The sequence below is a fragment of the Globicephala melas genome, chromosome 8 (assembly GCF_963455315.2).
Source record: "Globicephala melas chromosome 8, mGloMel1.2, whole genome shotgun sequence".
In the NCBI taxonomy this organism is placed as follows: Eukaryota; Metazoa; Chordata; class Mammalia; order Artiodactyla; family Delphinidae; genus Globicephala; species Globicephala melas.
The window spans coordinates 72,477,655-72,549,743 of NC_083321.1; positions in this window are offsets into that span (position 1 = coordinate 72,477,655).

Below are 72,089 nucleotides of genomic sequence, written 5' to 3' on the forward strand. Positions count from 1 at the left end.
GCATTTCTTGTTGGACAGGTCTAGTGGTAATGAAATAGTTCACCTTTTGCTCATCTGGAAATGTGTTAATTTCTCCCTTATTTTATTTTTTACTTTTTTTTCGTGGTACGCGGGCCTCTCACTGTTGTGGTCTCCCGTGTTGTGGAGCACAGGTTCTGGACGCGCAAGCTCAGTGGCCATGGCTCACAGGCCTAGCCACTCTGGGGTATGTGGGATCTTCCCTGACCAGGGCAAGAACCCATGTCCCCTGCATTGGCAGGTGGACTGTCAACCACTGCGCCACCAGGGAAGCCCTCTCCCTCATTTTTGAAAGACTTTTGCTTGATTTAGTATTCTAGGTTGATTGCTATTTTTTTCTTTCAACACTTAAATATGTCATCCCTTTGCCTTTTGACCTCCATGGTTTTTGATGTGATATCAGCTGTTAATCTTCTTGAAGATCATTTATATATGATGAGTTGCTTCTCTCTTGCTACTTTCAAAATTGTCGCCTTTTCTTCATCTTTCAACAGTTTGATTATAATATGTTACCATATTGGGCTCTATGAGTTTTTCCTGCTGGAATTTGTTGAGGTTCTTGGATGTATATCTTCATGTCTTTCATCAAATTTGGCAGGTTTTCATTTATTATTTATTCAAATATCTTTCTATCCTTTTCTCTTTTTATTCTTCTGTGATTCCCATAATATGTATGTTGGTTTACTTGAAAGTAAGCTACTATACAGGAACCTCAGGCTCTGTTCACTTTTTTCTTCATTTTTTTCTTCTCCTCAGGCTTGGTAATTTCAATTTTCCTATATTCAAGTTTTGCTGATTCTTTATTCTGCCTGCTTAAATCTACTATTGTACCCCATTGGAGAGTTTTTCATTCCAGTTACTATACTTTAGAACTTTAGAATTTCTGTTTTTTTTTCCTTTTAATATCTATATATTTTTTATTGCCCTTCTGTTCATACATCATTTTCCTGATTTCCTTTAGTTCTTTATCAATGGTTTCCTTTAGTTCTTTCAGCATATGTAAGACAGTTGTTTTAAAATATTTAGTAAATGCAATGTCTGGATTTCCTCAGGGAGAGTTTCTGTCAATTATTTTCTTCCTTTGAATAGGACATACTTTCCTCTTTCATTATATGACATGTGGTATTTATTTGTTGGTTGTTTTTGAAAACTGGACATTTGAATATTATAATGTGTTAAATCTGGAAACCAGATTCTCCCCCTTCCCCAGGGTTTGATATTTTTTGAATGCTAAAAGCTATAATCCACTTGCTTAGTAATTTTTCTAACCTATTTTTGAACAGACTATATTCTTTGTCATGTGAGTCACTGAATTTTCTGTTCTTTAGCTTATGTTCAGCTAGGATTTTACAAATTTCCTTATTTTCCAAAAGATGAAAAAAAAAAAAAAAGAACCCAGTCTTTTAGGATTCGTTCTGTGGTTGGGTGTTCCAATATTTATTCAGTCTATTTACAACTCTGATAGACTTGCTCCTGTTTGCGCTGAATCTGGAGATCAGCCAAAGGTGAAAATTTTGGGTCTTCCTGGGGTTTTTCTGAGTATGTGTCCTGCCCTGGGTATATGAGTGATATTCTAAATTCCCCATTATACATGGGCACTTTTGAATATCTGAATTTCTCAAAGAAACTCTCTTCAGCTTTTCTTCCCTGGATTTAGGTTTTCTATTTCAGGGGTTCCCAACCCCCAGGTACAGACTGGTACTGGTCCATGTCCTGTTAGGAAATGGGTCACACAGCAGGAGTGAGTGACGGGCAAGCGAGCAAAGCTTCATCTGTATTTACAGCCACTCCCCATCACTCTCATTACCTCCTGAGCTCCACATCTTGTCAGATTAGCAGGGCATTAGATTCTCATAGGAGCACAAACCCTACTGTGAACTGCACATGTGAGTGATCTAGGTTGTGCGCTCCTTATGAGGATCTAATGCCTGATGATCTGAGGTGTAGTTGAGGCAGTGATACTAGTGCTGGGGAGCAGCTGCAAATATAGATTATCATTAGCAGAGAGGTTTGATTGCACAGAGACCATAATAAATCAATTGCTTCAGACTCATCAAAACCTTACCAGTGTGTGGCAAGTGAAAACAAGCTCAGGGCTCCCACTGATTCAGTAACTCCCACATTACAGTGAGTTGTACAATTATTTCATTATATATCACTATGTAATAATAATAGAAATAAAGTTCAAAATAAATGTAATGTGCTTGAATCATTCCAAAAACATTCCTACCCTAGTACATGGAAAAATTGTCTTCCATGAAACGGGTCCCTGGTGCCAAAAAGTTTGCAGACCACTGGTCTATTGTATGTCAACCATATATATATATATAAGAGTTTATATATATATAAACTCTGTGTGACTGCTATTTTTTCATTTGCCTTACAGTGTTTTCAAGCAATGCCTATCACTTTTATGGCCTGAAACAGTTCTAAATTAGGGACAAAAGATATGAGTACTTCAAAATACTTCTTCATGTATCCTCCAAAGGTTAGAAGAGAGAAACACAATATTCCACAAATAAGGTCAGGTCTCCTCCTCCAGAACCAGGGATCATGGTTCTACATTGGGAACATTAGCTTCCATCATAAAGATTGCCTCCAAGCCAGAGAGGGTGTGGGGCAAGTGCAAGTAAAAATGCTGCAAAGGTGTTTCTGCCATTTTTAAATTACCTTTTTGTGATTCAGCATTTTCTTGATTAAAGCTTTGATTATTTTCCAGAGTTATGACAAGTTTGGTCCTGGAAGTTTCTGCTTGTTTTTTGATGCTTTGTTGTAGGGACAGAATCTTGAAGTGTCTAATCTATCATTTTGTTGTTGTCATTCTATTGTTACTTTTGATAAATATTTCAGCTCCAAATACTACAGCTTAGAAACCTTATAACCAAGATGACAAGTCCCTGATATTATATCAGGTATATTAGCTACTTTCTGGGGTCATTATATCATACCAATTTACCTGGAGTATTCATGGTAGTTAATTCTCAATAGATTCAAGTTAGCTGATGTCATAAACACACTGAGCCTTGAATGATGTCTTATCAGAAGATTTCAATGTATGAGATTATGACAAAGAACTTTATAGTAGATACAGATTCTAGGAACATGTATTTCAGTACATACAAGGAAAAGGTAAATAGTTTATGGTATTTTTATTAATTAGCATAAATTAATACAATAATGTGTCACAACAATAGCTGCATCATATTTTTTAGAGCCTTTGCTTATATGCCTTGGTAAAAAACAAAACAAATTAAAAAACAAACAAACAAACAAAAAACCTAAAATTGCAGTTACAAAAAAAGTCAATGACTGATTATAATTAAAATTATACTTTGGGAGAGTGGCATCACTGAGACAGTAACAAAGGTTACTCCCAATCTCACTGTCCCTTACAAGAAGAATAACAACTTTCATGGACAAGACACCACTGAGAAATTCCTAGAACACAAAGGTGAGGCAGAAGCACCCTCTTGCACCACAGAGACCATAACAGATGGCATTAAAGGATAAGAGGAGGGGGTATATGTTGCATCGCTCCCCACCCAGGCCAGTGCAACACCACACTAAGAGTTCTCCTCAACTTATGGTTCCATCAGTGGGAATAGAACCTAGGTGGATATCTAGCTCTCCCAGCATTGTCGGATGCTTCTTGGGAGTCCCCACTCTCATCTTGCCTCATGGGGATCATAGAGAAATCTGAGGAGCTTGGCCCCACTGGACATCTGATTGTGGTGGAGAAGTATGGAGGGACTTGTAGCAACCAGTGCTCAGATCCAGACAGACTGAGTCCTTACTGCAGTGCCCAAGTATTATTTCCAATTAGCGGCTTTACTCATCTGCAGAGCCAGGAAGTTGACACAGTCTGATCAGGTAACAGCAGTTGACACAGTCTGACCAGGTCTGCCCAATTTTGGACCACACGTAAAGAGCCTTGCTGACCCTGGACCCTGTGTTTTCCCCAGGCCAGGCAGGGGAACTGAGTCATAGTCCTGCCTATTGCTGAATGTTATTCCTGGCCATGATCAACCAGAAAGGTTTGTCAGAATTCTTGAAAGCTATGTTACTCAGCAATGCATAAGCATAGTCCAGTAGGCAGAACTGATCATCTGCAGAAGAAAACCAGTGACACCATTTGGTCAATAAACGTGGAGTGTGGATCAGTTAGAATCAAGACCACAAAAGGCCTTACCAGGCTTGGAGCCAATTCCCTGCTCTGCTCAAGCAGGGGAGCTAGTTCATATTCCCACCCACTGCTGAATGTAGCTCCTGGTCCTGCCTGACCAGAAAGCCTGGCCTGAGTACCTGGCAATGGCTTGGTCCAGCAGCACTCAAGCAGAGAGTCCAGCCAGCAGTTCCATCTATCTGCAGAGAAAAGCTGACAAACCTGTTTGACCAGAGAGTTTGGTACACAGGTCTGCACGATTAGTTCCTCCAATAAGAGTCTTGTCAGCCTTGGAGTCTGATCTACAGGTCCCCTTACCTCCCAGCAGGAAATCTAATCTGTAACCCTGTCCACTGACTAACATAACCTTTAACCCTGCTAATCGGAAAACATAACCAGAGATCCCAGGAATCTTAGTAGCCCACTCTGCAGCCCCAATTACAGAAGCACCTGAGCAGAGAAGCCAACCAACAGCTCTGTGTCTGCAGAGCAAGGATGGTGGCTCCTTCTGTCCAGGGAGCTAAGTGTGAATGTCTATCTGATTTGATTCCTAAACAAAGAAGCTTGATAGCCCTGGGGCATGTTCTGAGCCCCAACTGGGTAGAGGAAGTAATTCATAGCACTATCCAAAACTGAATACATCCTCTAGCCTGACCTGACCAGCAAGCCTAACTAGAGCGCCCAGAAATCTATGTCACCCATGCTGCAACTCTGATTATGTGGCATTTCTGTGTAAAACCCAGTCTTTTGCAGAGCTAGGACAGTGGTCTGTCAGGCCAGGGAACTTGGTGCATTATTCTGTTTCAAGTGACCCCCAAATAAGAGCATTGCCAGCCTTTGAGCCTACATAGGGCTCTGCCTGAGTAGGAAAACTAATTCATAGTCCTACTCACTGATGAGTACAGCTTTCAGCCCATTCAACTAGGGAACTTAAGTGTAGCCCATCCTATAGCTTTGCACGCAGTGACACTTGAACAGAGAGCACAGCACAGAGCTTTTCCCATCCACAGAGAAAAAGCAGTGATCCCATGTGGCCAAGATATTGAATGCACAGTCTAGCTTGATTCAGATCCCCAAACAATGAGCAACACAGCCCTTGAGACCCATCCTGCTGCCTCACCAAGGAAGGGAAATAATTCATACTATACTCCTGAGTACAGTAACAAGTACTGACCACCTTAGGAAGTCTGACCAGAGAGTTCAGACAACCATGGAACCCCTTCTACAGCCTCACTTGGGTAGAGTACAAAACCAAATATCCTATTTAACAAGTCTCAGCCTGTGGCATCACCTAATCTTAAAAAATGGGCAAGTCCACTGCCCAAAATAGACCCTGGTAACAAATTACACTCAACAAATATGTTACCAGCTTACATGTCCAGAACAAGCCAAGCAGACTGGTGATGAACTGTCTTTGCCAAAATGAACTGACAATGCCTGAAAAAGGAGCCCACATTCTCAAACACACAGATACAAACATAAGGAATCAACTATCATGAAAAATCAAGTAAATATGACACCACCAAAGGAAACTAATAAAGCTCCAACAAATAACCCTAACAAAATGGAGATCTATGAACTGTCACACAAAGAATTGAGAATAATCCTTTTAAAGAAGTTTACTGAATTGCAAAAACACACAGTAAGACAACTGAATAAAATTAGAAAAACAATGCATGAACAAGATGAGAAGTTCAACAAAGGAATAGAAACCATAAAAATTAAGGCTGAAAAATATAGTGCTGAATTGAAGAATTCAACAGATTGCTTCTAAAGCAGACTCAACCATGCAGAAGATTCAGTGACCTAAAAGAAAGGACATTTGAAAGAATATAGTCAGAAAAGCAAAAAGAAAAAGAGTGAAGAAAGCCTACAAAACTTATGGAACACAGTCACAGGAAACATTATCCTCAATATGGGAATTCCCAAAGAAGAAAAAGAGTAAAGGAAGACTCTATTTAAGGCAATAATGGCTAAAATTTCCCAAAACTTGGGGAGAGAAATAGACACCCAGATCTATGTGGCCCAAAGGATCCAAAATTGGTTGAACAAAAAGAGGACTACACCAAGACACATTAAAATTACATTGTCAAAATTAAAATCAGGGCTTCCCTGGTGGTGCAGTGGTTGAGTCCACCTGCCGATGCAGGGGACACGGGTTCGTGCCCTGGTCTGGGAAGATCCCACATGCTGTGGAGCGACTGGGCCCGTGAGCCATGGCCGCTGAGCCTGCGCGTCCGGAGCCTGTGCTCCACAATGGGAGAGGCCACAACAATGAGAGGCCTGTGTACGGAAAAAAAAAAAAAAAAGTCAAATCAGAAAAAGAAGTTTCAAAGCAGCAAGAGACAAGAGAGAAATTACATATAAGGGAACCCCCATATGACTATTGGTGTAAATCTCAAAAGAAACTTTTCAGGTCAGGAAAGAATGGAATAATACATTCAAAATTCTGAAGATAAAACTATCAACCAAGAATTCTATACCAGGCAAATCTGTTGATCAGAAATGAAGGAGAAATACTTTCCTGTACAAAGAAAACAGAAGGAGCCCATCACCACTAAACCTGTCTTACAAGAAATGTTAAAGAATTTCTTTGAGTGGAAATAAAGGACACTAATTAACATCATAAAAACATAAGAGAGTACATAAGACTCCCAGGAAACAGTAAATATATAATCAAAGTTAGATTCTGTAATATAATAGTGGTGTGAAATTCACTTAAGGCTGTAGTTTAAAAGTTAAACTAATGTAGTAAAAATAACCGTAACTACGTGATCTGTTATTGGATACATAATATTACAAGACAATCGCACCCACTCTCACCACTCCTGTTTAACATAGTACTGGAAGTCCTATCCAGAGCAATCAAGCAAGAAAAATAAAAAATAAAAGGTAATGGAATTGGAAAGAAAGAAGTAAAATTTTCTCTACTTGCAGATGACATGCTTTCATATTTAGAAAATCTTAAAGACTTCACCAAAAAATTGTTAGATCTAATCAACAAATTTAGTAAAACATCAAGATTAAATTTCCACACAAAAACCAGTAGTCTTTATAAACACTAATGAAAAATTATAAAAGAAATAAAGAAAATGATCTCATTTACTAAAGCATCAAACACAATAAAATACTTGAGAATAAATTTAACCAAGGAGGTGAAATAGCTATACTCTGAAAACTATAAGACATTGATGAAAGAAATGAAAGAAGACATAGATAGAAAGGTATTTGGTGTTCATGTACTAGAAGAATTAATATTATTAAAATGTCTATACTAACCAAAGCCACCTTTCGAGTCAATGCAATCTCTCCCAAGTTTCCAATAGCATGTTTTACAGAAGTAGAAAAAATCATAAAATTTATATGGAAGAACAAAAGACCTCTAAGTAGCCAAAACATTGCTGAGAAAGAAGAACAAAGCTGAAGGTATTGAACTTACTAATTTCAAGCCATACTAGAAAGCTATAGTAATCAAAACAGTATGGTATTGGCATAGAAACTAACAGATAGACAAATGAAACAGAATCAAGAGCCCAGAAATAAACCCCTGCATATATGATCAACCGATATTTAACAAGGGAGTCAGCAACACTTAATGGAGAAAAGATGTCTCTTCAATAAATGATGCTGGAGAATATTGAATATTCACATGTAAAAGAATGAAACTAGACACCCCTCTTACACCACTCACAAAAATTAACTGAAAATGGATTTAAGACTTAAATATAAGATGGAAATCAAAAGAAAACAAAAAGCTATAAGAAAACATAGGAGAAAAGCTCTTCTACATACATCTTAGCAATGATTTTTCAGATATGACACCTAAGGCAAAAGCAGAAAAATTTAAAAAAAAGTGGGACTCCATCAAACTAAAAAACTTCTGCAAGGCAAAGGAAACCATTAACAAAATGAAAAAGCAACCTACCAAATGACAGAAAATATTTGCAGGTTATATATCTGATAAGGGGTTGATATGCAAAATACATAAAGAACTCATACAACTCAACAGCAAAAAACAAACGAAGAAACAAACAAAATCTGATTAAAAAATAGGCAGAGGAACTGAATACAGGCATACTTCCACAATATTGCAGGTTTTGTTCCAGAATACTGCTGTAAGTGAATATCACAATAAAGCAGGTCACAGGAATTTTTGTTTGTTGGTTTTCCAGTACATATAAAAGTTATGTTTACACTACACGGTTGTCCATTGGGTGCACAATAGCATTATGTCTAAAAATCAATGTACACACCTTAATTAAAAAGAAATCTATTCTTAAAGAATGTTAATGATCATCTAAACCTCCAGCAAGTCATAGTCTTTTTGCAATAGTAACATCAAAGATCACTGGTCACAAGGCTTCCCTGGTGGCTCAGTGGTTGAGAATCCACCTGCCAATGGAGGGGACATGGGTTCTAGCCCTGGTCCAGGAAGATCCCACATGCTGCAAAGCAACTAAGCCCATATGCCACAACTACTAACCCTATGCTCTAACACCTGCAAGCCACAACTACTGAAGCCTGTGCACCTAGAGCACAGGCTCCGCAATAAAATAAGCCACCTCAATGAGAAGCCCCCACACTGCAACAAATAGTAGCCCCCACTCACTGCAACTAGAGAAAGCCTGCACACAGCAACAAAGACCCAAAGCAGCCCAAAATAAAATAAATAAATTTATTAAAAAAAAAGATCACTGATGACAGATCACCATAACAAATATAATAATGAAAAAGTTTAAAATATTGCAAGAATTACCAAAATGTGACACAGAGACAGGAAGCGAGTAAATGCTGTTGGGAAAATTGTGCTGATTAACTTGCTGGATGCAGGGTTGCCCCAAACCTTCATTTTGTAAAAAAAAACACAATATCTGTGAAACATAGTAAAGCAAAGTGCAATAAAACAAGGTATGCTTGTAGACATGTTTTTCAAAGAAAATATGCAAATTGTCAATAGGTACATGAAAACGTGTTCAACATTACTAATCATCAGGGAAGTACAAATGAGACATCACCTCACATCTGGTTGAATGGTGTCATCAAAAATACAAGAAATACCCAGTGTTAGTGAAGATGTGGAAGAAATGGAAACCCTTTTACATTGTTGGTAGGACTGTAAATTGGTACAACCACTGGAAAATAGTATAGAGATTTCTCAAAAATGTAAAATGAAAGTACCATATAATGCAGCAATTTCACTTCTGGGTATATTTGAAGGAAACAAAAACACTGTGTCAAATAGTTATCTGAACTTACATATTTAAGCAGCACTGTTTAAAATAGCCAAGACTTGGTAACAACCTAAGTGTCCATCAATGGATATATGGATAAAGAAGTTGTAATATATATATATATATATATATATATATATATATATATATATATACACACAGCCATTACAAAAAGAAGAAAATCCTGTCATTGCAACAACATGGATAGACTTCGAGGGTCTGATGCTAGTGAAATAAGTCAGACAGAGAAAGACAAATACTGTATAAGCTACTTATATGTAGAATCTAAAAAAAAAAAATAAACAACAACCACACAAAAACCAAATTAATAGACATCTAGATCAGATCTGTGGTTATTAGAGAGTCAGGAGGTAGGTGGCAGGGGAATTGGAGGAGGTGGTCAAAAGATGCAAACTTCCAGTTCTAAGACAAATACTGGGATGTAATCTACAACATGGTGATTGTAGCTAAAACTGCTATATGGTATATTTTAAAATTGTTTAAAAATCAATCCTAAGAGATTTCATCACAAGGAAAAAAACATTTTTTTTTCTTTTTTGTGTGGGTATATAATACTTGTTAACAAACTTACTGTGGTAATCGTTTCACAGTATATGTAAGTCAAGTCATTATGCTGTACAATATATATTTATGCAGTGCAGTATATCAATTACATCTCAAGACTGGAAATAAATGAATAAATAAATAGTAAACTTCAAGAGTCATCTGTCTTCTACACAAGGAAAATAATAGAGTCACATGGAGGCAGTAAAAACCACCACTTTCCCATATTTTAAGTACCTTGTAGTGGTATTAATACTTGTGTTTCTCCAGGTATGTAGTATCACATTTTATTTGTTATTTTTGATAGAGATTAGTTCCATAAACTTCAACTCTACATTCTTCAACTTGGTCAATTCTAACTTAATATCCCTCAATTCATAAATAAGGAAAGAATATGGGTATTCCACAATTTGTTGAGTATTAGATGACCATATGAATCCAAGCCCTAAAGTAATAATCAGAGGATATATTTAAAAACCAACTGAGCTGATTATCAGTGGGGCTGGGTAAAACTCTACTTATCATTGATGGCTATAACCCCCCACACTAATAGACCTCAATTATAATCTCTGAGAATTACATGTTATTCCTTTGCCCTTAATGAAAATCTTGCAACAAGTTGCTACAGTTCACTGTTTAGAAGTCTAGGAGAATATTTATGTAAAGTGTTTATTAACATGTTTTAGGAATCTCCTTTAGGAACACCTGCCTCCTCTTTATTAATGGTCTGTGAACCTAAAGATAGTCTTAGTCTTAGAAAATGGATTAAATTCCATGACCTACATTAGAATAGGTGAATGATCTATTACTATGGCCTAGAAAATTTTTTTAAACTTGATCTCAGATCAAGAATTTAGATGGCTAACTCTTTATTTCAAACATAGGAATACCATTACCATTACCAAACATTCCACGGGTCACATAACTATGGTCATCACTCCAGTTCTACTATGCAGTATAGTTACTATGTATACCTTGCTTCTGGTGTTTGAGAGCTATGATCTAACTTTTGCCACTCTGGGACATCATTTCCATTAAAATCAGGATCTTGCAGTACCTTCTACAATTGTTGATGAAGTCCAGAAACAGACACTACAGAACATTTTAATGATGATAATGATCTCTTTAATGCGATGTATTACAGTATCTCGGTGAAGACAATGTCTTTTACAAAATATTTGCCCACTTCTATTCTATATGATATTGTATTCTAAGTTAAAGGGAGGAAATTCTGGCATCTCAAATTTACTTAATGCCGGAGTTTATTACATTTCTGATAAGAATAAATGTCCTATATAAGACATATTCTACATCTGTGCTAACAAAGTCCAAATTAAGTCCCAACAAAATACACTGCAGGAAAAATCATTGGGAAGTTTGATGAATTATAAAGGATTGGGAAATGCCTTGGGCTTTTCACAGAGCATCCTTTAAAGATAGCTTGAAACAGAGCTTTCATACATTCATAGTAATCAGCCAAAAGTTATCCTGTTTTCAAATTTAGGAGTTCTCAAGACCAACTCTCATTGTTGACACCAATTATAAGTTTGGGTATCTTCAGTATAACTTTCAGGTTCCATAATTCACTAGATGGACTCACAGATCTCAGAAAAGCAATCATAATCAAAAGATACAGATTAATCAACAGAGGGAAACACATAGATGAGGATCCAAAAGACAAAAAGGCACAGAGCTTCCAACTGTCCTCTCCCAAGGGAGTCATGCAGACAGTGTCTATTTCTCCTGCGAATTATGTTTGACAAAATGTATAGGATGTTGCCAATGAGGGGAACTCATCCAAACATTGGTAGTCAGCACTTTTGTTGGGCTAGGGCATGCCACATGACTGATTTTACTCTGCAGCCCCTCCAGAGATCAAGTTGACAGATTTTTATCAGGCAGGACAATTCTAAGAACTTAGAAGTTACCTCCTAGGAGCTGAAGGCAAAGGAAAACCCTCTCTTTGGACAAAGTTAATCTTTTACTGTACATGGGTAAAGATAAGTAAAAACACTAATCAAGGACAATAACACAATTGAGAATCTATATGACATATTATTTACAATATCCACTATTCAAATTTACAAATCATATAAAGAAACAAGATTATGCTGTACTAAGCAGTATAACCTTTAAAGCAACAATTATGTATGTTTAAAATTCAAGAAATAAAATAAAGGTAAACATAATTTTAACATGCATACAGATAGGGGATTTCAGCAGAAAAGTGAAGACATAATTGAGATTTAAAGGGAAATTATAGAATTCTGGAAACCTAATGTAAACCTAACTACATCATGGTGACTGTAGTTAATAATAATATATTATGTATTTGAAATTTGCTAAGAGAGTAGATATCAAATGTTCTCACCACAAAAATATAAATAGGAGGGACCTTCAAGATGGTGGAGGAGTAAGACGTGGAAATCACCTTCCTCCCCACAAATACACCAGAAATACATCTAAATGTAGAATAACTCCTACAGAACACCTACTGAAGGCTGGCAGAAGACCTCAGACTTCCCAAAAGGCAAGAAACTCCCCATGTACCTGGGTAGAACAAAATAAAAAAAGAGAAAACAGAGACAAAAGAATAGGGACAGGACCTGCACCCCTGGGAGGGAGCTGTGAAGGAGAAAAAATTTCCACACACTAGGAAGACCCTTCATTAGTAGAGACGGATGGTGGGTGGTTGTGAAGCTTCAGAGCCATGGAGGAGAGCAGAGCAACAAGGGTGCAGAGGGCAAAGCAGAGAGATTCCCACACAGAGGATCAGTGCCAACTCACCTGACAGGCTTGTCTGCTCACCCGTCAGGATGGGTGGGGGCTGGGAGCTGAGGCTCAGACTTTGGAGGTCAGATCCCAGGGAGAGGACTGGGGTTGGCTGCGTAAACACAGCCTGAAGGGGGCTAGTGAGCCACAGCTAGACAGGAGGGAGTCCAGAAAAATGTTTGGATCTGCCTAAGAGGCAAGAGACCATTGTTTTGGGGTGTATGAGGTGAGGGGATTCAGAGCACTGCCTAAATGAAGTCCAGAGAACAGCACCAGCCGCGGCTATCAGCGCAGACACCAGAGATGGGCATGAAATGTTAACACTGCTGCTACAGCCACCAAGAGTCCTGTGTGCTAGCACAGGTCACTATCCACATCTCCCCTCTCAGGAGCCTGTGTAGCTTGCCACTGCCAGTGTCACGTGATCCCTGGGAGAACACATGGCGTGCGCCAGGCTGTTGCAACGTCATGCTGGCCTCTGCTGCCGCTCCTTCCTCTCCCTGCCCTGAGTGAGCCAGAGCACCCGAATCAGCCACTCCTTTAACCCGCTCTTGTCTGGGTGAAGAACAGACCCCAGAAGGTGACCTACAAGCAGAGGCAGGGCCAAATCCAAAGCCGAACCCCAGGAGCTGTGTGAACAAAGAAGAGAAAGGGAAATTATTCATGAAGCCCCAGGAGCAGTGAATTAAATCTCCACAATCAGCTTGTTGTAACTTGCATCTGTGGAATACCTGAATAGACAACAAATCATCCAAAACTGAGGCTGTGGACTTTGGGAGCAACTGTAGACTTGGGGTTTGTTTTCTGTGTCTAATTACTTTTTAGTTTTACATTTACCTTAGCTTAGTATTTAGAGCTTATTGTCATTGGTAGATTTGTTTATTGATTTGGTTTCTCTCTTCTTTATATATATACATATATATGTATACACATACATATATATGTATATGTATATATATATGTATATATATACATATATATATATTTTTTGCTTTATCTCTGTTTATGAGTATGTATGCGTATGCTTCTTTGTGTGATTTTGTCTGTGTAGGTTTGCTTTTACCATTTGCCCTAGGGTTCTGTCTGTCTGGGTTTTTTTGTATAGTTTTTAGCACTTGTTATCATTGGTGGATTTGTTTATTAGTTTTGTTGTTCTCTTCTTTTTTTTTAAATTACTCTTATTTTCATAATATTTTTTAAATTTTCTATTTTAATAACTTCATTTTATTTTACATTATTTTCTTTCTTTCTTTTTTTCTCCATTTTCTTCTGTGCGGTATAGCTGACAGGGTCTTGGCGCTCTGGCTAGGTGTCAAGCCTGAGCCTCTGAGGTGGGAGAACTGAGTTCAGGACACTGGTCCACCAGAGACCTCCTGGCCCATGGTAATATCAATTGTCAAGAGCTCTCCCAGAGATCTCCATCTCAATGCTAAGACCCAGCTCCACTCAATGATCAGCAAGCTCCAGTGCTGGACACCCCAGGCCAAACAACTAGATAGATAAGAACACAACCCCACCCATTAGAAGAGAGGTTGCCTAAAATCATAAAGTTCACAGACACCCCAAAACACACCACCAGATGTAGTCTTGCCCAGCAGAAAGAAAAGATCCAACCTCGGCCACTACAACAGAGACACCAGTCCCCTCCACCAGGAAGCCTACAAACCCACTGAGGGCAGAAAAATTAAAAAAAAAAAAAAAAAAAAAAAAGGAACTATGAATGTGCAGCTTCTGAAAAGGAGACCCCAAACACAGTAAGTTAAGCAATATAAGAAGACCGAAAAATATACAGCAGACGAAGGAGCAAGGTAAAAACCCACCAGACCAAACAAACAAAGAGGAAATAAGCAGTCTACCTGAAAACAATTCAGAGTAATGATAGTAAAGATGATCCAACATCTTGGAAATAGAATGGAGAAAATACAGAAGCATTTAACAAAGACCTAGAAGAACTAAAGAGCAAACAAACAATGATGAACAACAGAATAAATGAAATCAAAACGACTCTAGAAGGGATCAATAGCAGAATAAATGAGGCAGAAGAACGGATAAGTGACCTGGAAGATAAAATAGTGGAAATAACTACTGCAGAACAGAATAAAGAAAAAAAAAACAATGAAAAGAATTGAAGACATTCTCAGAGACCTCTGGGACTACATTAAACACACCAACATTAGATTTATAGGGATCCCAGAAGAAGAGGAAAAGAAATGGACTAGGAATATATTTGAAGAGACTAGAGTTGAAAACTTCCAAAAAATAGGAAAGGAAATAGTCAATCAATTCCAGGAAGTGCAGAGAGACCCATACAAGAAATATCCAAGGAGAAAAATGCTGACACATATTAATCAAACTATTAAAAATTAGAAACAAAGAAAAAATATTAAAAGCAGCAAGGGAAAAGCAACAAATAACCTACAAGGGGACCCCCATAAGATTAACAGCTGATCTTTCAGCAGAAACTCTGCAAGCCAGAAGGGAGTGGCAGGACATATTTAAAGGGATGAAAGGGAAAAATCTACAACCAAGATTGTTCTACCCAGTAAGGATCTCATTCAGACTTGATGGAAAAATTAAAACCTTACAGAGAAGCATAAGCTAAGAGAATTGAGCACCACCAAACCAGCTTAAAAAAAATGCTAAAGGAACTTATTTAGTAAGGAAACACAAGTGAAAGAAAAGACTTACAAGAACAAACTCAAAACAATTAAGAAAATGGTAATAGCAACATACATAGTGATAATTACCTTAAATGTAAATGGATTAAATTCTCCAAACAAAAGACATAGACTGGCTGAATGGATACACAAACAAGACCCATATAGATGCTGTCTACAAGAAACCCACTGAGATCTAGGGACACAGACAGACTGAAAGTGAGGGGATGGAAAAAGATATTCCATGCAAATGGAAATCAAAAGAAAGCTGGAGTAGCAATTCTCATATCAGACAAAGTAGACTTTAAAATAAAGAGTTTTACAAGAGAAAAGAAGGACACTACATAATGATCAAGGGATCAATCCAAAAGAAGATATAACAATTGTAAATATTTATGCACCAAACATAGGAGCACATCAATACATAAGGCAAATGCTAACCACCGTAAAAGGGGAAATCAACAGTAACACAATCATAGTAGGAAACTTTAACACCTCAATTTCACCAATGACCAGATCATTCAAAATGAAAATAAATAAGGAAGCACAAGCTTTAAATGACACATTAAACAAGATGGACTTAATTGTTATTTATAGGACATTCCATCCAAAAACAAGAGAACACACTATCTTCTCAGGTGCTCAAGGAACATTCTCCAAGATAGATCATATCTTGGGTCACAAATCAAGCCTTGGTAAATTTAAGAAAATTGAAATCATATCAAGTATCTTTTCTGACCACAACACTAGGAGGTTAGATATGAGTTACAGGAAAAAAACTGTAAAAAAGACAAACACATGGAGGCTAAACAATACACTACTAAATAACCAAGAGATCACTGAAGAAATCAAAGAGGAAATCAAAAAATACCTAGAAACAAATGACGAAAGCACGAGGACCCAAAACCTATGGGATTCAGCAAAAGCAGTTCTAAGAGAGAAGTTTATAGCAATACAGTCTTACCTCAAGAAACAAGAAAAATCTCAAATAAACAACCTAACCTTATGAAATAACAGTTAGAGAAAGAAGAACAAAAAAACCCAAAGTTACCAGAAGGAAAAGAATCCTAAAGATTAGATCAGAAATAAATGAAAAAGAAATGAAGGAAACAATAGCAAAGATCAGTAAAACTAAAAGCTGGTTCTTTGAGAAGATAAACAACATTGATAAACCATTAGCCAGCCTCATCAAGAAAAAAAGCAGAAAGATGCAAATCAATAGACTTAGAAATGAAAAAGGAGAAGTAACAACTGACACTGAAGAAATACAACAAATCATGAGTTATTACTACAAACAAATATATGCCAATAAAATGGACAACCTGGAAGAAATGGACAAATTCTTAGAAAAGCACAACCTTCCGAGACTGAAGCAGGAAGAAATAGGAAATATAAACAGACCAATCATAGCACTAAAATTGAGACTGTGATTAAAAATCTTCCAACAAACAAAAGCCCAGGCCCAGATGGATTCACAGGTGAATTCTATCAAACATTTAGAGAAGAGCTAACATCTGTCCTTCTCAAACTCTTCCAAAATATAGCAGAGGGAGGAACACTCCCAAGCTCGTTCTATGAGGCCACCATCACCCTGACACCAAAACCACACAAAGAAGTCACAAAAATCGAAACTTACAGGCTAGTATCACTGATGAACATAAATGCAAAAATCCTCAACGATATACTAGGAAACAGAATCTAACAACACATTAAAAGGATCATGCACCACGATCAAGTGGGGTTTATCCCAGGCAAGAAAGGATTCTTCAATATGTGCAAATCAATCAATGTGATACACCACATTCACAAATAAAGAATAAAAGCCATGTGATCAATTAAATAGATGCAAAAAATGCTTCTGACAAAATTCAACACCCATTTATGATAAAAATCCTCCAGAAAGTATGCATAGAAGGAACTTACCTCAACATAATAAAGGTCATATATGATAAATCCACAGCCAACATCGTTCTCAATGGTGAAAAACTGAAACCATTTCCACTAAGATCAGGAACAATACAAGGTTGTCCACTCTCACCACTATTATTCAAGATAGTTTTGGAAGTTTTAGCCACAGCAATCAGAGAAGAAAAAGAAAAAAAGGAATGCAAATTGGAAAAGAAGAAGTAAAACAGTCACTGTTTGCAGATGACATGATACTATACGTAAAGAACCCTAAAGATGTTCCCAGAAAACTACTAGAGCTAATCAATTAATTTGGTAAAGTAGCATGATACAAAATTAATGCACAGAAATCTCTTGCATTCCTATACACTAATAATGAAAAATCTGAAAGAGAAATTAAGGAAACACTACTATTTACCATTGCAACAAAAAGAATATAATACCTAGGAATAAACATACCTAAGGAGACAAAAGATCTGTATGCAGTAAACTATAAGACACTGATGAAAGAAATTAAAGACGATACCAGCAGATGGAGAGATATACCATGTTCTTGGATTGGAAGAATCAACATTGTGAAAATGACTATACTACCCAAAGCAATCTACAGGTTCAATGCAAACTTTATCAAACTACCAATGTCATTATTCACTGAACTAAAACAAAACAAACAATTTTGTTCCAGAGCTAAAACAAAAAATGTCATAATTTGTATGGAAACACAAAGGACCCTGAATAGCCAAAGCAATCTTGAGAACGAAAAATGGAGCTGGAGGAATCAGACTCCCTGACTTCAGACTATACTACAAGCTACTGTAATCAAGATAGTATGGTACTGGCACAAAAACAGAAATATAGATTCATAGAACAGGATAGAAAGCCCAGAGATAAACCCATGCACATATGGTCACCTTATCTTTGATAAAGGAGGCAAGAATATACAATGGAGAAAAGACAGCCTCTTCAATAAAGTGGTGCTGGGAAAACTGACCACTACATGAGAAAGAATGAAATTAGAACACTTCCTAACACTGTACACAAAAATAAACTCAAAATGGATTAAAGACCTAAATGTAAGGCCAGACACTATAAAACTCTTAGAGGAAAGCATACACAGAACACACTATGACATAAATCCCAGCAAGATAGTTTTTGACCCACCTCCTAGATTAATGAGAATAAATAAAAGTGAAGAATTGGCACCTAATGAAACTTAAAAGATTTTGCCCAGCAAAGGAAACCATAAACAAGAAGAAAATACAACCCTCAGAATGGGAGAAAATATTTGCATATGAAACAACGGACATATGATTAATCTCCAAAATATACAAGCAGCTCAATATAAAAAAAAAAAAAAAAAAGATCCAAAATTGGGCAGAGGACCTAAATAGACATTTTTCCAAAGTAGATATACAAATTGCCAACAAACACATGACAGGTTGCTCAACATCACTAATCATTAGAGAAATGCAAATCAAAACTAAAATCAGGTATCACCTCACACCAGTCAGATTGGCCATCATCAAAAATCTACAAACAATAAATGCTGGAGAAGGTGTGGAGTAAAGGGAACCCTCTTGCCCTGTTGGTGGGAATGTAAATTGATACAGCCACTATGGAAAAAAGTACAGAAGTTCCTTAAAAACTAAAATTAGAACTATCATACAACCCAGCAATCCCACTCCTGGGCATATACCCTGAGAAAACCATAACTGAAAAAGAGTCATGCACCACAATATTCATTGCAGCACTATTTACAATAGCCCTGACATGGAGGGAACCTAAGTGTCCATCAACAGATGAATGGATAAAGAACATGTGGCACATATACACAATGGGAAATTACTCAGCCATAAAAAGAAACGAAATTCAGTTATTTGTAGTGAGGTGGATGGACCTAGAGTCTGTCATACCGAGTGAAGTAAGTCAGAAAGAGATAAACAAATACCGTATGCTCACACATATATGTGGAATCTAAAAAGAAAAAAAAAAAGGTTCTGAAGAACCTAGGGTCAGGGCAGGACTAAAGACACAGAAGTAGAGAATGGGCTTGAGGACACGGAGAGGGGGAAGGGTACGCTGGGACGAAGAGAGTGGTATTGACATATATACACTACCAAATGTAAAATAGATAGCTAGTGGGAAGCAGCTGCATAGCACAGGGAGATTAGCTAGGTGCTTTGTGACTACCTAGAGGGGTGGGATAGGGAGGCTGGGAGGGAGACATAAGAGGGAGGGGATATGGGGATATATGTATACGTATAGCTGATTCCCTTTGTTATACAGCAGAAACTAACACAACATTGCAAAGCAATTATACTAAATAAAGATGTTAAAAAAAAAGGACACATCTGTCTCTAATTAGATGTAAGTGTATGAGTCACTGGACATATAAATACTTTGAAACTTCAAAAGTGCAAAGATTGAATGTTCATAAAAATGTTTTTATCCTTTCAAAATAAAAATTCACCAGATATTTATTACTCTGTGATTTAATTATCATTCCTCTGTAGGTAGTGTCATCTATGGTTACATCTGCTTTGTGGTAGCAAAAAATGTTTAAGTATGTCCCCTTACATTTCTTCTAAAAAGAAATACACTGTTGTAAAATGAGCGAAAATAATTTTGTTTCAACGCATGCAGATTATTGTGTTATGAAGACTGGGAAATAAGTAGATTAGGGAAACATTCTGTTTAAAATTATAGAATTAGTTAGACTAGGACCTGAGTGTCAAACAAAGAAGCTTTTAGTCTTGTGAACCACATCTAATTCTAAAATAACATGATCTCGGTCTGAACAATATCCTCCCACTTCTGAACTTCCTTGTGCACACAAGCAGCTAAATTGCAACTATAATACAAGGGTGACAGAGAGAAAAAAATACAGTGAACCAAACACAAGTTATCTCAATAAAGAATCTACTATGCCTTATTAGATCTTTCTTTTTTATCATTAAACTTCTTAAAATGCCACATTAATGACTAGAATCCACATTTCCAGAGATTTATTGAAGTGACATGTACAAAATTCACTTAATATGTACTGAGTATCTACCATATACAGGTACCATGCTGGCAGGCAGCACTGACCCTTGTCCTCATGGACCTCATATTTTAGGCAGTTGAGGTGGGAGACAGAGAGACAACAAGGAATATATAGGGGGAATTTTTTAGTATGGTTGAACTCTCCCTTCATCCAGGATTTAAACTCCTAGCCAAAACTCTGGAAGGCAATACTAATATGCTCTTTCAGATTGAGTTCTCTTTGAAGCAGGTCCTGAGATGGAAGTTAGGGTATAAAGTTTTTAATAGGTGGTACTCTTGAAATCAACACTCGTGGAAAAAGGAGTAAAAAACAATACTTGGCAGAAAGAGAAGTAAAGCTGCAATGTAAATCTGTACCAGAGCTTTGGCTGATGTTCCACGGAGCTAGTGACCTAAAGTGGATCATGAGATGATCACAAGTTAGGTTGAAACTGTTGCACCTTCATACCACAAAGTCATTCAGTGTGGACCAGCCTAGGAAAGGCATGTCTTCAAACAACATCGTTTTCTGCATCTGAGGCAATTCCTAAAGTTTGTGCCAGGTAAAAGATATTTGCTGACAGTGCTCCCTGAATCTGAAGTCCATTCCTTCCTAAAGGGGTATCTGGATGGCATATCACCATATGCATATAACAGTCCACCTTTGCTCTACTTGGACCCATTTCTTCATATATTTTCAAGTTACAACATCTCCAGAGTTTATGTGGGCATCACTTCCTAGGGAAGTCTTTAAAAAAAAGTAGGAAAACTATAACCACTTCTGCTGCAGCTGGTCTCAGGGTCCCAGTCAAAGTTTATTGTGTTCCTCCTCCCCTAACCATTTTAGATTCACCTTTCTGTTTTTGGTGGCCTGGGCTACCTGGTAGAGTGACCTAGGTCATTATTCCTGAGATATGCCCTCTGGTCATCATACCTTTCCCATACTGGGTTTGCTGCACTTGCCCATTCACCATCACAACTGATCAAGGAAGTACCAAAGGGCTTGAGTGGAACACCTGGGTGCAAACCATACTCCCTCCTTTCTTTGTTGTGTAACACAGCCCTACACCCTCATTATGATCTCCTGTCAAGATGAAGTACAGAAGTACACATAGCCATATCTTCTAATTCAATGGGAATTTTGTTTTTTTTCTATGGCAGAAATGTTTCACATTTTGGAACCAGGACTTCTAATCTTGCACAGTGCAGAGCTTCAAGGACAGGAAGATAAATTACTCAAGTAGGTCATTGTGTTGACAGTAAGTGAGTTACTGCTTCCAACCTTGGTTCTTGGATCCATTTGGAGACATAGCACCGTATACAAATTGTAATAGTTTCCTGTGGCTGCTGTAATAAATCACCAAAATGTTAGTGGCTTAAAACTGTATGCATTTATTCTTTGACAGTTCCAGAGGCCAGAAGTCTAAAATTAACTTCATTAGGCTGAAATCAAGGTTTAAGCAGGGCTGTGCTCCCCCTGGAGGTTTTATAGAAGAATCTATTCTTTGTCTCTTCCAGATTCTGGTGGTTATAGGCATTCCTTGGCTTGTGGGTGCATCAATGTATTCTCCAAGGCCAACATCGTCAAATCTCTCTATACTCTGTCTTCTTGTTGTTTTCTCCTCTGTGTGTGTGTCTAATCTCCATCTTATAAGGACAATTATGTTGGCATTTAGGGCCCACCTGGATAATTCAAGATAATTCCTTGATTGCACAATCCTTTATTAAATCATATTGGCAAAAATATTTCTTACAAATAAAGTAGCATTTATTGACTCTAAGTATCAAGTTCTGATATCTTTGAGGGACATTGTTTAGCCTACTACACAAGTCTTTGATTCAAGGTATATACTACATTCTGCAGGATGGCAAAATAGTTGTATAAAATATCACCTCCAAACTGCTGATTTAACTTTCTGTGCTGTGGAGAATGTAATATGACCAATGAATACTATGGTTATAGGACACTCCAATACCTCTTTTTGTGTAAAGTGGGCTCCCTATGCTGATGTGATATATTATGTATAATCTTATCCAGTGGATCAAACAGGTAAGCCATCAAATAATCATACTGGTTCTGGTCCTATGTGCATGAAAAGAAAACTCACACACAACTATACATCTATTCCTGTAAGAATGAATCATTGGTCCTTCTAGTACTCTTCAAAATATTAAGGTCTTGAAAGACAAGAAAAAAAATGATAAAGCTCAAAGAATAAAGACTAGTGAGACATGAAACTAAATGCAATGTGGTGTGCTTAATTACTTGTAACTGGAAAAGGACATCAATGAAAAAACTGGGGAAATCTGACTAAAGTCTATATCTAATTAATAATATTATGGCAATGCTAATTTCTTAGATTTGATAATTGAGCCATAATTATGTTTACATTAGGGGAAACTGGGTGAATAATGTATGAGAAATTCTGTACTATGTTTGCAACTCTTCTGTAAATCTAAAATTATAAAACTAAAGCAATAAATTAGGGGTGCTACTCCTGTCATCAACTATCATAGGTTGGGTTCTTTAGGCAGCAGAATCTAAGGTAGGCATTGATGTGTAGGTTGTTTACTAAGGATTACCCTTTAGATCAAAGTTGTGTATAGAGGGGAAGGAAGCAGAAATAGGTAGAGAAAGAAAACTAACTGTGACAACATTTTCCAACCCTATGTGTAATTCTGGAGATAAAATGGTACAGTAAGGGTGGTCCTACTATGAGCAGAAGTGACTGAGCCTTTATTCCTCAGCCTAAATCAGGATCTAGATGTGTACTGTCTTTGGGATTGCAGGACCTTGAGGATGAAGCTTTCTGTAACTGAGGTTGTCCTTAAAGGGACTTAGAGTTTAAAGCTGCCTACTGAAAATACTCCCCATCTCTGGGAAAAAAAAATACTTCCTTGAAAAACAGTGAAGATGATGCATCCCTATGTCTAGCCTAATCAATTTATAGCAAAGAAGGTGGGATAGTCGGCAAACGATGGTATAATCTATCACATACCACACCACTCAGAGGCTTCTGGCCTCAAAAAGTGATGAAATGATCTTTTGAGTCTGCAGCTAGTGTGCCAGCTCTTTGATGGAGTGCCATTCTCCAAGACTTACTATGCACCCTAAAATCAATGACCACTATGTAATTTTATTTCCTTAACATAACATATTTGGGATCCGGAAAAAAAACTGTGGAAATATGAGTGTCCTACTTACCATCTTTTCAGTGATCCACTTGGGGAACTTATGTTTCTTGTCCCTGCAGCTGTATTCTCTGCACATATAGAGATCCTGCTTTTCATAAGGGGGCTATTCCACCTGTGACACAGAATGCGTCCCTTTAAATGTTATGCTTTGGCTGCCAAGAAGCCAGCAGGCAAGGAGAGGAGTCACCATCCTAGCAGGAGCAATTGATCCTGATCATCAGGGTGGGGTAGGTGGTAGAAAAACTATGTTTGATGCTCAGGCTAATTTACTGGAGGATTTCTTGTTCCTTCCATGACAAGCTTTGAGAGTAAATTATAGGTTCAACAACCACAGACAGAGAAAAACATTGTGACCAGCAGCTCAGACCCCTCAAATAGGAGGGCTTATATTACTTCACCAAGTAATCCTCCTAGAACATCAGAGATACTTGATGAAGTTGAGGGGGTTATAGAACAGGGAGTAGTAAAGAGGCAAATGGCATGTATCAGTTATAGCTCTAAGATCAACTAAAGTGATGAAAGCTGGACTCCATTTCACTAATAATTTTTTTATGTATGTTTGCCCAGGAAAGAGGAAAAAACATACACTTGAGAATATTTTGTAAGGTACAGTTAACATTATTAACCTTACAGAATAAGAAAGAGAAAAAAAAATGAGACCAGAGAGTGAGCTGAGTGTCAGATCATTTAGGGTCTTATAGGTCCTGATGTAAATAAACTTTGGTTCTTATTCTGAGAGAAATGAGAAGTCATTGAGGATTTGGATCACTCTTTATATCTACATTATAGTAAATAACACCAGCGTTGAATAAAGGGGATAAAAGTGGAGCAAGAAGCTCAGCAGGAAACTATTAAAAAAATGGAGGCAATGATAACAGCAATTTAAACTAAAGTGGCTTAATAAAATAGATGAGAAATGAGTTGAGCAACTTAAATATTTCCCAAAATTTTCACAAAATTTTTGGTGGATTGGCTATACATTTTGGGATGAAGAAGAAAGTAATGACAATTTTATGATGCTTTGTTTTTATTGTGTGTGTACATGTGTGTGTTTTATCACTAGACCAGTTCTCAAAGCCAAAATCTTACCTGTCAATATTTATAGTTTCTTGCCCTTCCACAGGAGTGAACAATATGATTCCAATCATAACTATTTAGAAGTTGTCTAATATATAGAAGGAGAGGTAATGAAACATGAATACTATGATAATGTTCTGGTGATATGTCAGAACTTTTATCCATGGATCTCTCATCCAGAAGAATTTTTAAAAGGATTCAAGCAAGTAGGAACCTTTGAGGTAGGTTTCTGAATTGAAGATTGATAGCTATATGTTCCAGGAAACACATTGAATTTCCCATTGCATTAGCCACTGGGACATTAACATAAAATGTACAGGAAATATTATCAATGTTACAAGATTTCTATGACTTATTCTTTTGCTTTGAACTGGTTGAATCTTTCAGCTGTTTTGTCTAGCAAATGCAAGAGTAGCCTGTGGCAATGGCAGCACAGGTAGAAGGAAATGGGAAAATTGGATTACTCAGAAGATCATATTTATTTTGAGCCCCCAGAATTCAAGAAGTCTGGGAGCAATATCATGGCAATGGGAACCAAGGACACAAAAGAAACAAAGGGGAAACCAAAAGAGAAAAAAGCAAATGTTAGCTATTTGCAGAATTTACTTGTCTGCTTTACTTGGTATCCTCTTCATGATATGAGTAATGAGAGTGCCCAAAATTCATGTCTATAAGTATATCTACAGACTCATTGTGAGAAAAAAATGACAACATCAGGAAGTAGGAGAATGAGTCTACTTCCCATCTAGCTTAGATGCAGAAATAAGAATCCCAGAGGAGGCTAGAAATATGTCCCCTTTGTGTGAGAGCTCGCTAAATGTAATGTTTTCTGCTAAGAAACAGAGTGGAATGGGGGAACTAAAATTTTAGTATGGGTTGAGGTTAAGAAATAATTTCTTACAGTTCTTAAATTGATGAGTACCTATGGTCTTCTCAGTTGTGTGTGTGTTTTCAAACTGGGTACCAAGAAATAACTGTTACGTAAGGATAACAGAATCACAAAAAATTGTATTGAATGTTATGAACCTAGAACGTTTCCATCCAAGAATATCTGAAAAAAATCATGATAAGTAAAAAGAAGCAGAAACCTAGTTTTTTTTTTTCTGTTTTTCTTTTTCTCAAGTCAAGTATAGTTAAATGATTAAAAGTTCATCTTTTTTTTTTTTTTTTTTTTTTTGCGGTACGCGGGCCTCTCACTGCCGTGCCGCTCCACGGCACGTGGGATCCTCCTGGACTGGGGCACGAACCTGCATCAACCGCATCAGCAGGTGGACTCCCAACAATTGCGCCACCAGGGAAGCCCAAATGTTCATCATTTTGATACAGTAGAAAAGGAGCAATAGATTTGAAATTTGCAGGCGCAGTATGTTTTCTGGCCTTGATGACTTTTGGTGCATGATTTGAAGTGAATCATTTTACCTTTTAAACTATGATTTCACTTGAAGACTTAAGTAAATTTTTAAATTAATTCAGGAAAGACATTCAGCAACTTATTTCACTATTTCTTGTATAATGAATGCAAATGAACAATGAAAGCTGCTGTTTTGCTTGCCACATCCTCATCATACATTTGAAACATGGCTATAACCTGAGAGAAATGCAAACTATATTGGTGTTAATTCTGAACAACATTGGAGAGGGGAATTCATACGATGGTGGAATGGGAGGGTACTAGAAAGAAGTGACTTATAAAAGAAAAATGGCATCAGAATTAACACAAAATCCTCTAAGTAGATCTACATCACATTCTTTAATGACAAAACTGAAATAATCACAATCTTTAGTGATTAATTCAAAAGACAGATAACACCATTTAATTCTTTATAAAAATAAAACATTATATATATATATAGGGGTCCATTGTAGCTAAATTTCAAGAGTCCCACTTTCCAATGCAAAATTATTTTATATAAAATATCACTTGATAAACAAAATTCTATAAATCACCACAAAATTTTAGGCAACTAATATCCAGGGTTTTATGTGCATTATCCAATATGTGTCTATTGAAATTAATTAAAAATAAATAAACAAAACTTTAGTTACATAGTCACATTAGCTATATTTCAGTTGCTTAATATAGCTAGTGACTAAAATATTGGACAACAGCGCTATAGAGCATTTCTATTATTGATAAAAATTATATTGACAGCACTATCCTAGATTGTTGAAAGTAGTGACTTTTCTATTTTAACTCCTTTATTTCAGATGAATTAATCATAAAAGAGATCTACTTACACCTTCTTCAATCAATGCTAGCCATCTATATAAATCTTATCATTAAATAGAGAAAATCTTGACTGAATTACAGTACAAAAAGTGCTTTCTTATCACAGTAGCAAGTAAGGTGATTGAATAAGTAGTTAAAAAAAAGAAGAATTCTCAACAAACAAAAACCCAGGACTAGATGGTTTTACTTACTGGTGAATTTTAACAAATATCTAAAGAAGAATTAATATCGTCTTTCTCAAATACTTCCAAAACTGAAGAGGAGGCATCACTCCCAAACTTATATTATGAGGCCAGCCTTACCCTGATAACAAAGCCCAAAATGTACACTATAAGAAAAGAAAACTACAGGCTAATACTGATGAATATAGAGAAAAAGTTCTCAAGAAGATATTAGAAAACTAAATTCAATAGCATATTAAATGAAATATACACCTTGATCAAGTGTGATTCATCCTGGGATGCAAGAATGGTTCAACATATGCAAATCAATAAATATGATACATCACATTAACAGAATAAAATACAAAAATCACATGATCATCTCAATAAATGTGGAAAAAATCATTTTACAGAATTCAACATCCACTCATGATAAAAGTTCTTAACAAACTGATTATTGAGGGAATGCACCATAACATATTAAAGTCCATACAACAAGCCCACAGCTAATGTCATATTCAAAGGTAAAAAGTTTAAATCTTTTTCTCTAAGATCAGGAACAAGAAAGGAGTGACAACTCTCATCATTGTTATTCATCATAGTGCTGGAAATCCTAGCCAGAGAAATCAGGCAAGAAAAAATTTAAAAATGCAACAGAATCAGAGAGGAAGAAGTAAAATTGCCTCTGTTTGAAAATGACAATCATATATATAAAATCCTAAAAACTCCACAAAAATTCTTGGAACTAATCAATACTTTTATTAAAGTTGCAAGATATGTGATCAATATACAAAAATCTATAAACTAAAAATAAATTTTCTGAAAAAGAAGTAAATAAATTTATTCCATTCACAATAGCATCAAAAATGATAAAATATTTAGGAATAAATTTAACCAAAGAGGTGAAAGATCAGTCCGCTGAAAACTGTAAGATATTGATGAAAGAATTTGAAGAAGACAGAAATAAATGGAAAACTATCTTGTGTTCAAGGATTGGAAGAATTAATATTATAAAAAAATTATACTACCCAAAGTCATCTATAGATTCAATGCAATCCCCTTCATAATTTCAAAGTCATTTTTACAGAAATAGAAAAATCAATACTAAAATTCACATTGAAGCACAAAAGACTGAATAGCCAAAGCAATCCTGAGAAAGAAGGACAAACTTGGAGGCATAACACTTCTTGATTTAAAACTATATACAAAACTGTGGCAATCTAAACAGTATGGTATTGGCATAAAAACAAACACAAAGATCCATGGAACAGAATTGAGAGCTCAGAAATAAACCACACACATTGGGCCAACTAATATTTGACAAAAGAATCAAGATTTCTCAAGACAAAAAGGTAGTCTCTTCAATAACAGTGCTGAGAAAAGTGGATGTTCACATGCAAAAGATTCAAACTGGACCCCTATATTAGATCACTCACAAAACTTAATTCAAAATGAATTAAAGACTAACATGTAAGAGCTCAAACCAAAAAAACTCTTAAGAAGAAAGCATAGGGGAAAACCTCTTTGACTTTGGTCTTGGCAATGACTTAATGGCAATGACACCAACAGAACAAGCAACAAAAGCAAGCATATACAAGGGGAACTATATCAAACTAAAAGGTTTCTGCACAACAAGAGAAATGATCAACAAAATGAAAAGGCAATCTATGGAATGGGAGAAAATAGTTTCAAATCACATATCTGATAAGGGGTTAATACCCCAAATGTAAAATGAAGCATACAACTCAATAGGAAAAGTACAAACAATCCAATTATAAAATGGGCAATGAACCTGTATAGACATATCCCTAAAGATATTGAAGTGGCCAACAGGTACGCAAAAAGGTGTTAACATCACTAATTATCAGGGAAATGCAAAATAAAACCACAGTGGGATATCATCTCACAACTTTTAGAATGACTATTACCAAAAAGGTAAAATAACGTCTTATCAAGGACGTGGAGAATAGGAAACCCTTGAAAACTGTTGGTGGGAATGTAAATTGTTAGTGGTACTATGAAAAACAGTATAAAAATTCTTCTAAAACTTAAAAATAGAAGTACCATATGATATAGCAATTCTACTTCTGAGTATATATCCAAAGAAAATGAAATCACTACCTCAAAGAGATATCTGTACCCCTATATTCATTGTAGTATTATTTACAAACATCTTAAATGTCTATCTATGGATGAATGAATAAATAAAATGAGGTATACATCTATCTATTTATCATCCATACACACATACTTTACATGTATATACTATATATATAGTACGTATACTATATACATATATATATATATATAAAACATTTTCTTTATATGAGTAATTCAGCCATAAAAAAGTAGAAAATCATGCCATTTGTAACAACATAGATGAACCTGGAGAGCATTATGCTAAGTGTAGTAAGTCCAAAGAGAAAGACAAATACTGAATGATCTTAATGTGGAATCTAAAAAAACACCAAACTCACTGAAACAAAAAGAAATCTTGATTGCTGTGGGGACAGAGGGTGGGAAGTATGGGAAATGGATGAAAATGGTCAAAGGATATAAGCTTCCAGTTATAAAATGAATAAATTCTGGGGATGTATATACAGCATGATTACATTACAATACAGTTAACTATACTGTATTTCATATTTACAGAATGCTGAGAGTAGATTTTTTTTAATTCTCAGCAAATAAAGTAAAAGAAGAGTTGTAACTATGTGAGGTGGTGGGTGTGTAAACTAACCTTATTTTGTTAATCATTTTGCAATGTATACATACATAAAATCGTTATGTTGTATATCTTAAACTTATACAATATTGTATATAAATTATATCTCAATAAATCTGGAAAAAATATGAGTGAAAAACCAGGTCCTAGGCATGTCCTGATATTGTAAAATATAAAGTATACACTACCATATATAAACGCACTTCTGGAAAAGTTTTAGATCTAAATATAATCATGCCTCTGGAAATAACTTCTATGTGTAAGAAGTGCAGAGGCTAAAGAAATCACAATAAAGAAGATAGAAGCTGCCAATTTCAGAAAATGGGGTATTCTACAAACCACTGACTCAATTTCTGCAAGTCAGTGGCAAGCAAAAGAAGCAGAAGGGAATTAACTATACTTTAATAAAAGAAAGAAAAGAAGCAGAAGGGAAGGAGAGGTTGTTTTAGGTTGCAATAGACTTTCTAAGAAAGTGTGATGTTCAAGAAACATCATTATATGCTCAAATTTACATCATCGTAAGTGTCTTACCAGGTATTGTTCATTGATTCTATATGACAAAACAATAATGTGATAGTAAATCTGTGAATGATACTCTGTTAACAAGATAATCCAATTTAAAATAATCAATAATAAAATAATTGATATTATGTGCCTCCTGATATAATGTATTGAGAAGGACTCAATATCTCTTATGTGATATTTTTGCCACAAATGCATATTAAAAAATAAAGTTAACAAGTCTTTAATGTAAAGAAAAGAAAACCCTTGTATACAGTTGGTGGGAATGAATGTTGATACAGTCAATAAAATTAATCATGAGAAAACATCAGACAAACTGAGATTGAGAGCCACTATACAAAATAACCAGTCTCTATTCATCAGAACAGTCAATGTCAAGATACACAAAGAAAAGGTAAAGAGTTGTTACAGATAGAAAAGTATAGTGGCATGGCAACTAAATACGTGGTGTGATATTAAGTTGGATCCTGTACTAGAAAAAATTGAAGTGACATTAAAAATCAATAAATAAAAACATCAAGTAAAGATTGTGGATTTGATGACAGTATAGTGTCCAAGTGAAATTTCTTGAGGTCAATAACTATACTGTGGTTATATAATAGAATGACTTTAAGAATTATAAGGATTATACATGGAAACATTTAGGTTTAAAGAAGGGAAATATTTCCAACTTACTCCAAATGATTCAGAAGTAGATCAATAGATATTTACATAGACAGATGGGTGGACAGATGAATAGATAGATCAATAGATTGGTAGATAGTACAATAGAATAATTATAAAATCAAAAGACACCAAATCTACTCAGTAATTTGTAAATTTGTGTAAAGGATATATTGATTTTCCTGGCAGTATTTTGCAAATTTTCTCTAAGATTCTATCCAAGTTTTCAACTACATCAAAATAAAAAGTTCCCAAAACAAAAAAAAAGAGACACTTCAGATACAAAACAACCAAATGTATTGTTAAGATCTTTTTGGAGCCTCATTTGCACAAACCAGCAAATGGGTAACAATATTTTATGAAAGAATCAAGGAAATTTGATTAGACTAAGTACTATGTCAAGAAATTAAAATTAATTTTGTTAGATGTAATAATAGCATAATAATTATATAAGAAAATTTATATTTTTAGTGATACATACTGAAAGATGTAAGCATAATGTACCGTGGTGTTTGGGACTTGCTTTAAAATGTTTCAGGAAAATAAATAAATACATTTATAAAAAACCCAGATGAGGTAAAACCTTGAAAATTATTGATTCTGGGTGATGGCATATTTTCTACCCAATTTTCTACTTAAAATTTTTTGTCCATAATAAACACTTTAATAGTAAGTGCCAAAAAAAAGCAAAAGCAAATGTCTATTTGGAATAATTTCTCTGTTCCTAGGTGTTTAAAACAGAGACATCTTCAGCAAATGCAATGTAACCATTTCCTAGGAGTCAAATATTCCTCAGTAATGTGCTGTCATGTTAGTTTTTCAACAAAACAAGGATAAAAGTCATATTAATATGATTCCACCAACAGATTTTTGAGCTCCAGAAGTGGCAGTGTAAGAATGCACTTGGGAAGGATGTGGGTGGTGAATGCTGTCAGGAATCTTTTCTTTTTTTATATTCCCATAACTGACACAGGCGATTATCACAGATATAATCACAAAAGTCAGAAGCTATAATTTATTGCAGATACAAATTCTTGACTTTCTGTTTCTATATAGTTAAATGCCTAAAAATCTGAAAATTGCCTCTCCAGTTTTTTTTCTTCTCCAAAAAATGCATATAAAGATTTGTGAGCAAAATTTTAGAGTGAAAGATTTTTTAACATATATGCACATATATAAAATATGTGTATGTGAATGTGCACACACATATATACATACATATATGTATACATACACATACGCTTGTGAAGGTTAATTTTAAGTGTCATCTTGACCAGGGCACACAGCCCAGATATTTTGAGTAAAATTTATTCTGGGTTTGTCTATAAGGGTATTTCTGGATGCAGTTAGCATGTATAATAAATTGGTAGATTGAGGAAAGAAGATTGTCCTCCGCAGTGTGGGTGGGCCTCATCTAAGCTGTTGAAGGCCTGAAAAGAACAAAAATCCTGGGTAAGAAAGTATTTGCTATCTCTGCCTGATGTTTTCCAGCTGAGTCATCATTATTCTCCCACCTTTTGTCAATACTTGGACTTGGGCTGGAATTTACACCATTGGTTCTCCTGTTTCTCAGTCTTTCAGACTTGGACTGTAGGTTATTCCATCAGATCTTCTGCATCTTAAGCCTTCTGACATGGACTGGAACGATATAATTGGGTCTCCTAGGTCTCCAGCTTGTGTGTGTGTGTGTGTGTGTGTGTGTGTGTGTGTGTAATATATAATATATTCAGGTAAACTGAATTGTACAAGGTTCAGGATATAGCAATAAATATATTGAAATCTATCACAAGGAGACTGCAGCTAAATAGAAGAGGAAGCCTCTAATAAATAATTTCAAATCAGTAGAAAGAAGACTCTTTTGTGCTGCTTCTGAAGAACTATTGTAGCACAGACTTTGGTGCTTTTAAAAAGGCTTAATTTTAGGGATAGTGCTTGAACTAGCTCTAGAAAGAAGGACAGAAGTTTGTCAAGCCAAACTAATCAGCATGTTTACAGGCAATGAAGTGTAGAGCAGCACAACACAATTAGGAAATTACAGGTTACTGTACATTTGTTGATCATTTAGAAAAACTGAGAGTAGAAACTGCAGAGAAGGTAAGTTGCAGAACTCAGGGGTCCTTTTACACTGTGTTAGAGTGGTTAGACACCTTTCTGCTGGGTGATGGGTAGCCACTGGTTCGGTTTTAATCAGTAGAGTGACAAAGTCGATTTGTTCCCTAGAAAAATTGTTGGGTCAGAAGTATAAAAAATGGAATAGAAGGACAAGGGGGAAGAGTTCACACATTTTGTTTCTTACTTCGAATCTATTTATTTGCTTCCTTTCTCAAAGACTTTTGAAGAAAAAAATGAGTATCTAGCCACTGCAAATATATTTTTTTCAGAATAAAAATAAAAATGTCTACATTCTTAATTTCAATAACTTTTGTATTATTGCAACATGTTTAAAAATTGTTTTGGACTACAAATATTTCAACTGAAAAGCAGTGTATCCTTGGCTTCTCCAAGTATAACAAAACAATTTTCAAATCAGGACCTAACTCAGTGAGCTGACCTGGGCTGTTTCAGAAATCCTGGATAAATAGGTTTAACTTTTATAGAAATAATTCCTATAGTTTGTGTGTTTGTCTGTGGAATCTCCACTGGGAACATCAGTTTCTAATGAACAGGAAGCAGGGTCCTCAACTCCAGAAAAAAAAAAAAAATCCATATGAAATACTGGTTGGGAAGTGGATATCAAGCAGTTAATTTTAATGAGCCAATTTGTGTTTCAAGCACTGTCCCACAAGGTGTTGTGTTACTTTAAAAATATACAAAGACATTTATGTGAGAATAAGTGGGTAAACAGCAACAACAAAATAATTCAGATGAATAAAAGCTTAAGATACTTTTCAACAGTATTAGAGGCTTCATGCTACATTGCCTTCAGAAGAGCCACTGAGAAATGGCCAAACTTCTACCTGGACCAGGGTCCAAGTCTATGAGTTAAACCCAAGAGAACTATATCATTTTAGAGTTGACTCCTCTTAAAATAGTTGTCAAGGAAACCTCTCTTGCTTATGTTAATCCCATCTTTTCTTCTGGACCCTTTACTAGGCTTTTGAATGGTGACAGAACACTGGGGTGATACAAGAGGTATAAAGGGAAAACATACTACACCCTCCATCCAACTAAAAAATGCCCATTCTGTATCCTTTGAGTAACACACATGTCACCTCAACCTCTTCATGAACTGTAAAGTCGGGCTCGAATCTTGTTGAAGATAAGAGAAATTGCTCAGCCTCTGGACACTGAATTTTGAGTTCAGTTTGGAGAGTACAGTTTACTTCTTTAAACACACTATGTCTGGGTAAAACACATTTCTTTATAAACAGTCATGTCTGAGTCATCTAAGAAAATACCTACTCTGAGAAACACTGTTTTCACATCTTTAGTCATAGGTGTTCCTACAGGAAAACTATGATTATATGTTGTAATCCATTTAATAATGCTGAGTCCAATCTAGCCAAACAATTTTTTTTTGCTCCACATTGACTCAGAGAGCTTAACATGAATATGTGTGTGTTTCTGACAAGTTATTCTGTAGGCCATAAGAAAACAAAAAATACACAGTAATGAGCATAAAACTGGTACCTGTTTGGATGTAAGCTGCAGAAAAGCCCCTTGTTTCTAGTTACTGATCCTTATCCTGCTTGTCCAATCTTTCTCTATTCATTATTCTCTGTAAGCGCAATGGCCATTTTTTTAAAATTAATTTTTATTGGCGTATGGTTGCTTTACAATGTTGTGCTTGCCTCCACTGCACAACAAAGTGAATCAGTCAATGGCCATTTTTTGAATGTACTTCATTTGTATGTGCAACAGTATTCTGTCAGTAATATTTTGTACTTGGTATTGCCCTGCATGATATAGAGCTGGCCAGGCTATAGAACCAGTAGTAGCAGAATGTGTAATAGAATTCAGATTTCCTAGCTAAGAGTTTATTTCATTATAACACATCAACTCCTAACATTAGCAGTGACTACAGGGAGGGTTTGGTTAGGGAAAGCTTCTTGGATCATGGCTGGTTGGCCTATGCTTAAAACACACAAAGCTTTCATTCTCTAGAGCAATTGTTGCTAGACACCTGTTTCTCAATGTCTAAGTTACATGGAGGGAAGTTACTAAAGCAGTTAATAAATAGCAATAGTAATGTGAAGACCCATGATTGCCCACCGATGAACATTTTGGCAAGGCATTTGGACAAGTAAGAGTAAGGAGACGTGGAGCATGTTAGAAGTGCCTAAAGAAGTCATAATGAGAGAAAATTTTGCTGTAACTTTGCAGGAGACTCAACACTGATGATATTTTTTTCTGAGAACAACAAACAATGGTTTATAATATTAATAATAACTTCTAATTATTGGAAGTAGCTACTCTATAGATACATTCAAAACAGGAACCTATGATTTTCAGGCTTGGCTTTATAACTGCAAACCATCATGCTTCTAATTACATCTTAATATTTGTGAAATGGATTTGAAGGGAATGCAAATGTGTTATGAATTTCTCAGAGCACCAATTTTAGTGCATTTTATTTAAAAATTAAGAGCAATTTTAGGAACATAGAATGGCATTACAAAATAAAATTGGAATACTTTCAAATACCACTGATCTAACCAGTGACATGTCAACAAACAAAAATCTCTAAGTTAACTCTTTACTTAACTATAAATTAATTCCACAATCTTCCTAATAACTTTTATTTCATTCATTTTTTGGCAATCTTTCTTCCATGATATACTTGGATAACTTCAGTGAAGAGTGTGCATGGAAAAAGTAATATGTGCCAGTAATATGCTTTACATCCTATGACAGAGAGGTTAAACAACAAATAATCTTATTTCTATTCCATACAACTTCTTAGCCAGGCATTATATCTTTCAGCCCCCTTGCATCTAAGTGGAGTCATATGACTACTTTTGAGAAGTGGAATGAGCAGAATCTATCTGGGTCTATCTGTTTATATATATATATATATATATATATATATATATATATATATATATATATACACACACACACACATATATATATAGTGTTACATCTTCTTGTTCTCTTCTTTCACAGGAAGTTTGGTTATGATGTGATGAAAATGGCTACATTACAGAGGAAAGAAGACTGGATTGAGAAACTTCTAGTCAGAAACATCTATCTTGGACTTTATGTGAATATGTAATAAATCTGTATATTGTAAAGCTACGAAGATTAGTTTTGTTTCTGTCTTTGTTGTTGTTGTTTTGTTATAGCAATAAGCCTAACCTGAGTAATACATATGTATAATCCTCAAAATACCCTGAATTAGGTACAATTATTATGCTCATTTTATAGATGAATAAATGTAGCTCAGAAAAATAAATATTTTCACAAGTTAGTAAACTGCAGGGGATATGTTGAACTGAGGTTTGTATACGTCTGAAGACCACGTGTTTAACCCAGATTGACAATTTAATAACAGGGGTATCTCTATCTCACAGTAGAATCCATTGATTCAAAGATGTTCTAGTCAGTAAGATAAAAGAAACACAAGCATGAAAGAAGATGGCATTTTGGGGGTTGATTTGATTGTATTATTTTTCAAAAATCTCCACTCCTTTTCCCATCTTTGCCATGCTGTAATGTGGTTAGAGTATATTATTTGACCCATTGAGTTGGGGCTTGGTCATATAATTTGCTTTGACCAAGGCATGAGTGTGGACGTGGTAGTGGGCCTGTTAGGGGCAGCAGCTTTAGTTGCATCATACGTTTCTGTATCCCTTCTTGTGTTTCATTGCTGTATATGAGAAAATCATAGATAGTGGCTGTTCTGTGTATCAAGGTTACAGAATGAAAACACAAATGGTGCAGATTTGAAACTAGTTCACCCAAACCCAACTAAAATCAGCTGAACCCAGCTACATTCAGCTGAGTCAGATAACCGACACTACCATGAACGAGAAATAAATATTTCATGTTGAAACACACTTAGATTCTGGGTTGTTTATTATCTGATGATATATTTAGTATGGATGGAATAAATGGTATGTGTAGGAGTGTGGATTTCCGATACAGCAAGGAGATATGATTGAAATGGTAAGTCAAGGCTAGATTGTGATTGGCCTTGTATGCTATGCCAAGAAGCTTAAAGTATATATTATAAGAACTAAGAGAGTTATTGGTGAGGCATGAGCCTGTGCTCCATTTTGGTTTACTAATGTAAGCATTTCATCCTCTGACCATCCTCAAAAAAAAAAAATAGCTTGCTGGAGGGGGCAAATGTTTAGGAAGGTAGTAAACATGCTATGGTGCCAAAAAGTCTTGTGTCAGATATATAATATTTGGTTCATGAATCATTCAAGGTTGGCACATTTACCCTGATGTCTGACCACAATGGGCCGAGCATTGGCTTGCCCTATTACTGCCTTCATGGAACCAAGTAGCTAAAGCCATTGCTCTTACAGTTTTAGAAACACCATGAGTAGTGTCACTGGTAAAGAGAGACTGCTTTGCCTGCTCACTGGCCAGAGAGTACAGTAAGCTGCCTACATATGAATGAGTTCCATTCTGAGTGTGCATCTGAAAGTCCAATTTGTTCGTAAGTCCAACAAAGTTAGCCTAGGTACCCAACTAACACAATTGGCTATATAGTATTGTACTGTAATATGTTTATAATACTTTTCACACAAATAATACATAAAAAACAAACACAAAAATAAAGAAAACATTTTAAATCTTACAGTACAGTACCTTGAAAAGTACAGTAGTACAATACAACAGCTGGCATATAGGGACTGACATCCAGTGAACAGGAAAGAAGAGCTACTGACTGGAGGAAGGAGAGGAGGTGGGAGATGGTAGAGCTGAAGGATCGCCAGCAATAGGAGACAGAAAGCAAGCTGCAATTTCACTCATGCCTGATGGTGACGGCACAGGTTCTGGTTCCTTGCTGGATTAAATTCTATCTATCCTCTTGAAAAAATAATCCAGTGATGTCTGGGTAGTAGCTCCTTTTTTCTTATCATAGATTACATGGTAGCACTGGATTGCATTCTGAACGACAGCTGCACACTTCGTGTACCGTTCTATGTGCTGGTCCTGTGCCTCAAAAACTAACGGTACCTCCTCAGATAAAGAAAATTCCCTTGCCATTTCCTGCATCATGAATCTCTTAGGTTCTTCAGTTACTTCTTCTTCGTCTTGCCTCTCTTCATCCCCTCTCTGGACCTCCAATTCTGTCAGGTCTTACTAGTAAGCTCCTCATGTCACACAGCAAGGTGTTCAATGAAGTTGTCCTCTTGAAGATCTAGCTCCAGCTTCTAGTTGTGGGTCACTAAGTGGCTGAAGACCTCTTTGGACTCCACATCCAAATGCATGTTCACATCTTTGAAAGTTCTCATCTTGAATGTTCATATGTAGGGGACTTACTGTATTCTCAATTGCTCTGGACTTTCCTTTTGCCACCTGGGATTATCCGGTGAACCAAACTGGAAGTTCAGGGAAATGAGTGAAACATAAGGCACATGGTGACCAAAGAGAAATGGAAGATAAGAGGAAAAAGACAAAAAAAGAATGTCCTCCCTGTTCTGCAAAGTAGTACATACTACCTCTCTGAAGATATCCCATGGGACAGTGGAGTAATACAATTGTTTACTGTGGCCAGCCAAGAAATACACCCTCTCATATTTGTTTTATCTCGTCCCTCCTCCCTGATTATTTCCTTTTTGTTTGTTTGGTTTTGTTGTGGACTTTTATTCTTTCCTTTTTTTTTTTCTCTTAAGTGAATTCAGATGAATATAGTGAGTGAAACAAAACACTGTTGGTCTCTGGCCTTCAGGTCAGAGAAAAGTGTTCACTAATAGAAATATTGGCTTGACATTAAGTGACCTGAGTTTGAGTCTAAATTCATTCAGTTATAATTTCAGTGATCTCAGATGATTCTCTTAAACTGTTAAGCCTTCCTTTCCTTATTGATCTAAGGAATTGATCCTTGCTCACAGAGTTGTAAGGTAACATGAGTTAATCTATACAGAATTATTATTAAACAGCACTGCCTATGTCCTGAAAGTGTCAAAATAATCCTTAGAGGGAGAGATTGAGCCAAATGTGGTACAGCAGAGAAAGGTTTGGTGATAACTAAGCAGATGTATGATTTGGATGTGTAATCCGGATATTTGTCTTGAGAAATGTAAATTAATGCTTATTAAGTATTTAGAATATTATAGTCCTTGCTCAGAGCCCTTGATATATATTAACACATTTAAAACTTATAATAACTCTACGAGGGAGGTATGAAAACTGGGGAATAAGAGAGGTAGAGTACATATCTACAGGGTTTAAAATGCTGGATCTGGGACTCAAATCCAAGACATATTTGTAATCACTGTAATAAAATGAAATACATATTTTGAGAAAATTTTGAGCAATTTAAACATTGACAAAACTGGGTGAAGTGGCTATAACAAAAAGGCAGTCTTTATACTCTATGTTTGGGGTTATTATTGATCGTAATTGCTTAAAAACCTACTTCATCACATAGACTAATGTTACTGGTAGTAGTATTTTAGCATTTTTTTTTATCCTGAACAACACTGCTTAGGAGAGGACAAGGATCTCCCTGGGACAGATTCTTGAAAAATAATTCTTATAAACAGGAGAAGGAAAAGGTAGAAAATGCCTTCTGTTACTTGATATTTTAGTGCAGGATTTATATATTCAAGAACATGGATATTTTGGATTAGTGCTTAGTTTCATGTAATTTATACCTATACACTTATAACTTTAAAAATATCATTGAATGCTACTAATAAATATACAGAATATAGTCCCTCATTTTTCAACATATCAACTATCATGCCTGTTTTTTTAATAGCTCTCTTAAAGTATAATTTCATACAATTCAACAATTTTAAATATATAATTTGATGAGTTTTAACAAATATGGACAGTTGAATATCACATGATATAGAATATTTTTATCACCTCCAAATTTTCCTTTGCTTTATCCTTTGTTGTTAAGTAAAGGGGCAGAAAAGCCACACCCTGGAAGAAAAAGGATAATGGACTTGTATCCAGAATGTATAAAGGACTTTTTCATCTCAATAAAAAGGACAAATAACCCAACTAAAAATGAGCAAGAGTAGAAGTGTTGAATATATATTCCCCAAAGTATATATCATTCCTATTTTAAGAGAAGAGGAATCTAGGCTTAGAGAAGATTAATAACTAGTCCAAGTTTCCATTTGATGAATGGTGGATTTGGGATTCAAAGTGAGGTCACATTGAGAGTGAGATTTGTGTTCTTAAAGTGGGAAGGAGAAAGGTAGAGTAGAAAGAGAGAAAAAGGGAGAGAGGAAGAAAAAAATAGTTATGGTGGTCAAAATTTGAATGAGCTGCATTACCTCAAGCCCTACTGTTTTATCTCACATGTTCCAAAGGATGAGTAAATCAGTAATGATGGCATTGAACTACATGAACTACACAAATATTGTTATGTAACTAGTACTTATAGAAATAAGAGAAAAAGCCTCCAGTTCAATTTTTATCAAAGTAAAGGGAATGCCTGTCAAAACAATCTTTGCTTCTATGGGGATTATAAAGATAATATGATCACATGGGTAAATATGTCTCATGGCAATGATTTCGATTGACAGATTCTAAGAACAGTGAACAAGTAAACAAAAGAGAATTCTGGTAACTTCCAGTTAGCCTTCTTTCTTTCCTAGATTTATCAAGTAGAGAAATCGAAGAATATTTAGAAACAAAAGACAGCAACAAAATCTTTGCAATGTACTTTACCAGATGTATGCTAATGAAAAGTAAAGTGAAAATGAAGCTATGAATGTGTTTGCAAAGTGAGAAGTGTGGTTCAGCCTTTTTTGGGAGTGTAAGTAAATCATTAAAACAGCTTCAAAACATTTTATGAGTAACAGCAATGAGTCATCTGTGTGTATGGGAACAGAGATGTCCTGTGACTGTAAGACAATTTGGCCTCTTTATTAGTTGTTTTAATTTGTGAGCTTTGAGTTGTGACTTTCTTAAACTGAGTAAATCAAATTCCTTAAAAATAAGAGGTCCTGAGATAAAATCATCAGCTAAGGACAAAGTGCCAAGAGACTCAAATCACTGCTCACAGCATCCGGTTACTGAGCCTAAGAAATGTTCACATTTTAGATTTCTTTACCTTCTAATTATAATTTTAGTCATAATAACAATAATAATTTAAAAATCCCACTTATGGACCTAGATATCTAGAGCTTACATACTGTTTTCTCATGCTGTTTCAAACAAGTCTCAGAGATCTGAAAAGTAACATTTTTATTCCCATTTCACAGATTTAAAGACACTCTTTCCTCAGGAGATTTGAACTTGCTATTGTATTTTTCTGGAAACACTTGTTTTCGATATATGAGTGGTTAGCTTTTTTTTTTTTTTTAACCTCTCTATATTGTATTTTTATGCAAATGCCATCTTCCAATTGAGACCATCTTAGACCACCCTATTTAAAATTTCAATATGCAGCCTTTTAACACTCTTTTCATCCTCCTTCCCTTCGTATTCCTCCCTCCCAAAGCATATATTACTATCAAATATAATTAATCTTTTTTTATTTACCCCGCCTATTTCTTCTCTCATCCTTCTAGTGTGTCAAGTCTATGAGTAGTTTGTCTTCGAGGACAGGGATTTCACAAACACCACACACTCTGATTGACAGTACTTAATTGAACTGATAAACTCACAGCTAATGGGTAGCTGACATATAATTCAAACTTAGGCCTTCTGATTACATGTTAAATTTTGGTTTTTAAATACCATTCACAGTGTATTTACATGAAGGAGGTTGGGGAAAAAGTAGAAATGGTTCAAATATGGTTAAAATTGATCAAATTAAGCCCTTTCTCTTCAATATGAAGAGTCAACAGGTTCATATGTATCAGCATAATATTCCAACAGATTTTGGCTCTCAGAAAGGAGTTTATTAAATAATATTAAAATTTTGATATTTTGCATATTTACTCTTGCCAGTTTGTTTTCATTCTGCTTTAGTCTTCAGGCTGCTATAACAATGTATCATAGACTGGGTGGCTTATAAACAACAGACATTTATTTCTTATAGTTCTGGAACTCTAAGACCAAGATATCAGATCTGTGGGGTTCTAGTAAGAGCTCTCATCCAGGTTGCAGGCTGTCAGTTTCTCATTGTGTCCTCATATGGCAGAGGGCAGAGAGAGGAAGCAAGCTCTAACCCCACCATAAGGAGATTTATAAGGGCACTAATCCCATTCATGAGGGCTCCACTCCTATGACTTCCTCTAATCCTCCGAAAGTCCCACTCCTAAAACCATCACATTGTGGGGTAGGATTTCAAAATATGAATTTTGAAGGAACACAAACATACAATCATACTGCACTTCTTCACACAAAAAACACATTGTAGGGTGACAGATGTCTAAATGGACAAGTGGGAGGTGGATTCTACTTATGGACCTGCTAAATGTAGTTATTCAGAAGTTGTGTATCTTCTCTGGACTTTAGTTTTGTCATCAAAAGTGTGAGAGGGCTGGCTGGAATTATTTCAAGTGCCCTTCCTGGTCTCCAGAAATGATTCTTATTGATGTATAATTGTATTATTGTATAATTATATGAATTATAAACACACCATAATAGATAAGACTTTCAAGTTCTAATAATATTGTTTCTAGAAATCCCAACACATGTAATCTATCTAAATATATTTTAGTTGATAATCATCCGTTTACACTTTTATAAGCAAAGTGCAAGTCAGATAAGCTCTGTGAAGCTTATAACCTCATTATGTTTCTATTCCCTGACATTTAGACAGTTATTTAGATTAGTTTTGCATAAAACAAATAAAAATGCAGTTCCATTTCCCAGTGCTTGTAATTTGACCAAAGTCTACAGCTTTACTAGCTACTATATTAGAAAACTCAGATGACAATGGAAATAGGAAGGTTATTGCTAAATCAAAATTGATAGCATTGGATAATGGAATTTTACCGACTAGTAATAGGAGAAAGAAAAAATCCTCTGATATCATAGAATACTTGTGATAAACATTCTTCAAGAACAGCAATGCACCTGACTCAGCAGTTTGTTTTGTTAAGCAAAGGCCTAGAGGAACCCTAACCCACAAATATGTCTTATACTTCTTCATCTACTATTTTGCATTTCTCAGTAAGTTTCTAGTTTTTGAGAAATGCATGCTTGTGATTTAGTACTACAGAACTTTTCTCTGGCAAATTGAATAAGAGAGCTTAAAGAATATTTAATATAATGCAGGCAAATTTTTTAAAAGACCTTATTATTGAAGATAAATCTTTTTAATGCTCTTTGGTCAGACTGACTGTCTACAGAGATTGGCTTTGATGAAAAAAAATGTGCCTGGCTAATATCTACAGTAGGGAAGAAAACCTAGCAATTGCATTATCCTTTGTTTAGACCTTGAACAAGCAAGCTAATAACTTCCTATTCAGCTGTTTGTGCTCTGATTATAGGCCAGTAATGGGCATTATAAAATGAAAAATGTTTGCTTAGACTTTTTGCATGGATATTTCAACTTCATACTAATGAGTCAAGTTCTGTCAATTCTTTCATAAGTTAGAATCTTAATAAAGCAATATGGCTTAACTTCAGCTAAATAGCAAATTGTTACCAAACTATATGATGAACTTCATATTTCTTAGTAAAGATCTTTGCACTCAAAGTAGAGCAAAAGTTCAAACTAGGGATATGAATTCCAACAACAATTTATACTAACAAGAGAGACATTTGAAATATCCCAGGTATTTAGTTTGTCAATTTATATTCCCTGAGGGTAACCATATAAGTTCTCAGTTCTATATCAGTATTTACTTTATTAATACTTCATTGCCATTTTTAAAGACAATAGAAATAACTGGCTGTGAGTTTGGTAAGGATCGATGGGAGAAGAATGGATAATCAGCAATAGATTCTTTGAGGAATCCAGCCCAGAGAATAGGCTATACATGGCTGGAAGGTTGGTCATTGCCTGGGGGGAGAAATATTTTGTCTAGTTGAGAGTTGGGTGGTAGTACTGACTCTTTGAAGATAGCTGCCTTAGCAGAGAAGAATTTCAATGTTTAAGTACTCAGGAACAGAGGTTCTACCTCCTACTCTTCTGAATTTTTTTTCTAGTGGGAAATAATTTACTGATTATTCAACCATCTCTACTTTCAAAGAGTAAAAGCTGGCTTTGGGGTATGATTTGAGAAACACAGCAAACTATATTTCTTCATCACTAGAGTCTTTCTTCCTCTCCCATTCAGCCCAGTATTCTTGTCTGCTGTGTCTCTACTGAACAAAATTAACAAAAATTATAAAATCAAAGTCATGTCTCTAACATGCTTTAATTTGCAGGGCACCTTACAATATACACGGTGTTAATATGTATAGAATTTTTTTCTCACAGAAAATCAAGAACTGTATTAATATAACTCATTTTACAAATAAGAAATTTGTAGCTCAGAGATTATTGAATGAGTTTCCAAATATCATAGTGCTATGATTGTCTAGCATGGGTATAGAGCCTAAATATTCTGATAACTGGTTTGTACTTCTTCAGCACACTACTCAATAAGGCATCTTTTAAACAATGAATCCTTAAATATTCTTCATTATTAAATTGTTTGGATGATATCATATAAATAAAGAAGAGGGAAGGAGATAAAATTTATAGATGTCTAAGAAGCAAAAATTCCATAAAGAAATTCTGGAAGACACAAACAGTTAATGCTTTATTGATGGAGCTTTAAAGAGAGACGTGCCAGAATAGAGAGATGTTCAAACATCTCTCTGGTATGGGAGTTCACAGGCAGGAGAGTGGACATTAAGGTAAAAATAATCAGGAATTCTTGTTGAAGAAGGTGGCACTTTTCCTTGATAGTCAATTAGGATTCTGACATGCACTTATGGGAAGGTTAGGACCCTGTGACTATAGAGTGACATGAACAAACCTAAAAGTTACGAAGCATAACAGCTAAGTGCTGTTATAACTAGGACTCAAATTTATGGGAGAATGAGAGACATGTCAAATGGTTATAAGCTAAATAGAGAAATAAAAAGTTGGGTTCAGGCAACAGCATTGAGTTTTTTAAACAACAGTTTAAGGGTTTTATACTTCAGAAATCAGAAAGGGATTTTACTGATTTTCATCTAATTTTACAAAATTTTGAAATGATGCAGGTATGTTAATCTGACAGTAGTTTCAGAAAACATGAGACATGAGAAAGACAAAGTTAGATTCAGTTGGGTTCCATGTAGAGACTGAAGGAGTCCAGATGCCACATTATAATCAGATGACAGCATCTAAAGGTGGTTCCCACAATATTGTGTGTGCTGTGTTCAGGATTATATTTCGTATGTATTTCAAAGAGATCGGATGTATGACCCAGATTTTCATTCAAGTCCAGGTCCTATTGTAAATAGACTTTGATGTTTCAGGTTAGTTTCTTTACTATTTTTAAGAAATGAGGAAAATTATTGATATTTATTTATAGCCCCTAGAGATGTACTTGGTGAATAATTCTGAGCTCCACTTGAAACCTGAACTTGTGACTTGAAGCTGAGAACACTGAGTATAAATGTAGTCAATAGCAATTATACAGAGTTTCCAATGTTGCTTGAAAGTCATGCAGAGAATTAAAGGACAGAATCAGATACATTAGTCTAAATTTACAAATAAATATTCCATAAGGATAACAAATAAAATTAATAATACAGCATTTTATCTTTTATTTTTGGCAATGACTCAGCTTAATAATGTTAAGTAAAGTAACATAGGATGGCCAATTGTCCCATTTGTCTATGACTATCCATGTTTTTTATAACATTAAAAGTCACATCTGGAAAGTCTACTATCCCAGGAAAATCAGGATGGTTGATCAGACTAATATTTCATTATAATTAGAAGTAGCTGTTAGTATCTAGCATGGAATTGGTAATTGTAATTTATAGTTATAAATGGCTTAAGGTATGCCTGGGCACTCTCAGATTAATCAAACTAGAGGCTTTATATTCAAACAGTTACCCCACTTTTGAATGATCAGTTACAGCCAAGACCCAGGGTATGCTTTAAAATCTATCAAAAATAAATATGGTGTTTGCTAATTTAAGCATGTATGTATATTACTTTAACTTATGTATCAACATAACCAATGTAATCTGTGTTTTTTACAACATAGCAGAGTCAAGCAAACAGAGTTCTACCTGATACCCAATTCTAAAAGAAAAAAAGATCTACTGTTTTTTTTAATTGGGGAATAATTCAAAGAAATCAATGTTTAAAAAGTTGAAATGAATCCAACATTTTGGCACAAATAGTCTATGCCTTGCAATGCAGCACTTTCACATACATCTTAATGTAAAAACAAACTGAGATTGTTCTCATTGAAGTGATGATATATCAGAAATGCAACCAGTTGTCATAAAGAAAGCCACAGCATATGGAACACAGAGTGCACACACACACACATGTTCATGCACACAAACACACACCTTACTCTCTTTTTTGGAAGTGCAGTAAGACCCAGGTAAGCTGTTCCAAAATAACTACACAATGTAGCAAGTCTCTCTCCCTAACATGTCATCTCCCATGTCTAGTGAAAGGAAATACAATTCCTTTTTAAATAATTCTTTTTGGAGATTTAGTCAAGAGCAGGGAGAGTCAGGCTCCCTTCACCGGGTGATGCTATGGGTAGGGAATTGCCCTTGGCTGGTAAACCACATGTAGTATGTTTGTATATTAGGTGGCATTCTGCCTTCTTTCTTTTCCCTATGTTTACCCCTCCCTTTCTAAATCACCTAAAACAGAATATTATCTTAACATGTGCAGAAAATTAAAATATTTCTTTTAATTAATGATCAAAAGATTATGTACATTAAAATTAATTTTTAAAGTTCATGATTTATAAGAAATTCTAATTACTAAAATAGAAATGAGTGGGCATACCTGGGGAGTTGAGGAATATTTCTCTCACAAGGCATATCACACAAGTAAAATTAAGTTTATAGCCAAAGCAAACTTATTAAATCAATTTTTCAGTGAAAGGTAGCTTCTGTTCTCTACTGCCAGTGCCAAATTCCTGAGCCATATTGGTATATTAATATGCAAATATAGCTTCCAATTAGTTAGCTATTTATTTATAAGGAAACCTTATGAAAGACCAAGAAAAATAGAGATACTGGCAAATTTTTTTTAAAATATACAAATTATACACATAAGAAAATTGCTGTGGGTCATAACCTTTCTTCTATCATGAACTAATTGTGTAACCGTGAAGCAACTCACTTGAATTCTATGCACATGTGTATTTATGAAGCTAAAACGAGTGTGCTTTAAGGTCTTTCCTAGGTTAAAAAAAATACTTAGGATTTATAACTTCTGTTCTTGGTCAGTTACTCTTTAATTATACTTCCTTGGCTTGCAAAAATGGAAGACAAAAATCTTAGCAAGTTAGCCTCTCTTATTGGCACCTGTATAGCCCCTGTTTTATGTTCTAAGGTGATATAAGATGCTCTAAGCTGCCCTAAGATGCCACCTACTTACCCACTGAGCTTCAACTTTCCCTCAAACAATAGCCATATTGGCTGAGGCCTGTTACTTGTTCTCACTTTCTTTATTTTGTCTCTATTTCTCATATAGATCCAGAATATTTTCCTTATGAACAGCCTCATTAGCTGGGGTCCAAAAATGCTATGTTTTTCCAGTCCTCTGTTTCCTTAAGGAGGACACAGTCTGGTGCCCAGAGCTCAGCTCTAACCCAGAACAGTTATCTAAAGTCAAAATCCTAGCAAACTTCTAACTCTGAGCAGTGCCACGGTTCCTTTTAAGGGATTTTAATTTCAGACCAATTTTTAAATAAGTGCATTTTACATAGGAGGCATCAGATTTTCAGGGGTATCTGAGACCTCACAAAAGTTTGTGAATATTATGAACTATAGAGATACCATAATGAAAGGACATGTGGGTGTGGGTTGGAGTCAACTCTGTGCTCCCCAAGCCCATTTGGGTTAGTGGTCACTGAACTTTGCGGTAAAAATTACTCCGAGTCACTGTGAGTAAGTTCTTTCGGCTTTTTCTCTAACATCTCCTACCTTTTTCCTCTTCCCCAGAAGTTAGCCCATAACAGAGTTCCTAGCATATTTTGTGTCAGAGCATATAGAGGTTTATTTCAGATGCCTCTTATAAAATCACAGGTTCATTTCTTTAACATTGCACTAAACCCATATGTTCAAATATTCTCCCTGATCTCCTATGAGATTTCAGAGATTTTTGGCTCTCTTGCTAAAATTTATTCTGTAACAAAATAAAATATTAAAACATTATATTTTTATTTCACATATTAAATGAGAGAGTGATATAAATGCAAGGTTTTAATTTCTTTTACTTTTCTTTTCCTATAGCTTTTTTTTCTTTCTCTACCTCCATATGAATAATTTCAACTTCCTCAACCTACACCAGGTTACCCATGTCAACAGCCTGAAAAACAAACCTGTAACTGGTTTGCATTCATATTTTCACATTTTCCTTCATGTTAACAAAATAAAACATTCATGTCTTTAGTTATTAAACATGTATGTCATTATGTATATATATATATAGAGAGAGAGAGAGAGAGAGAGAGAGAGAGAAATGTGTTAATGAATGTGTTTATATAAAATTACATACATGAAAATCTCCTCTTTACAGAAGGATGTCCACAAAGAAATATAATACATATATAGAAGGACAAAAGAAATCACCATTTTTTTTGTAATCAAATAATTAATTCAAACAGTTTCCATCATTATTTTCACGAGCAATTAGTTGAAAAGTCATTGAAAAACATATTCACAGTGTTATCTCATAGATTACTTGGTAACAGCAAAAGGAAAAACAAAAATTTACAATGGTGAGATCTGAAAGTCATCACCTTAATGAAATGATTAAACTGCAGTTGCCATCAAACAATGGAAAAAAACTGACATTACGTACCTCTGGATATGATTTTATACTAAGCAAACAACACTGCATACAAAGTTGTGTCAAAAATGCTTAACCTGGTGGCGCAGTGGTTGAGAGTCCACCTGCCAATACAGGGGATGAGGTTCCGTGCCCCGGTCCCGAAAGATCCCACATGCCGCGGAAAGGCTGGGCCCATGAGCCATGGCCGCTGAGCCTGCGCGTCTGGAGCCTGTGCTCCGCAACGGGAGAGGCCACAACAGTGAGAGGCCCACGTACACCAAAAAAAAAAAAAAAAAAAAGCTTAACCTGAATCTAAATTAAATCTCTAGCCCAAACTAACTTCTAATTCACAGAAAATTTAGAAGAACAAGTTAAATGACATCATAAGGAAACAGACAAATCTATAATTGGGGACCTTCTTCAAGAAAACTTGTCTGGACACTTGTCAAAATCAATATCAGAAACCCCATTTATTTTATAAATAAATACATATTTATCTTTAAGGAGAATAAAGGAGCATAAAAACTAAAAAACAATATGTAAATTGACAATTGGATCTTTGTTCAAAAATTTCAATGGAGGATATTTTTTGGGAACAATGGGGGAAATTACATATAATCAAAGTATTAGGGGTTATTAAAATTTTAAGTGATATTATGGCTTAAAATTTATGATATATTGGTTATGTATATGTACATATGTACATATTAAGTATATGTGTATATATATACATATGCACATCCATGCATATAATGCATATATATGTGTATATATATGTATATGTATATATATATATATATATAATATGGTTATGCTGTTAACACCACTGAAGTATTTACAGAAAGAATATGTAACTTGCTTTCAAGTGGTCAGCATATATAAACATGCTTTTCTGTATGTGTGTCTGTGGAGAGAGAAAGATGATTAAAAGTATATATTTAACTGTGTCTAACCTGCTAATTAGTATTTATTGAAATTTAGATGTCAGTTTATATTTTATAATGTCTATTTTGGTTCTTTTCAAATCTGTTTGTTAACTTTTATCATCTCTATTCATTTAGTCATATTTTTATTAATTTATTTTAGCACTAAACATATTAAAATACCTATTTATTAGTCTGTATCATGGAAAATGTCCTTAGTTAGGTTGTCTCCATGGATTCTTAATTTTCTTTTCCTCTCTTCCCATTCTACTTGTGACTTGACTATTGGGATATGTATATATACTCATGTTTGGATGTAATCAGAATATATATTTGGGAGGCTTCCCTGGTGGCACAGTGGTTGAGAGTCTGCCTGCCGATGCAGGGGACATGGGTTCGTGCCCCGGTCCGGGAGGATCCCACATGCCGCGGAGCGGCTGGGCCCGTGGGCCATGGCCGCTGGGCCTGCGCGTCCGCAGCCTGTGCTCCGCAATGGGAGGGGCCACAGCAGTGAGAGGCCGGCGTACAGCAAAAAAAAAAAAAAAAAAAAGAATATATATCTGGTCATATTGACAGGTATAAGAGTCCGAGTTTTATTTTCAAAATCATCTCTTTTTTCATAATCACTCAACTATTGCCATTAAACTGAAATTTTATACTCATAGGCTCATTCACTAGTAAAAATAAAGAAACAAATGAGGGTCAGGCCCTATTGGTGGATGTGTAGAGGGACTCTGTGCTGCATAACCCTGTGGGGTGCCAAACACAGGTGTGCATGGGTAGAGGGGGTAGTAAGTAATCGACAAAACCTTAAAACAGGCTACTAGACACTAAAATAATTCATCAGAGTAAATACCTATAGTAGGAAGAATGTTTTGCTTAATTCAAATCAATTTGTTTGTGTCCATCCGTGGCTGATCTGGTACTTTCCAGAGGAATTAATGTGATAGTGTATTTGATAAGTTGTGTACTCATAAGGTAAGAGTAGATAATCCTTTCTGGTTACTGCAACAATTTGGTTAATATTAAACATATGCCTTAAACGTAACCTCCTTAGAATTTTATTTCTGGAAATATCATCTTAAATTGCATTTCTTTGGTTGCTCAAATTTAAAATAATTTCCTATGCAGGAGAAGTCTATGATTATTAACAAGTTTTTTGTTTGTTTGTTTGTTTTTAGGGGGTACAAGGGCCCCTCACTGCTGTGGCCTCTCCCGTTGTGGAGTACAGGCTCCGGACGCGCAGGCTCAGCGGCCATGGCTCACGGGCCCAGCCGCTCCGCGGCACGTGGGATCTTCCCGGACCGGGGTACAAACCCGTGTCCCCTGCATCAGCAGGTGGACTCTCAACCACTGCGCCACCAGGGAAGCCCATAACAAGTTTTACACTAATTATATTATGTGGGTTTGATGTGATATCACCCAGAACAGATGGCTCTGTAATACTTTTATATTTTCCTTTGATATAATGTAAAGTCTCAAGCCGAAATAGAAAATAGAAAAATTTAAGTAGAACTCTTGAAATAATTTAAAGCAACAAGAGTGTTTGTAACTATTCTTTTTTGTCTAATGACCTCAATGACTTTTTCGAGATTACTAATATGTGAGTCAAGGATTGCATTTCATTTTTATTTTTCTCAAATAAAAAGTGAGATAACTCTAGTTCTTTTTCCTGTTAGATAATTGTGGCACTTTTTTTTTAATTTTCAGTTTAAATCAAATACATATAAGTTTGTGTTACCAATAAATGTGAGCTCCCCTAGAAAATTCTCCATGATCAGATTAGGAAATCTTTCTTTTCATGTAATTAATTAAGCATATATTTCAACCCAATTATAATTTTTTTTAAAAAATGACTGAACTCTGCATAAAATGTGTGTGTGTGTGTTTGTGTTTGTGTTTTCCAGTGTCTAGCACAGTTTATGGTGTATAGTAAGGTACTCAATGAGTATTTGATTAATGAAAAAATGAAAAACATTTAAATGATTGGCTACTTTTACCTTCAGACACTCTTCCTATGGCTTCCATGATATCATCCTCATCTTATTTTTCTCTTACCTCACTGGCACTCTCCAACCCCTTTCCTAGCTTACTTACCAATAGACTACTATGCAGTTTTAGCTAGTCAAGCACAGTGATATTCATGTACATTAATTTAAGTGCAACTAAATCAATGATATAAATCACAAGTTTTCAAATGTGTTCTGTATAGCAGTAAGATTTCTCACAGGTGCATTGGGGGTTTCCAAGGGTGTGAGGCCGGAACCTCTGGGCTTCTACTAAAACTCTAACATCTGTAATTTGGCTTATTTTATAGTTGACTGTGATGTCCCATGTTAGAATATAGCACAAAAATAATCCAAAAGCACTTCCCTCAACTAGCCCAGGTTAACACTCACACATGAATGTCCAAATCAGCAAAAGGTCGCTCTGTTTCTCAGGCAAACACTGCCCCAGAGCAAAAGCATGTTATAAGAAAGACTGCTACTACTTCACTGACATAGGTCGAACAAACCTCCTTGACCACTTAGCTTATTTCAGTTCTGAAATCAGGACTCCTATTTTTTCCTTTCTCCATTCCCCTTTTCTTTTCCTTCCACCTCCCTTCCCCGACCTCCTTCTTCTTTATATTACTGGAATGATTATTTTTCTCTGAAGAATCTCATTGTCCTTTCCTATTGTATCTGTTAGTACTACACTAATGCATCCTGCAAAGTTCCAGTAATCCGTTTGATGAAAAGAAGTTGTAGTCTTAATACCTCTGTACTCAAGTTAGTTATGAAAATTTATCTACCCCCTCAGCCACAAATCTAAGTTTTAAATATCAAAGTTTTCCAAATGTAAGGAAGGAAATGAGAAAGTGGGGAGAGTGGGAAAAGATGGCAAGAAGGAGAGATCGCAGACCCACAATATTAGATATCTATGTATTTAGTTATCTTCCTTATCCCTTATATTGGAGCACCATAAGAGATTTACTTATTTGAATAGAATGTCCTTCTGTTACGAAAATTTGAAAGCTGATGCTCTAAATTCACTACTTTCAAATTTAATGAGTTTATTCTACCTAACTATAATATACACCTTAGAGTTTCACATATATAACATATACAGTGTCTGTTTCATAGTTTTCTCTTATTTTCAGTTTAAAATTACCCTTTTTGTAAGACATTGAAAAATATAGAAACATATAACAAAAGAAAAATGTGCCTATCCTCACTACGAAGATAAATAGTAATTTTATGATAGTTTATTTCACCATTAAATTAGGATGTAACCTTTTAACTTACTACTTCTTTATTTTCTTTTCATAAAAATTACTCTTGAAAACAAAATTTGAAAATGTTTCATATTATTCCATTTTGCAACTAGACATAATTTAGTTATTCAAGCTTGTGAGAAAAAATCACAATTTCAATATGTTTGTTTACGAAGGATTACTTAAAGACCTAACTCTTGAAAAGGAATTGATAGATAAAATAATACACACATTTTTAAGGTTCTAGGTATTTTAAAGGGATAGGATTTTCTGCAAAGCTTAAATAATATAGTTATAATCCTTGGGCTTATATTTTCAGTTTCTTGATAAGTCCAACACAACAACATGTATTTTTCCTGGGATTATGTAGAGCAATCATTTTCTTAAAAACACAAAACAGATGGTAAATTTTTTTAACTTGCTCATTCAAAATTTATCTGCTTACTACAACTGAGGACTAAATTTCTGCCTTGTCACTAACCCATGTTATTCTTTTTAATTCCTCTTTTTTTTCTGTGGCATCTAAGTGCCTATAACATATCTGAATGAAATATAGGAAATAACCAGATCAGTTTGAAAAATCCAAAGCAAGTGGGACTCTAGGTTTGTTACACATTGATATACCTGCAGAACACACCTTAAGTGTGCTCTTTGAGCTTGAGGAGACTAGGTCACAACATTATGGACGTTTTCTTTCTAGAATTTCAACGGACATAATTTAAACTAAATTTGCTCTATTTTAAAAATTATTTCCCTTTAGTGACCTCACCCTTAGGAGCTGAAAATACGAGGAATGCAAATTTTTAGCTTATGGCAAAATAGAAAGTAAAGTTTGGAGTGCACATTTCTGTACTCCACCTGCTCATTGAATAAGAAAGAAGGACATTCATCTTGAGAGCTGTCATTCCCAGTCCTTTCCCAAATATGACACTCACTCTTTAAAATGAATGAGCACCAAAACAACTCCACTGAGTAATATGCATATTAGTTTCTTCATTGTAATGCACTAAACAAGAGTGAATAAAGGATTTCATTACTTGCTATGTTAGTAGCTTTCTTTGATATTAGGCACTGCTTTATTTCCCTAGTCATGGTGAACAAGTTAAAACATCTACCATACAAAAAAAAAAATCTAAGGCCTCAATTAAAACATATAATAAATGAACAAGACATACAATAATTAAGACTACAAATTCAAGGAGGTTGAATTTATAAACTTGAGTTATGTAAACTTTTCATAGTGATTTTGTGCACAACACCAAAGTGTCAAGGTGTCCGGAGGGAAAGCTACTGTAGTATTTTGAATATTTTAGCTTATCTTTCTGAATATAGAAAAAAATTTTCCTCTGCAAAATTATTTTTAACCAAATAGCAAATATGCTATAATTTCTGCAATCTTAACACAAATCCTCTCTCTTTATACCATATCACTCTCCAATAACTGTCCACTTTTCTGTGCCCTTTCATAGCAAAATTCCTTGAAGGATTGATTCTACCCTTTATCTCTATGCCCTCATCTATCCCTTTGAAACATTACAATTAGGTTTTAACCTACAATGCTCCACTGCAGCTGCTCTTGACAAGTTCCTCAAAGATCTCCACATTATAAAACCCTATAGCCAATTTGTAATTATCATATTACTTTTCTGTTAGCAGCATTTAATCCAGTTGATACACATTCCTCCTTAGACATCTTACTTACCTGAGTTTTCTCTCTACATATCTGGTCATTCTTATTCTGTTCCTCTGCTCATTACTTCTCATCTTCCAAGCTCTAAGTGTTGGAGGGCCCAGGGTCTACCTTTGAACTCATCTCCCTTGGTAACCTCATTCTATCTTATGGTCATCTATATGGTTACAGGTCCAAAAGGTATGCCTGATATGGAATGTTTCCCTGAACATCAAATTTATGTAATTAACTGCTGACTCAATATCTTAACTTTGGTGTCTAGAGACATTCCAAAATTAATATCTCCAAAGAGAACTTCTGGTCTTCCTCACCATTGCCCAAATCTGCTCTTCCTACAGTCTTCCCTTTATCAGAAGTTGGCAAATTAGTCCAGTTGCTCAGGCAAAAACAAGCACAACTCTGAAAAACATTAAAAAAAAAACCTTGGTATCATCAATGACTCTTCCTTTTTTAATTTGTTTTTTTAAATTATTTTTTTAATATTTTAATACAATTTTAAAGGCCACACTCCACTTACAGTTACTACAAAATATTGGCTACATTCCCTGTGTTGAACAATACATCTTGCAGCATATCTTATACCCAGTAGTTTGTACCTCCCACTCCATCACCACTTTATTGTCCTCCTCCCCACTGGTACTACTGGTTCTCTACTCTGCTTCTTTTTTGTTATATTCACTAGTTTGTTGTATTTTTTTAGATTCCACATGTAAGTGATTTCATACAGTGTTTGTCTTTCTCTGTCTGACTTAGTTCACTTAGCACAATGCCATCTAAGTCTATCCATGTTGCTGCAAGTGGCAAAATTTCATTCATTTTTATGGCTGAGTAGTATTCCATTGCATATATATATATATATGTATGTATGTATATATATATATATATATATGTATGTATATATATATACTACATATTCTTTATCCATTCAGTTATTGATGGACACTTAGGTTGCTTCCATATCTTGACAATTGTAAGTAATGCTTTTATGAATATTTGGTTGTGTGTATCTTTTCTAATTAGTTTTTTTTTGTTTTGGTTTTGAGGTTTTTTTTTTTTTTAGATATATACCCAGGAGTGCAATTGCTGGTAGTTCTACTTTTAGTTTATTGAGAAATATTCATACTGTTTTCCATAGTGGCTGCACCAATTTACATTCCCACCAACAGTGTAGGAGGGTTCCCTTTTCTCCACATCCTTGCCAACACTTTTTATTTGTATTCTTTTTGATGATAGCCAATCTGACATGTGTAATGGTGATATATCATTGTGGTTTTGAGTTGCATTTCCCTGATTATTAGTGATGTTGAGCATCTCTTCATGTGCCTGTTGGCCATCTGCATTTTCTCTTTGGAAAAATGTCTATTCAGTTCTTCTGCCCATTTTTTTAATTGTTTGGGTTTTTTTTTGATTGTTTGTTGTTTTTTTTTTTGATGTTGATTTGTATGTGCTGTTTATATATGTTGGATATTGACCCCTTGTTGATCATATCATTTGTAACTATTTTCTCCCATTCATTAGGTTGTCTTTTCATTCTGTTGATAGTTTCCTTGCTGTGCAGAAGCTTCTAAGTTTAATTAGGTCCCATTTGTTTATTTTTGTTTTTATTTCTTTTAAAGAGATGGATCCAAAAATATTGCTGCAATTTATGTCAAAAAGTTTTCTGCCTATCTTTTCCTCCTGGCTGGTTTTACATTTAGGTCTTTAATCCATTTTGAGTTTATTCTTGTATATAATGTTAGAGAATGTGCTAATTCATTCTCTTCCATGTAGCTGTACAGCTTTTCCAGTACCACTTATTGAAGAGACTGTCTTTTCTCCATTGTATATTCTTTCCTCCTTTTTCATAGATTAATTGACCATAAGTGTGGGGGTTTATTTCTGGGCTCTTTACCCTGTTCCATTAATCTATGTATCTGTTTTTGTTCCAGAACCATACTGTTTTGGTTACTGCAGCTTTGTACTGCAGTCTGAAGTCAGGGAGCCTGATTTTTCAGCTCTGTTTTTTCTCAAGATTCTTTTAGGTATTTGGAGTCTTTTGTGCTTCCATACAAATTAAAAAAAAAAATTGGTCTAGTTCTGTGAAAAATGCCATTGGTATCTTAATAGGGATTGCATTGAATCTGTATATTTTCTTGGGTAGCATGGTCTCTTTAACAATTTGATTCTTCCAATCCAAGAACACATTATATCTTTCCATCTGCTTGTGCCATCTTCAATTTCTTTCATCAGTGTCTTATGGTTTTTAGAGTACAGGTCTTTTGCCTCCTTATGTAAGTTTATTCCTAGGTATTTTATCCTTTTTGATGTGAAACTAAATGGATTCTTTCATACTCTACCTCCAATCCACCAGCAAATGTCAGTTAGTCCAAACCACTATCAACTTTCCTATGAATGTAGTTTCCTACATGGCCTTTTACTTTCACTTTTGTCCCCACAGAGTAGCCAGAGTGGTTTTTGTAAAAACTTATGTTTCTCCTTTAGAAAAATGTTTCTCCAATGGTTCCCATCTCACTGAAAGAAAAAAAAAAAATCCCTTAAGTTCACTGCAAGTTCCTTCAAGAACTGTCCCTTTAACCTCACTTTCTTCATTAGTTCTTTCATTTCATCTCTACTAGTCACCTTCTGAGTCAGTCAACTGGATGCAAACAGACCTTGTTACTGTTCTGGAAAAGATCAGAAGTTTTTGTCTTTTTATGTTTACTGCCATATCCCCAGCTCTCAGAATAGTGCCTGGGATATAGTAAATGCTAGTAAATATTTGCTAATTATAGAATAAATGAATGAATCCATGTTGAATGAATAAGATAAGTAAATTCAATTTCAAAGTGAATCTCTGCTTTTAGTAATGCCAGGTCATTTTTTCAGATATAGGTAACATATGTAAATGTCATGTAAAATAGTGATGTCTCCAATCTAAAAGGATAAGTTTGGATAAATTCCAACAGCATTTCCATTTAAAGGTTGAGGTTCAGTCTACAAATAAAACCTAAATAGCTGTGGCTAGCTATGTATGTTAAAGGAAATTATTACTTATTACATTTGTCCCAAGTCTCTGGATATTTCAAACAATGCATTGAAGAAATCAACACATGGACACTTGCTTGAATTATGTACTTTGCGTGTGAAGATAGTGTCAAATACTGTATTAGCTAAAATATCTTAATTTGCATGTGATTTCAAATCTAGATGTGAGTAGGTAAACTAAAAAACTGGTGCCCTCATTGTCCTTAAGTGGTTTAGAGCAAGGCAATTCATTGTGATCAACACAAATGCTATGAAATGTTAAGGTTAATGTGTGTTTCACAAAAAGTTAAAATTTAAATCTTCAGTGAATACTTATTACTTTACTTTTTTGTTTAATGAAAGGATTGCAATCTAAAATGGAGCTTGGAAATAGGAAATGGAGAATATCATGCATGCACCCTCAGAAGAATGGAACTTAAATACTACTCGGCCATAAAAAGAAACAAAATTGAGTTATTTGTAGTGAGGTGGATGGACCTAGAGTCTGTCATACAGATGAAGTAAGTCAGAAAGAGAAAAACAAATACCATAAGCTAACACACATATATGGAATTAAAAAAAAATGGTTCTGATGAACTTAGGGGCAGGACCAGAATAAAGATGCAGAGGTAGAGAATGGACTTGAGTACATTGGGACAGTGAAATGTAAGCTGGGATGAAGTGAACGAGTAGCACTGATATATATTCACTACCAAATGTAAAATAGATAGCTAGTGGGGAACAGCTGCATAGCATGGGGAGATCATCTCGGTGCTTTGTGACCACCTAGAGAGGTGGGATAGGGAAGGTGTGAGGGAACTACAGGAGGGAGGGGATATGGGGATATATGTATACATATAGTTGATTCACTTTGTTATACAGCAGAGACTAACACAACATTATAAAGCAATTATACTCCAATAAAGATATTTAAAAAATAATTAAAATAAAATTGTGTTGTGATAAAGTACATCACTGAAAAAAAAAAGCTGAGATGTATTTCTCATAAATATATGATTTACAAAAGAATGGGCCTTATCTACTGATCAATGAACATCTGCCAAGAATTTCTCCCCATTCTCAAGCCAATAAACTTATTGCTTGGACTCTGGCTGGACTTCCTCCTCTTTCCACTCCTTGCCTATAAATATAGTCTGCCACAAACACTCAATGGACTCATTTATAGCTTGCAAGGACATGGTTTTCTGAATTGCCATTCCTCTGCTTTTTTCAAATAAACTTAATATCTGGTCATTTGAACTTGCTGCTGTTTAATTCTTTATTTAGGTGGACAGTTTATTTATTTATTTTTAAATTTAAATGCCTTTTGTTTCTCTCCTCTCACCTACTGATATATTTCCACTAGTGTAAGATTCGACTATTTCTCATGCTATTTTTTCCATTGGCCTACGTAACAAAAATTTCAGATTATAGTAGCCTCTTTCTTCCACAGACAATACTGCAGGTAAATACAAATTTCTACAGAGCTAAAAGGAAAGCATTTCATATTCTCTCATTAGGAACAACAGGATGGTATAGCAGATATAAGAGAGTGTGTACATTAGGCTAAATGCATTTTTTCCTTGATTATACTAAGCCAAGTAGTAAAAAAAGCTAACCCAACACCAGCAAATGCACCAATATTTCATTGTTTTTGTGGTAGCACCAGAAGTCTAGATAATGTATCCCAGTTTAGAGTCTACTTTTAGGTCCACTTTCCCTATCCCACTGTTTTGTTTATGATCCATTAGATAATTAATATAACATTCCTTCCAGATTTTTAACAAAGGTCCTCCTTGCTAACTTGTTTACCCACGTGACTCTTAAGATTCTGCCTGCACCACCCTACCAACCTTCCTGGTCACCTTTAGAAGCTGGCCAAGATAAAAGATTCCCACAAATCCTCCCCAAAAGTCTAGTGTCTTCATTATATGACTACTTACAAAGACAGTTTTTCTCAAAGTGGGACAGCACTGATTGTTGCTGGAAACTTTTATTTTAAATCCATATATACCAAATGAAATATATGATTTATCCCCCAAAGGAATATATGTATTATGATGTATAACACATCATAATAGCATACAATTTTACATTTTTTATTTCAAATGAAAACTTAAAGCCTATGGTTAACTGATTTTCAGGGATGTATGCAAAAACATCAAATACTTTATCCAATTTTTACCAGGATTCAGTTATGTTTATAACACTTCATTTGTTAAAAAAAAAAAAAGTGGTAATAACACATACTTCAATAAGTTGCTATAATGATCAAAAGATTACACACAAACACACCTATACACACTCTACTTGGTACATTCTAGAAACTCAATAATCAGAATATATTTTAGATGTAGTGACCATAAATGAGCAGATCATAATTTTAAATACAGTGACAGCTGTCCGGTAACTGCATAACTAAATAAACTGGCCCATTAGAAATATAACTTGTGTCCTTCTAGAACACACAAGTATACTACAAGGGTTCTGTATAGTCAATGTATGGCAACTTTCCACCAACTAGGATAAACTGTTGACCATGACTAATTGGAGTATCTCCTTTTTTTTCAAGCTATATTAGGTAGTTTTCACAAATGTTCATCATGGTTTTAGATACACAGATTTTTGCTATACAGTATTCAACATTTTTAATTTTAAAGTTTGGTAAATATATTATTATTCAGAAGGAAATGATGGCTGATTATGCCCAGGGAAATTCTCTGACATTAACCATCAATCAGGATGTAAATCTCATGCTTGATATTAGTGGGCTGATCTGAAGAACAAATTAGCCTATGACTGTATAGTAATAATTAATACAGAACTTAATAAGATGTGTGACTTAGAAAATAAAATTAACACCATGGAAACTGCAGTTTTATTAGAAACACATTCATTATTTAAACAAGCAATATCCTGTATCACCCTGTTATAGCACGTTGCTAGAGTCTGTGTGAGACAAGGATAACTCCAATTTATCTCAGACTTAGCCACACATTTTCTTTTTCTTCCTTGCTTTTGTCTTTTTCTTTTACTTTTTTCCTATTTTTTTCTTACTTTTTTTTTTTTTTGTTAAGTGTACATATTCCCTATGACACAAATAGGAACTGACACCATCCATCTCCTGATAACAGCCTTCTCTGGGCTTGAATTACTTCTTTTAAATTTACTTAACAGGAAAAAAAGAGAAAAAAGTGCCTCCCAGTCTTCTTTATGTGCATTTTGGCTCAGTTTCTCTCTTCTGGGGTTCATTTGTTTGCATTCTTCCTATAGCTTCTTAAGGTGTCAGGGATTGCTTAAAATGCACAGAACAAAGAGTTTTGCTTCTGGCCACTCCTGCATATTCAAAATGGAGTATAAACGCTATCCATCACAAGCATAAGGGAAAGAGCTCAGTTTGTCCAATGCCCTGGAAGAATTTTTTTTAAAAAGTGTTCCCTTGTGAGATTCTTATTCTGTTTGCCGATGTCTTGCTTCATTTTTTTTTTTTTTTCTTTTTTTGTGGTACGAGAGCCTCTCACTGTTGTGGCCTCCTCTCCCGTTGCGGAGTACAGGCTCCGGACACACAGACTCAGTGGCCATGGCTCACGGGCCTGGCCGCTCCATGGCACATGGGATCTTCCCGGACAGGGGCATGAACCCATGTCCCCTGCATCGGCAGGCAGACTCTCAACCACTGTGCCACCAGGGAAGCCCTTGCTTCATTTTTAAAGGCGAGAAACCTGGATTGAGTCAGCAGTAAAATTAAGTGTTCTTTAGTAAGTTTTACACTTAACAAATAGAAAATTCATATAGCAGCGGCCATGTTAATTATTTGTTGATCATTGACCATTTTTAGAGAATTATAAATATGGAATTAAATTGTGAATCTGAAAAAAATATGTGTAGCATATATTTTCTTACGGGTAGTATGTTTCATGTAAATTACCTGTAAGGGAGATATTATACTTAATTTAGTGTTTACAATTAGATATCTGCTTTAGCTGAGACCGAATTTTCTAAAATGAACAAATTATAAAGATATTCTATTATAGTTTCATGTTGAATTGAATACACATGCATCTCATTTCTTGACAGACCAGTCTTACAGAGCAAAGACATAGTTTTAAGTCTCTTTTGGATCCCATTCTATTAGTGTAATATTGTTTATGATACTGCTCAAAATATTTCCTATTGAATGAATTAATGAATGTATGAATTAATAACAAGCAAACAATATCATAACAGATTGTAGATGTATTAATGTAAGATATATGAGCATATAAGCATAACTTGTATAAGTTTAGTTCTGAAACCAAGTCATATAAAATATATCTTATTCAAAATATCTTTAATAGGTTGCATCCTACACATTGTACTACAATTAAATATGATTGGCTCTAGCATGAAGTTGTTAGCTACATTGACTGTGTTTTGAGATAGGCCTGGTTTCAAATATTTCCTCTCTTTGGTAATTTTGGTTAGGTCATTCACTTTTGTATGCCTCATTTATAAAACAGTGATAACAAGGTTTACTTTTATACAGTTGATGATTTAAGTAACTATCATGTGGAAAATGCTTAACACTGCATTTAGTAACAATAGGCTTCCAATAAGTGATAAATGATAGCTCTTAGTGCTAATATTAATATTAGTAAAGTTTTATACTTTAAGAATTTTCTATCACACCTTTACCTCAATCTTCAGATTCTGCTTGAGGGAGATATAATTATTTAGTATTAACATAGAAACTTTGCAGACAAATATAACTGAGGTTCACTGAGCTTAAGTGATTTTTCTCATGATTACTATATAACTAATAGGGGTGAATATGGATCAAGAACTGGGTCTTATGAATTATAATTCATTCATCTTCTGACTATACATCACTATGTCTCTCCTGCTTATCCAGAAGCTCAGTATTCCACAGCACCACTTATGTTAAGCAGACTTTCTAATATCCCTCTATATAAAATTCTAATTTGTTACTATTAATATGTCATTTCAGGTTTTATTAATAAGTCACTTGCAATAATAGTATCACTAATTAAAAGCTGTGTCCCAATCCATGTTCAGGTTAAGCAAGTATTTTCCATCTCATATTTGATATACAACACAAGTGTCTATTGTTGCTCAATAACAAATTGAGACCTCTTTAAATAAATTGTTTAGGATAATATGACATCTGTAAAGGAAAATAAGAGATTGGACTGCAACCTCATTCTATACTAAAATTAATTGCAGTTGGATTAGAATCTTCATGTAAACCACAAAACCATGAAGATTTTTAAAATATGTTTTACAAATGACATATTGCTTACTTTGAGTAAGGGAAGGTTTCTTAAGCAAGACACACAAAACACTTGCCAATTAAAAATCCTTTTTGTTCATAAGACATTTGAAAAAAAGAAAAAAAGGCAAGACACAGATGAGGAAAGATATTAACAATACATATTACTGACAAAAAACTTCAGAATATATTAAAATTTTCTACATATCAATAAGAAAATTTCAAAAAACCTGAAAGGAAAAAAATATAGGCATGTGACTTTTACAGGTCCCCTATAAAATGACTAGAACATATATAAAACTATATTAATCATTGATAATCAGGAATGTAAATTAAAACTCACAAAGAGATGCTACTACACAAATCAGATTGGCAAAAATGGAAATGATATGGATTATTGATGATGGAGAACTCTTTTACATTTCTATATAGAGTATAAATTGGAAAAGAGCTTGGCTCATCTAATGAAGTTGGAAGTGGATGTCTCCTACAATCTACAGAGACTTCTGTACAGGTAGCCAAGTAAACATATCCAAGAATGTTTTTGGCAGTATCATTTATAACAATTAAAAATAGAATAACCCAAGGTGTCATTTAAAAAAACATGAATAAGTACACTGTGGTACATTCTTCCAATGGAATTTCATATAGAAATAGAAGTAATATAGATAATGCTACACAAACCAAATGACTGCATCCGTATTACAATGTTGAATGAATTAAGTAAATTAAAAAAATAATACACACAGTATGATTCTAAGTATAAATAAATCACAATATGGAAAACTAAATTATATTGTTTAGAATTCTATTAATAATTGATGAAACTACAAAGTAAGGAAATACTTATTACAAGTCAGGACAGTAAATGGGGTTAAATAATAATCAGTGGTGAGAAAGGAATGAGAAATAGGCTTGGTAGAGAGCAAAAGGGTTAGGTTACCTCTGTTTGGGATATTTATTTCAATTACTTAGTTTACTTTATTTCGACAAATATTTAAAATTTTGTGCTCAGAATAAGAATTAGATGCTGGATATCTAGAGAGAAATAAATTCTCAATGAATTTGAAAACTGGTAAAAATAGAGAAATGAAGAGAGTAAAAGCCAATCTTTCAAAATGAAAGCTCTGATAAGAAATGCAAAGAATTATGTGTATGAGGAAAGAAAGCGTTAGCATGACTGGAAGAAAACTCACTAACCCATTACATTCAGTCATATATAAATTTATTCAAAAAAACCTTAATAAGCTTCTATTCTGAGACTTTGGATTAGGAAGGAGACAGTAGAGAAGCAGACAACAGACAGGTCTGTAACATTTCGGATATAGAGTTAATGGAGATTTGGTGGTGGTCTGATATGCAGCTGGGAAGAAGGTGATTGTAAGGGGTGATGCTAAGGCTTTCTCTCTGCACCTTCCCAAGACTGGAGGCCATTGATGGGCATAAGATGATTGGTGAAGCAGCAGAGTTAACAGAGGAGAATGAGGGAGAGGTCAGGGTTGTAGAAAAAATAGAAAGCTTTGTGTGGTACACCTACAAAAATTGAAAAATATAGACATCGATTATACTGTTGTATATGTTTGTCTGGAGTCCTTATGAGAGGAACAGCCTGGAAATACACATTTGGGGGTTATCAATATAGAAATTATATAAAATACATAGGAACAGGTACAACCATAAAAGTAGAGAGTAAAGTTCTGAACAAATCCAATATTTAGAAATGAGATTAAGGAGAAAGACTTAGCAAAGGAGATAGAAGAGATAGAAAACTAGAAGAGCACAATTTCATTGAAGATAATAATATTTCAGGAAGGAGAAATTAAGTGGAATTACCTTAAAATTTCTTTGAAAATTTAATATTTAAAATATTGCCTAAATCACAAGTGGGATACTAAATGGTTGATGTGATAGTGAATAGCTCTTCCTAGAGAGGAAACACTGAGAAAGGGGAAAGAAGTGGAAAATCACATAACCTGTCTCATAAGTATTTGAACTTGGATGAATGTTCAAATACTAAACTAGAGAGAGGCATTCACACACATTCAGGTGAAAAAATAAATAAGTTTATATTTTGTATGTTTAACTATTTTTTACTGTTTTTCTTTTACTTCTGTAACTCCACAGCTAAGAAAGAGGGAAGTTAGAAATTAAAGAATGGAAGCTGTAGTAAGAAATTACAAATTTCTGATAATGCAATACCGCACTATAATCACTATGCACTGAAAAGAGTGTTTGATGAATCTTAGGACTCAGATATTTTAAAGGACAGATTACTTATGAGTGCAAAATAAATACTGATTGATTGATTATTCTTCATCTTTCTGAATTTAATAGAGTCTTGCTCAGTAATACTGGATTTCCTCTCACAGTTTCACAATCTATTTGAATAGACATAATAACAGGGTCTCTATTAATAAAATTTCCAGTAGTAATTTCTTGTTTGAAACAAAAACATTGTCCTTGGGTACAAAGAAAACTCTGTTCATAATATTTTAGGTTATACCTAAAATCCTCAAATTATGCTTGTCAATATCAGATCTAATTTGCATCTGAGAATGTTCATATTTGAGTGTCTTTGTGATTCATCTTCATTTGCCAGATAAATCTCTGGGGAACTTGGAGCTTTCCATCACCCAAAAATAGTTAAAAGAAAAGCTTTTAAGACTCATAGAATTTTGCAAAATGTTTTCTTCATTTTGATCAAGCTGTGTTTACAAAATGTCTCTTTAAATATTCTTCTCCAGGTTTATAAAAGACAAAATAGTGTGGTTTGAGGATCAAATGCTTGCAAGCTAGCTAGGAATTACATTGATAATGTTCCTGTCTTTTTGGAAATTGCTCAAGAATTATTACATTTATTGATAGAATTCCCTATGAATTTGAAAAATTATTTTCTGAGGGCTTTGTATTCTAACTCTGCATAGTTTTAGGAATTATGAACGTTGGCTTGATTTTTGTGGCAGGATAAGAGAGGATTCTTTGGATGATGCACCAGGTTTCTTTTTCAAATTTGTTTACAGATAAATACAGTCATATGGGAGGTATCTTTTTCGGTAAACAGAATTACAATTTTGTTAGACTTTCCCCTTGATTCAGCTTTCATTTGCTGACAATAGTGTGGTCAGAGATGCTAAAAGCAGTAGATGTTTCTATTGCCCAGTAGGTAGTGCTTTCAACCAGAGATCAATTCTGGCTTCACTTCCAATCTCTAGATAACTGTTCTTCAAAGATGAATTTGAAGCCAATTGATATGAAAAACTTACTTGGCTTTCCACGGAGACTTTCCAAGTACATCAATGATAAGGAAATAAGTTTAAAAATGATAATATCTAACTAAGCACTTTTAAAAAGAAATAAAATACAAAGCAACAAAACAATAAAAATAAGATTCTCCTTTCCTTGTTTCTGTGTTTTAACTTTTATCTTTATTTCTTTTGTATGACCAGCATAGTTACCATGAAGAAGAAAAGTTCTTTTTCATGGCATTCATTTTACCTGTTCCTGATATATTTATTAAATTTTGCTTAACAAAAGCAGATTCTTAGTACTATGGCAAAAAGCAAAGGATGCTTCACCCATTTTTTACTCAAAATTATTCTTGCTGAGAACCAAAGTTTCAACTCCTCTAGTGAGTCAAATCTCCCGTTCTAATCACATTCCCTCACATTATAGGAGTATGTGGGAGAATTCATTTTAAAAATAAAAGTATGGGAGAGAAGATAGGAAGAAGTTTGGTGACTTTGTATTATATTACAAAATACCACATATAGTTTAGATTAGAGAAATTAGGATGGGCAAAGAGTAGTAACTTTTATTTACATTTCATCTCAATCTCTTCTATGTCTAATCACTACTAAGGAAGACAAGTATGATTTTAACTCTTAATTCCAGTCTGAAACCATTGATGCCTAAATGTTTTCAGCAAATTTGGAACTTACTAATTATAATTATGTGCATGTGTTATGTGGTGATTCTCAAATTTGGCTCTGCCTGAGAAAGACCTCTGCTTTCTCCCCGACCACTTGCAATCCAAATTTTGAAGCTGCAGGCTCAGAATTCTTATTCAGTAGATCTGGTATGGAACCAGATTCAGAGATAATTTTGAAAGCTGTATTTTGTGAACTGCACTTTCATCATGTCATTTTTCACAAATACTCTCAGAATATCAGATTTATAAGATACTAATAGAACAAGATACATTTCTCCAGTCTTTCTGGTAAGCATCTGTTTCATCTCTGCAACTTCATTTCCATGTTTTCCAGTAAATTTTTACAACTATTTCCTTCAGGTTTTGGGGGTCTTGAAGGAACCCAATTAATAGCATCCCTTCTCCACTCCAAGTGGCTAAACTAATATAAAAACCAGAGAGGTAAAGCTATGAATACACAAATATCAACTATTATTCATAAAATTTTATTGGAAAATCTAGATTATACCTCTGTCAAGTGGTATTATATAATACTGGACCCCAGAATTGGTCACAATTATCCACCCAGTAATAAGCAAGACTAGAAAACTGCAGGTTTTCCCAAGTGGGGAGCCTACTCCTGTCAAGGAAGGTACAAACTAGAACACATGTTCACTGTAAGTAAAAGTGGGAAAAATGAGCCAGACTGTAAATTTCAAATGTATCCTTCTAAACTTACCAATCAGATTGAGTAACACTTCCATTACTGTGTTAAAGGCAGAGAGAAGCAAGGAACTCTACCCAACTGAAAAACAAAAATAAAAAACACAGTAGGAGTAGGGAGAAAAGTGTCTCCATACAGTATGCTATATATTTGTTCTTATAATTATTCGTGTACAACAAATTCAACAAATGAATATTTTATTCAACTAGACTAAGGAGATGAGCAGTTTATCAGGATATATTCTGGAACCTTGTTCAGCAGTTTAATTTTCTCCAATGAGGAATCTGAAGTAAGTCAGAAGAGAATATTAATTAAATCATTCTGTAACTGAGGTTAAAACTTTACTCTATATACTATTTTCTATCAAAAATTATGTCCACCCACATCATCCTAGACAGGCTATTAGAAATTCTGCAGTGAGATTAAATCTTAACCAGATATTTTAATAATAAAATGCCAAAATAGAGATGGCCCAAATTTGAGTATAATTCCTTTTCCATTATCAAAATCTCAGGTAAAATTCAAATTCAAATATTATATATTCTTGCAAATCAAATGCCTAAGACATAAAATTACCAAAGAATGAAATTGTAAATCAAAGTACTACCTTGAAAATTACAGTAGTACAGTACAACAGCTGGCATACAGGGTCTGGCATCAAGTGAACATGCAAGAAGAGTTACTGACTGGAGGAGAGAGAGGAGGTGGCAGATGGTAGAGCTGAAGGATTGTCAGAGGACAGGCTGCAACTTCACTTATGCCTGATGTTGATGGAATGCAAGTTTGCATCTTTGAAAGTTCGCAACCTGAAGGTTCGTATGTAGGGGACTTAACTGTATCTTGACCCTGAGAGTAAAAAAATCTAAACAAAATTGTTTCCTTATATGTTATTCTCTTCAATCTCTGCTAGAAATATTACCAATGTCTGAATTCAGTGGGAATCTATTCAACAGTTTCAGCCTATGCTTTTTTGTAGCGGACTGAATATAATATTTTCAAGGTTCTAAAGTTCTTTTATTTCAATACTAAGCTTCTACCTCACCTTTAAGAAAAATTTCCCTCTGTGCCTTATTTGCATTTCTATGACATTCTACTCCCAATGAGTGACACTGTAGTGTACTCAATTGTCCAAAGAAAACTCTTCTATAACTTACTTTCACTATACAGCTACTACTAACTGTGGTATTACTCACTCCCCAATTCCAGTCAAGAACTCATTCTTGTTAGTCAATTTACTCCCTACATCTAATCACTAATTTAAATTCACCTACTTCTCAAATCTCCAGATTTCTTTCAGTTTTTATCATGAATGGATGTTGAATTTTGTGAAAGGCTTTTCCTGTATCTATTGAGATGATCATGTGATTTTTATTCTTCCTTTTGTTAATGTGCTCTAACACATTGATTGACTTGCAGATATTCAACCATTCTTGCATCACTGGTATAAATCCCACTTGATCACAGTGTATGATCCCTTTTACATATTGTTGAATTCGATTTGCTAATACATTGCTGAGGATTTTTGCATCTATGTTCATCAGAGATGTTGGCCTGTAATTTTCTTTTTTTTTGTAGTGTCTTTGTCTGGTTTTGGTGTCGGAGTAATGGTGGCATTATAGGATAAATCTGGTAATGTCCTATCCTCTGCAGTTTTTTGGAATAGTTTGAGAAGGATAGGCATTAGCTCTTATTTAAATGTTTTTTTAAAAAAATAATTTCCCTATAAAACCTTCTGGTCCTGGACTTTTGTTTGCAGGGACTCTTTTTTATTATAAATTCAATTTCTCTACTAGTGATTGATATGTTCAGGTTGTCTATTTCTTCCTGATTCAGTCTTGGGAGGTTGTAGGTTTCTAGAAATTTGTAGATTTCTTCTAGGTTGTCAATTTGTTAGCATATAAGTGTTTTTAGTTTTCTCTTAAGTTTTTTAAAAAAATATATCTGTGATATTGGCTGTTATTTCTCCTCTTTTATTTCTTTTTTTGCTTATTTGGGTTGTCTCTCTTTTATTATTGATGAGCCTGGATAAAGGTTCATCAATTTTGTTTATCTTTTCAGAAAACCACCTCTTGGTTTTATTGAACTTTTCTATATTTATTTTTGGTCTCTACTTAATTCCTCTCTGATCTTTATTATTTTCCCCTTTCTGCTGACTTTGGGCTTTGTTCTTCCTTTTCTAATTCCTTTAGGTGGTAGATTAGGTTGTTTATTTGAGATTTGTACTTTTTTCCAGAGGTAGGACTGTGTTCCTATGAACTTCCCTCTTAGAACTGCTTTCACTGCATCCCATAGATTTCAGAAAATTGTGTTTCCATTTTCATTTGTCTCGAGGTATTTTCTGACTTCTTCTTTGATTTCTCCATTGACCCATTACAATTTTAGTAGCATATTATTTAGTCTCCATGTGTTTGTGCTTTTCCCATTTTTCTTCTGGAACTGATTTCTACTTTCATACTGTTGTGGTCTGAAAAAAATGCTTGATACAATTTCTATCCTCTTCAATTTGTTGAGGCTTGTCTTGTAGCCTCACATATGATCTATCCTGGAGAATGATGCATGTGCACTTGAAAAGAATATGTATTCAGCAGTTTTTGGATTGAATGTTCTATAGATATCTAATATGTCCAACCGGTCAATTATGTTATATAAGACCACTGTTTCTTATTGATTTTCTGTCTGGATGATCTTTCCATTGAAGAAATTAACATATTAAAGTCCCCTACTATTATTGTACTGTTGTCAATTTCTTCCTTTATATCTGTTAATATTTGCTTTCTATATTTAGGAGATCCTGAATTGGGTGCAAATATATTGAGTGTAATACTCTCTTCTTGTATTGATTCTTTTATCATTATATAATGCTTGTCTTTGTCTTTTGTTATTGACTTTGTTTTAAGGTCTATTTTTTCTGATTTGAGTATGGTTATGCTCACTTTCTTGTCATTTCAGTGTTTATAAATATCTTTTTCCATCCCCTCACTTTAAGTCTGTGTGTCTTTAACTCTGAAATGATTCTCTTGTAAGCAGCATGGTCTTCTTTTTTATCCAATCAGGCACCCTATGTCTTTTGATTGGATCAGTTATTCCATTGACCTTTACAGCAATTATAGATGAGTATGTACTTATTGCCTTTTTATTACCTGTTTTCTGGTTGTTTTTGTAGTTCTTCCATTCTTTTCTTCTTTTTTAAGTTTCTTCCCTTGTGGTTTGATAATATTTTTTTAGTGGTGTGTGTGTGTGTGTGTGTGAGCACACATGTGTGTGCATATGTTCCTTTCTCTCTAGTTTTTGCATATCTATTGTGGGTTTTTGATTTGTGGTTACCATGGGGTCCACATTTGTTGTCCAATAACCATATCTGTTTTAAACAGGTAGTCCTTTAAATTCAAGCACATTCTAAAAGATCTATATTTTTTACTCTACTCCCACACTTCATGTTTTTAATGTCATATTTTACATCTTCATGTTTATCCCTTTACTAAGTATTGTAGTTATACTTGATTTTAATTTTTTTGTCTTTTAATCTTCATACTAGCTTATCTAAGTGGTTGATCCCCAGCCCTTACTATATATTTGCCTTTAGTAGTGGGATTTATCCTTTCCTATACAATCTTACTTATTATAGCCTTTTCTTTTCTACTTAGAGAAGACTTTTTAACATTTCTTTTGGAGTCAGTTTAGTATTGATGAACTCTTAGTTTTTGCTTGTCTGAGAATTTCTTCATCTTTCCTTCTATTCTAAATGATAATCTTGCTGGGTAGAGTATCTTAGGTTACAGGTTATTTTCCATCACTTTAAACACTTCTTGACTCTCCATTCTGGCCTGCAAATTTCTGCAGAAAAATCAGCTGATAGTCTCATGGGGATTTTCTTGTACAGGACTCTTTGTTTTTCTCTTGCCACCTTTATAATTCTCCCTTTATCTTTAACTTTAGCCATTTTAATTATATGTCTTGGTGTGGGTTTGCTTGGGTTCATCTTGTTTGGGACTCTCCATGCTTCCTATACTTGGAAATCATTTTCCTTCTTGAGGCTTGGGAAGTTTTCAGCCATAATTTTATTAACTACATTTTTGACCCTCCTCTCTCTCTTCTCCTTCTGGGCCTCATATAATGGTGAATGTTTGTATGCTTAATATTATTCCAAATATCCCTTAAACTTTTTCCTTTTTTTATTTGCTTTTATTTTTGTTCTTTTGATTGGGTGATTTCCATTATTCTTTCTTCCAGATCACTTGTGTGTTCTTCTGTATCACCTAGTCTACTGCTCATTCTTTCTAGTGTGATTTTCATTTCAGTTATTGTATTATTCCATTCAGACTGATTCCTTTTTATATTTTCTAGTTCATTTTTAAAATTCTCACTGTGTTCATTTATTCTTTTCCCTAATTCAGTTAGTGTTCTTAATGTAAATGC